Genomic DNA, 72,089 nt, shown 5'->3' on the forward strand with positions numbered 1-72,089 from the left:
TGCCTTTGAATCCATGTGTCACGGCTTCTTGTCAGTGCATGGGCACTGTTACAGAGCACGATGTGATGGAGCTGATGAAACAAGACAGCAATTTGGAAAATGCTAATATTTTACATTCAAGCGCTGAAAATCAGTGTGATGTCGTTAATAGGATTGGCAGAAATGAAAATGAAACAGCTGGAATTGTTACTACTTTAATGGAATTAAATTCTAACCTCACTTTCATGCTGCTCATTCTGTAGCATGGTTTCTACAGTCCACTTGATTCACATTCTGACTAGCGAGATGTATACTGACTTGCAGAAGCTTCGCAAGTAAATTTTTTTTGAAAGCATCTGCGTGTTTTTATGGTCGCTTCATAATTAAGCACTCTACACGAAACTCTGGTCTTGCCAGCCATGAATGAAAATTTATTTCATGAATGTGCTTGGCATTTGCACGAAATCTGAAAGGAGGTACAAATAATTGCACATAGCTATATAGCCTTCCTAAAAGTGTACTTTCCTCAGCAAGTGAAAGGATGCTTGAATCCTGCATAATTGCCATCTGCAGATGGACATTTTTTTTGTACAGCACTGAGCACTCAGCTCGGCAGGATTCGTCTATTGTGTCTGCCCAGTCTCTTCACACAAGGAACACAAACTGTCCATATGAAGCATACCTCATCCTCCTAAAATAAAGAATGCAGGTCAATGAAACTGACCAAGCTACCACATGTGCTCCTCATCTGTTCACATAGCCCCTGTCGTTTCTCGATGATGCATTGGTTTGACACTAGTGACACTTCACGGACTGCTTGAGACATAAATCTTTAATTTTTTTTGTTCTTGTGATGCACCGCGCCCGCTACTACTTTCGAGTTTTTTTTCAAGGATCTCTTGACAACAAAAGCAGTCCTCTTCTTCAGTCATTAATATGCAGTGCATGTAGGAACACCTGAAGTAGAAGATAAAAAACACCCCAGTAATGCTTCAGAGCAGAGGCTGTAGGCAAAAATTCTAAGATGGTGTTATGCATTACTCTGAAAATATGAAAAACAAACGTGCGCATGCTAAATAATTCGAGGTTACTGGAAGAACGCGTGTTCAAAACCGACTGTCGCACGTCGATCAGGCTATCGTACGGCACGCTCAAATACTGCAGTAACAGCCTGATCCTGGAATCTATTTGTCGATAAATTGCATTTACAACCAGGATAATGTGTAGTGCCAGTGCGCTCAAACACTGACAGCGTTCTGTGCCTACACTATACCCGCGTACTCATCGCGACCAAGTTTGCATGCGCAAACTATGCTGAAAAATATGTTGCAATGCTTTTTATGCTGTGTTCTGTTTGATTAAATCTGTATTTCCCACACGTGCCTAAGGTCTCAAATGAGGCCTGGCAGTATCTTAGAAATAAATAAAGAAATGCCGCAGTGAGCCACTTGCGCTGTAGGGCCTCGTCAGGAGTAACGCCGCGTCAGCAAAGCAGCATCTATATGCGCGGGAACCGATTAGCAATTAAGACACTTGCGAGTTCAAATTTCTGACGCGCAAGAAAATCCCTCGTCGCTTTCGCTGGCAGCCAACGGCGAAATGTCGCTCGACGGGGGCGTAGTAGAACACCCTTGTCGGGAAGCGTCAGGCTCAAAAAATGTACGGGGAAATACCGAGCTTAACTGTGGAATGAAAGCCTTTCATAAGGATAAATATTTGCGTGCAGATTCACAATAAACACAGCCACACGGGCGTATTTCTAGCCCCCTGCGTCCTGATCTGGCCGTGGTAGCAGGGAGAGTACCCAAAGTTGACGTCACGAATGTTTAAGCCAACCACAGGTGGCGACGGGGCTCGCCGCGCTTGCCTGCGGTGGTGGGAGCGTATTATGCAAAACAAAGCTATTTATCGTTCTTTACGTTTATTTTTAACGTGAAATTTGAATTCAGGGAACAAAAAACTACCAAAGCGCGTCCAAAATTCGCTTTAAGTGTTTCAGCTTCCGTTTAAACAGCTTGACGAGACTCTTGCAACTGTTACAAGGCAGTGCAGAGGAGACCTCCGAAAAAATTAAACATCAAATAGAGTCGATTTAAAAGAGGGGGGGGGGCAAAAATACAAACGAACAATAGCAAAGTGTACATAATCACTGCATATACAAGAAAACGCAGCCAGAAACAAGAACTGGAACACGAAACGGAAAAAAGTTGTAGCATTTGAACAGGTTTTGTACAGTTCATGTGTTCGTATTTGTTCAAAACGGAGGGTTTATTGTGATGCAAAGACAGCAGCTTGTAATCGGCGCGGAAACAAGGTATGAACCACGTTTTTTTTCTCTTGTGTTTAGGGTGTTATTACGGTGCTGTAATGAACCAGTGATTTCTATAATTTACCTAAAGCTGGAATGTGAGAAATAATATAAGCGTAAAAGCCTCAATCTATATATGTTGTTTGTGTGTAGCATTTTATGCAGCTGAAATAAGTGTAGGGCAGGAGATAGGGGGTCACGGCAGAACATCCGCGAATAGGTTTTTTTCTCTAAAACTAGAATTTTATTTAGATTTTGTGTAGTTGTAGTAAGCCACACCAAGCTTCTATACTTAATTTGTGAGGTGAACAAAGCGCAACACATATTAAGTTATATTTTCAGTGAAAGAATAACGCGTGTCTGTGATATTGCTCCAGTTACTGGTGAGAATGTTGTGTTGCTCAACAACTTCGATTTCCTGTCCGCCGAATTTTACCGGATGATATATGCTAAATGTTTTATTTGGAGCCCAGAAGAGCATAACGTTTCTTTTTGCGTAAATCGTAAGCTGATTTGAGTGTTACCAATGACCAATTTTATCAACTATTATTTGAACGCACCTGATCACCAACGTTTTGCATCGGCACCAGAAAGAAGATTGCTATAATCATCCGCTTATATAATGAATTTCATACTTGTGTAAACATCGACAAAACCTTTTATGAACATAAACTAAACACAGCTAAACATTTAAGACAAAAGAGGACTAAGCAGGCTTCCTTGCTGTTTGTCGTTTTGTATTGATAACGAGAATGACATTTCAATAATAATACATACGCACTGTGACCTATTTTCTAGATATTACTTCAATAGCTGGAGTCTACCACGAACAGTGGCGCAGCCAATAATTTTGTCTAAGGGAGGCTCATATTGCAGCGCAGCCTCCTCCTTATAGAATTTGAGAAGGATGAAAGACAATAATCAAAACTGCATTGCCATTTCCAATGCTATTGCGTATATGATGCTGAAAACTAATTCTTGAGCACCACGCACTGTCTCGACAAGTAAACTATGTATTTTTTTATAAAAGAATACATTCGTATGTCCCAAAAATCCATGGCACAAATAACTGATATCAGTGCTTCCATGTTTTTGTCTATTTAGTAAGTGAACAAAATGTGTGATGATCTTTAGAACATTATCAGTTGAAAAAGAGCAAAGTAGTGGATGTCCCTGATATAAATAATAAAGTTGAGGGCAAATATTTATATGAACCTTTGTCATTCGAGAAGCTTGTTTACAATTTTGTACAGATGCAATGGCCAGGAAAAAAATCTCAGTGACGCTGTCCTTCGTTCCAATGTATTGCGCGGGCGCAGCTGTCACCTGTCGAATATTGTAAGTAATTGCAGCGAAATTATAGCCGCAAGAAAGAGCATATATAGAAAACAGTAGTTCTGCAAAATATACATTGGAAATGCCAAGATAAAATGGAATATCACAAATGCGATGTCACAGCCTGAGAACCGGCAAAAAAGCGGCTTGGAAGCAAAGTTCACTGCATATGCAAAACGTGGCAAAGAAAATATTTATATATACGTATATTCTTAGTAAATCCACACACCTAAGGTAACGTTGCTGTATATAATAAGTCAAACATGTTGCACAACCGCCTTTACGCATAGATAGGCTATCGTGCAAGAAATAAAAGATGACCGCAGAAATCGTGATAAGTCTTGGGGTCATGCTGCGGTCGCGACAGCACCATATGGATAGAATAATAGAGGAAGAACGCATAAATCAATACTAAATGCGTGTTGTAGCTCCCTGAAAAGCGGCAGCAATCATTATGCATAGAAAACAAAGAAGGGTATTGGTCTTGTTCAAAAAAGAAGAAAAAACAGGTAGCTAAGAAGGAAAGAAAAAGAGAAACAAAAGCAACAGATCATGCGACAATTTGAACTACCCAATATCCGAGAGTGTTTGAAAAAGCCGCTTGGGCCCGGCTTTCAATGAGCAAGGTCGGTAAAATTGAAAATTGATGTCATCGTAATTTTCGGATTTCGCATGGCAACATCGATCATGATGCTAACTGTTACAATAAACGGCAAAAATTTCTGCGATTTTAAAGGCTAATGAATAGTCATACGTTTTCCTAATTACGTGTATATGGACCTGAAGGACCACAGCTTTTTAGTTGCATTGGTTTCGCTGCTTCGCCAAGTAAAGGACAAAGATTATGAGAAATTTACATTCATAAAGTTAATAATAATAATTGGTTTTGGGGGAAAGGAAATGGCGCAGTATCTGTCTCATATATCGTTGCACACCTGAACCGCGCCGTAAGGGAAGGAATAAAGGAAGGAGTGAAAGAAGAAAGGAAGAAGAGGTGCCGTAGTGGAGGGCTCCGGAATAATTTCGACCACTTGGGATCTTTAACGTGCACTGACATCGCACAGCACACGGGCGCCTTAGCGTTTTTCCTCCATAAAAACGCAGCCGCCGCGGTCGGGTTCGAACCCGGGAACTCCGGATCAGTAGTCGAGCGCCCTAACCACTGAGCCACCGCGGCGGGTATTCCATAATGTTTTCGATTTGAAATCCATGACCGCATGGATTTCCATAAAGTTTTCGATTTGAAATCCATGCGGTCAGTAGATTCCGGGGCCGCCGCGAGATGCCGCAACAAGCCTGCTCGTCATCAAAACGGCAATGTAACTTAGTGCGCGGATGGGGCTCCTTGCATTATGTGACCCCACCTGCATGGGCGTTAGCTTGCCATAGAATTGAGCCCGAGTTCGCAATGATCGCGCCGAAATGTCTTTTCGAGCGTGAAAAAAGCATTGTAGACAAAATTCAGCATGATTTCCAGTGCCGGTGGCTGTTTTGATCAGCGGTGCATAATAGTACGAAAAAATTTCCAGGGGGCTGAAGCCGCATAAGCCACCCTCTGGCTACGCTCCTGACCACGAACACCATTTGTTAAGAGTTTTTCTGTTAAATACCTTGATGCAGACAGTCTAAAGTCTTACTAAAATCAGTAAGCAAGCCTAGCATTATGAGCCGGCTTCAAATATTTTGGTTAATATGTTCTTTAAGCTTTAAAAGTGCTGATCCACTCGATCTTCTCTTTCTGAAATTATACTCGTCATAATAAGGCCTGTCTTACTGAAAAAGCTATTTGTTCTAGAGTATAGAATATTCTCGAAGCCTTTTCAGAAGCTGCGGAGAACAGATATTTGCCGACTATTTGAAGGTTCATTTACGTCGGCACCTTTATACAAGACCGACACTCTAGCTGTCTTCATTGCACTTGGAAATTCGCAAACGTAGATGGCAAGGTTAAAGATATGTACTGGAGCAATGAATCGAATAACTTTTTTAATTGGCTCCACTTGCAAATTGTCTATATCAAATGATGTCACGAGTTTTAGTGACACGAATGTTCTGAATACCTATACATTTTCTGCTTATGAAAGATATATTCTTAATACACAATTTGCAACTCATTGTTATCGAGTAAGAGCGCAAGTTTATCTAGCTTAGCTATGTCAACAAAGTTATTACTGAAATAAACCGCGAGCTGTGGACCAGGAAGCACTCGGTTTTTTGTGTTATGCATTCCGGAATAACCTTGCGGCCATCGATGTTTGCCCAGAAAAAATGTCCAAACGAGCAGTTTATGCACATTTTCTTACAGCTAACGCCAGATAATTTTTGTCTGCTTGTGTTTTTACTTTTTGGTGTTCTTGATGTTTGTTAGTTGTTGCTTATTTTATTGATCCTGTGTTTTTGACTGCCATGAAGTGTTCTGTACTGCTGCAGATTCTTTTTCTGAATGGTGTTGAAAGGTTCTTTTATAGGCATTTTGTTTAAGCTGAAATGTATTTAACGAAATCTGTTTCTAACTTTTTCAAGCTAAATGTGTGTTTTTTTTTCAAACTGCTGCCGAATTTTACATGAGGGGGCCGGGCTTCGTCAAACCCCAATCATGCGGCTTTTACCCGCCACCCCCTCTGTCTCCTTGAGAGAGAAAATAAAGATTTGATTTTATTTGAGGTAGAGAGTATTTCATTTTATCTTGGCCTAGTAAATTATTTAACTCTTTCAATGTAATCTCAGGGTGTTTGCTGTTGACATTTGAAGATAATTTCTAAAGGTGAGCGTTCTTGGAGCTTCGTAGTTCAAAATTTGGTTTAGTCATCAGTACTAAGGACAGCATGAAAGAGTCAGATTTTTTTGTTTTATTCATTTTAGCCTGAGTTGCGCTCATACTTGAAACAGTTTGATATGCGTCATTTATATTGCGTACGTTTCGGACAAATGAGCAGTCATGCGTGTTAATGTCATGTCTACACACAGGAACTGCTGCATCTGAAACACACTGCAGTGTAAACACCTCATCAGCACATGTTTTATGCTGGTTCAGGTAGAAATAAAACATAAAAACACGGCAATGGTCACTGATATCACATGCTATTGAACAGCCATCGGAGATTACTGTTTCAGCGTCTTTAATGAGAAGATCTCGAGCTGATGACGTTGATAAAGTGACACGAGGGGGGGGGGGAGAGAAGTGATTATGTTTATGAAACCTGATGAATAGAGCCTGGTGGTACAGTCCCGTGTGATCAAAGTATCCTGAAGAACGTTGATGTTGAAATCACCTACGCATAGAAATAGAAAGTTGTTGGTGCGAATACGTAAAATTATTTCAAAAAATGCAACGAGAAAGCGTATGACCCACCCGGAACGCTGTACGACAGAACTGTTGCGTGTCTGTTTCGGTAAGAATTTTGTCGGTAAAACTGGGGCCACAATGACATCGGCCAGTGGGGAGCATTCATAGCAGAGCCACATGTACAGGATGCTGTGAAGTGGCGGTTCTCGGCATGCTGCGTAGCGTCATATGGAGGGTTCATGACGTCACCCTAAATTTCTTGCCATCCCTGGGATTTTCTGTATAATACGATAGCAAGGCGGGCGAGTTGGTGATAGATATTTAAATATTAACAGCGCAGAAAACGGGTACTTCGTGGATATAAAACACAGGACAAGCAATGACTCTCAACTAAAGTTTAGTCACAGCAAACAGGCAAATATAAGCGAACAGGCAACAACCAAACAATAAAACCACAAGGCACGTGCACTATGTTGGGTCAAGATAGGCAACCTGACTGTCACCAAGAGAAGAAACCAAGATGGCGCATCAACAAACAATCTCTGTTCCTGCGTGACACTGACGTTGCCTATCTTGACCCAACATAGGGCACGTGCCTTGTAGTTTATTGTTTGGTCGTTGCCTGTTCGCTTATATTTGCCTGTTTGCTGTAATTAAACTTTAGTTGAGAGTCAGCGCTTGTCCTGTGTTTTCTACCCTTAAAGTCTCCGTTTTCCGTGCTGTTGGTTTTTAAATGTTTTCTGTACCATCTTCGAGTACACATACTAACAAATGCCACCGGTTTTTATGTAATGGCACTAGTAATGCTTTCGCAATAAAATACGCTGTCAATCGTCATTAACTGCCTCTGAAGTAATTAGTAGCAGCTGTTTTAACTATGGTAGAGTCACCAGAATGTGCATGAAATATTAGAGGCTTCGTAGGAGAGCTCACTATGCAGGCGAGACGAAACGCTGTGCCCTTCACGTTGCATACATGCTGATGGAAAGAGTCAGAAACGTACAACGAAGAGGGAAATAGAATTTTTTTCAAGACGCAGCCATCTTACGCGCTTCAAAGCATGCTGCCGAAGTAACGCCAATACATTCTTCATGTCGTAAAGCTCTCTTTGTAACCGATAGAAAACTAAAGAATGGCGATACACTCAGAGTGGCAGCCGCATTCATAGAACATAAAACATGTGGAGAACGATAACGTGGAGCAGCTAACCGGGTGAACCTTATTACCCCGGGTGTAATGAGCATTTCATTTTTTAGAACGAACCAGAATACTTTGCGTGGTGGACTGTTTAGTGAGACGATGACAAAAGATGACGAGCAGGGGGAGTACTGAGAATGTAACATCGGTGCTCAACAGTGTAGGAAATACTCATTTCCGATCACCTCAAAATGACAGCAGAGAGCTTAGAAGCAGTATGTGGTGCGCTCGTGGCAACTCAACACCGCTACTATGTTCGGACATAAAACTAGCAGCGACGTCTACCCGGGGCACGGCTGTCCCTTTCGCACCCGGAATCAACAAAAAACAAGACATTCCAATAAAGGGGATAGAAATGGTGGGAAAATAGGTGTAGATGTCTAATAACGCAATTGAAGACATGGTCTGGGTAAACTTTGGGTGGAGGGTTGAAAAAACTTATCATTTTGTCACTCCTAGGCGACCCGTGTGTGTTTTGTTTTTTCGAAGGCCCTAGGGGCGTTCAGTATGTGGCCCGCATTTCCGTGAGCACTCCGGCATCACGTGCGGGTGTGCGGGTCCTTTCTAAACCTTTTGTGCACTTCAAAACAAGTATCAATGTACAGGCAAGCCCCGTGGTCATCCGTATTTCCTAATACAACTCCCAGTAGAGCACCTAACGTTTTAATTAACATCTTGCGGCCGCAAGCAATAATTGTTTCGAATTTTATTTTCAGTTACGTACATTAAAAGCAGGTGAATATTGTTTTGTGGTTTTACAACGTGAGCGCCAAGTGGCGAGTACCTCCAGCTTGCCAAATATTTTATGTCACCATTTTAGAATTAGAGCAGCAAGGAAACAGAGCACAATCCTTATCTCGGTACTGACGCTTGAGTGTTCCGAAAAGAAAAAGAATGATGTACAGAGCAATAGAGTATGATTGCATTTTTTCTGGCAGCTAGGTCAGACAAGATACACCTGACGTGTTCATTAAGCCATCAGTAGTCTTTGGACCCCTACCGCGTGAAGCACTATTCGTATGTAGCACATGAGTTCGGTCTATTTCGCTCAGGGTGGCCGACGTACGATCATGTGGTGTCTGTAAGAGCAAGGCTAAAATGAGGTGTCTCGCTAGGAAGCGCACAAACTATTGGGATGACTGCGCTCTATTCAGTTGACTTGATGTGTTTTGCCCATAGCTGTGATCGATTCTTCACAAAGACCTGTGTAATTTCAGTGATAATGGTTTCGTCTGCAGATCTATGCGGATGACGTTTCCGTATTTGACGAAACAAAATACTGTATACATGCAGGTTGAGAAGTCGTCGTGGTTTAAAAATTGAAAGCTACCCTCCTGTCAGTTCACTGACAGTTCATATGGAGCAAGTGTTTATCATGATGAGAATTCCCAGACCGATGCGTGACCCACTCCACATATCTCTGCGTGGCCACTTCAAACCACGCACGCTTGTGAGGTCACGAAATCCTGCGTATAGACAGCGCTTTCTGAGCACGTCTTCCTCCAAAACCGTGAATAGGCAAATGCAACAACACCGCTTGGTCTTGCGTTGTCAGTGCTTTTACAGAGCATCACGTTGGCTACGCAGACGAGGCCATCTCTCGTGAAAGGCACCTTTACGCCGTTTTTCCTGTTTTGCTTTTTATAAAAAAACTGCTATAAAGAGAATTAGTGACCTATGACATGTGCAGCATGAAACATTTCAAAGAAGGTCTTTCTTTTTGCAGCTAGGGGGCAGAGCAGCTACCGGAAAACTTCAATCAAACATTTTACCAATCCAGCTATGTGAGTTTCATACAATATTTGAGTTAGTGTTCTCATCACGTTAAACCCAGATTCTATGCCTTTCTTTAGAATAATCGGCTGCGAAATTTGCGCATAAATGTTTCCTCCCAATCTGCATCGGCTTGTCGCATTCTTCTAAAAGTCGAATGTGGCGTGGTAGAGTTTGAGAAGCGCTGACCACAACTAACTATATTATAGCATGCGTCACAGCAAGGAATTAGTATTAGAACGTTGCTTCACAGCAACGTGAAGAATTCCCGATCGTTTTTTTTTGTCCCCAGGCCGTAAGTTGCCGCGTTAATTCTACGCTTCGGTATTTTATGAGTGTAGATGTCACGACCTTCTTCACGAAAGTAGGTGAAGTCAATATAAATAGACGCACAATGACTGTCCTTATATATCAGAACGAATTAGAAACCCAGAGAGACGCTTCTGCACCGTTTTTTCTATCAATCTTTTATTTGCAGCGTTTTTCTTTGCCGTCACTGCCATTTAAAGTTTAGTCTTTCTGGACAGAAATATTTAACAATATCAGAACAATAATACACAGTCTTGTTCCTCACTAAGAATGCGGTCCAGAAAACACTTTTAAAGCTAGTTTTCAAAATCTAGTATAAAGACGACGCAAATCCTTAACGCACATTTATGCACAAAACTCAAATTAAGACAAATGGCTTGAAATATTACGAAAGCCTAAATTTTAATTCTCAGGCTTTGCTACCCATTTAAATGGGAAGCAATTCCATGGGAAGCAATTCGGCATTGCTCAGGGGCTAGTATATATATATCCTTCATTATTCTTCGCTTGTGCTGTGCTGCGACTTTCTGTGAAAAATATAGACAAAGGGGAAACGACGTCCACCGCTCTAAAACCGAAGTATACCTTATAGACGCAATAAATGGTTCTGAAGGGCCGCGAGATGAGTTTCCACTAGCCGATGAATGAATTTCCTTCATAAAGGAAACGCTCTTAGCAAGACTAGGATTATGTCTTGATGGCTTGCTTGTTTATAATTTTGCACTTGATTCCCCAACAGAAGAACTTGAAATGCAAGAGACCGCAGCGGTGGCCTGCTGTCTTCAGCATCCGTCCCGCATGCGGGAGGTGCGGGGTGCCACCCGTGCCCCCACGTACCCACCGGTGATAGAGGGTACAAGCTTCCCCTTATCTTGTGCGTTGCTATAGCCGCTGTAGCGCCCATCATTGAACGCTGCTCATTGGGATTTCACGAAATACCAACAGCGCTTAATATTCTTGCGTCCATGAAAAAATTCCTTTCATAAATTTTATTTCCTAAATATAAAACTTTTTTATTACTGCCACCTTGTTTTGCCTGCATTCACTATGTGATCAACGTGGAAGCCTGTGCAATTTCGTGCGCCAATAATGAAAGAGCATATCAACACAGATAAGAAAAAACCCGCAGGCATGGTAGTGACATACCACTGAGTACTATGAAGCATTCTCACAGCTCATATACCACCTCAAACAGTCGTAAATGAGAACACACAGAAGAGACAACATACTCGCAAGTGACAGCAAAGGCGCATCTTCTATCGATGCTTTTTCTACTATACTTTTATCTCTGATTGAAAAACGCACTTTCATTCGTGACAATGTTGTGAACGCAGTGCTTAAGCGCACCCATTTCTGTCTAGCGTTTTTGTAAGACTCTATTATTTTGCTAGTTGATTTATGGTGGCTTTTCTCAGGATATCTCAGTGACTAAAAACAAGAGAGCAGCGGTCACTATCCTTGTTGGGAGTGTTCTGAGCATAAAGGACCAAAGTCCTCACATTAACCTGTGCGCTCCCAAATGGGTATTCCGGCATCCGACCGCATAATCGCTCTAACGCTGGCCACTTGACGATAATATTCTATAAAGTAAGTGATAGCGCAAGGCACAAATCCTCTGTTCTAACAGTCTTGATATCCTTGTTGGAGCTTATAAAGTGAGCAAGCTGCGAGAATTTTTGGTGCGTTGAATAAACCGTGCTTATATGTGCACGTGATCCCGCCCTCGTGAAGTTGTTGGATCACCTGTGTATATGTTATTACGCCGAGCTTTCTTTTGCCTTCCACTTCGTCTTTCTCTGGCATCACCGTGCGCTGATTTGACGATTTTTAACAAACATTATGAAACAGCGACTACACTTTCCAGTCGGTACCAGGCTGTTATTTCGAAGAGCCTGGAGCATCATACTTCCAAGGCGTTCCTGAACTAAAACTGCGGAAGAAGAGCTGCAGGTCCTGAGACGAGGTCAAGCTATAGACTAAGGACCGCGCGATCAGGAGCCGAGCTTCTCACGAGGATGGATCAAGTGTACAACCTGCAGGGTCTCCTGAAACATACCGTTGTGTTTTTGACGGCTTGGACGATTTATAAAGGTGTGAACTCTCCAGTTGTTAGCTTCCATCGCATTCCACCATTTCATTCCTAATACAGCTCGCTGCGTCAGCTCCAGACAAGTAAAGAAGGAAGTTTTGCAGTGCTATCTTATGCCGTTTACATGTTAAATGTGCATAATGTCACGAGGTGCTCTTCGCAAAAGGTAGATAGCGTTTCGCTTAGTATGTAAACACCCAAGCTCTCAAGCTATGGGATGACATGAATATAACATGTCTAGCTCAGTTTATACATAACACCATTGGGTTGATCCAGAAAACCTTGTTCATCACAAAAAGTGCAAGCTAGACAACTATTTGTGAGAAAAAGTTACTGACGAAGAGCCTTCGCAAAGTCTGCCGTTTTTTTCCGGCGAGAAAGCTAAAGATCTGAAGAATGATTTTCCTTTAAAGTGAAAATCTCTAGTTATCTCACAACCAGGATAACAAATTTAATGCGGAAAAATACTGAAAAAAAATATCACGGTTCCCAGTAGATGAATGAGATGTTATGATAAACGCAGAAATGACAGCATCTGGGACAACTTCCAGATTGTTTGAAGGGCTGTGTCAGTTTAGCGCACTGGAGCACTGGACAATGCTAGCAGTAGTCCTGGCGAGGAAACGTGTAGGAAGGCGAGTACCTAAGGAGTGTGTCTGTGAGAGCATTCTCTTGTAAATGTTTATTGCCGGAGTCATAAGAGCCATAACGCACTTTTCAAATCGTAGATATCTGTTTCGCGGTTACAATGCCATATAAGATGCATTACTTTTAGGCGGAAAAAGCAAACATGTTCATGCAGTGGTTCTTGTGTTGCTTAAGGGGATTCTGATTGATCTTACGTAGCTTCATAGAGCCTCCTTGTTTATTCTTGCGTAGTGACATCCTGAAACAAAAGTAGAGCAAGAGAAGACGATTTCCCAGAAGGTCTGGCACAGTGCTTTTTTCATTCGGAAATAAGATATTGCTCGTGGAGGCCTCAGCAGAGCAATCAATTTTTTAACACGACTTTCAATACCTCTTCGTGAAAGCAGGCAGAGTTCTTCAAAAAGGGTTGGGACAGCTTGCTAAATGGACAGATGGGGAAGCTTAGGACATTTCTTCATAGGTGCCTATTCATAAGTTTTATAATTGTGATATAAAAATACTTATTGATGACCCAATCCTGTACACATCCTTACTTGAGTACATGGAAAGTTTTTTGGTTTTAAACTTTTTTGAGCTTGCACATTTAAATGCACGAAATGCCGTGGTAAATAATATTGCCGTCAGGCTTTCAAATCTTTTGTTTTGTTTATATTAAAATTTACAATCACGGGTATTATCGCTTTGTTTTTGGTAAGAGATGCACCAGAATTCTTTAGAATGTTTGTTTTTATCTCGCGCATCTGGTTTTACGTTCAAAACTCGTAGGCGATTATTTCTTGAGTCAAAAATTCATCAAGAGATTTTAATTCTGCGGAGCGAAGCGATGACATTTCTGCCCTTCGAAGATTGCCACGCACGTATGACGCCACTGTAGGGTGGCCAGTCCTATATAAAACTTTTCGGAAGCGTTTAATTTTCTATCTGACTGCTGCACAGCCTTTCCAGTACGTCATAACATGCCAGGCGCTAATATCTTCCTGGTTGATTTGTCTCGAAATACTCCCAACATTGCCCCTATTAGAATCTAGCAACCACCAGATGACCATGTGAACTTCACCTATTGCCTCCAGGTTACCCTTTGAAATGTCGCCAATCTGAATGCAGCAATGAGAAAAATCAAATACTGTATCTTTATGAGCACGTGATAACGGTTGAGTTCAGAGTTTTAAGGTAAGTTATTGCTGTCTGTTCTATTTTTCAAATATTTACTCAGCCTTTCCTGTTCCCAAGAGCAGAAAAATAGACGTCACAATAGTATGGACGTCAGGGCACTTCCGATAAGAGCATGAAGAAAAGACACTTTCAATTGGCGCTAATGATCGCTTGAAGACGTATGTTTCGTATAGAGGATACATAGCGTGGTTCGAGATGTGAGTTCAAAAGTTTCGACGATGAAAAGCCTATACATGTAGTTGAAGCTAGCGAAGTTGAAGTTGAACTGGCAGTCGCCGGCAAGCAGTAGCTAAAATGCTTTGGAGGAGCATCGGTGTGTGGAGGTGCTGATACCTCGAAAGGCATCAGCGGCAATGAATGGCTAGAAGGGTTGTGTTAAGCAATTCGAGCTTTTTTAACTCAAGTAAAAACAATGGAAGTGGCTGCCAAGCTCCAATTTGCTGCAAATATGAACTGAAGAGCTTTAGTACATGGAGGTATGGAGGTAATCTTGTTTCGAGTCGATGTTATATCTTTCATTCGGAATAAGTTTGGAATGTCGCTAAGCAGCAGGTGTTACTGAAGCGTGACAGAAATTGGTTGAGCCACCTGGTTCATGCAGGTCAATGACCCTCGCAGCAGAGGTGCTGATTCATCTATACATCGGCTAGTATCTGCGTCTACAAGCCCTTAATCAACCGCCGTCTGCGAATACGCCAGGGTTTAATTACATAGGACAACGTCAGCTCACGTCCCCAACAAATTGGTCTCTTATCTGCTAGTTCCTTTTCCACGGGACACATATAAAAGCAGCGCCAAAACAACGAGGTGCCTATTGGCAGCATATAACAGCACTGCGACGGCGACCGAGTGCGTTGCCTCGATCTTGCCAGTTGGTCTCAATTTAAATAGTACAAATTAAATTCCTACTGCTGTGCTCTCTGAAGTCGTGAACTCATTGTATGGTCGCAGGTTTTGTACTCATGTTTTGAATGTTTCGATTTGAGCGGTTCCGCTTTGCTTCAGTATGCCGTTGAACGCTGAACGGTTCAAGGCAGTGGATGGATTTAACAAGATGTATGCAGATTGGCTCCATTTGAAGAGTCTGTTTACAAAGAGCGTTCTGGTCGCCTGTGGTTCTCCAGGAGTTAAGGAATAGAGGACAAGCTGGCGGCGCACTTCAGGCTTGGAAGTGCATCTCACAAGTGAACATCTAAATGAATGCGAAAGATAAATAAGACGCAATTATATCAACCAGTGTGAGAGTTCTTTTTCTAACGGACATACTTCAGTGGCAGTCCGCATGCGTGGGTGCTGCGAAAAGCTTCTGCGCGGATATTTTGGCACCTACCAGGTACTCCTCCAAGTAGGTGAGGTGAACTATGAAGTTCTCCCCAAGAGAAGAGTACACTTCTCTAGAGGGCCGACCTCCGAAGTCCTCCATGTCGCACGGATGAAGCCTTGTCACGCCCGCTAGCGCTTCAGGCGTGTCTACAACAGCCGCCGGACATATGCCGACGTCATTTGTCTTCCGGCTTCTGTTTGCTGCGGCACCGAGTCGTTGTCGTTCAGAGAGGGGGTAATGCCACAGTACCAATCAATTCAGTGGTGCCATACCGTGGCCGAACTGTTTTAGCTGGGGACTTGCCACGCCTTGCGCATTCGAGGGGCTAGAAGTTTGTCATCTTCGAGCTCCCTGCTGTCTTGCACGCCCAGCACGTCTAATTAAACCTGGTCTCTGAGCTTCCACCATTTATCGGTGGCAATATATATATATATATATATATATATATATATATATATATATATATATATATATATATATATATATATATATATAGTTCACACACAGGTTTTTTTTTCGCCTAAAAGTTTTTCAAATACCTAAAAATATATTTTTTGAGTCAGCAGAGCGCTTATTTCGGCATAGCCCTGTGAGCGTTGTAAATCATAGAGCACAGATAAGACGGGTCATTTAGCAGGCATGTTAGTCATTATGGAGTCAAGATTTTACGTATTGATGTTAGTCTCCGTAATTATTTAGAGGCTTGTAGCCCCCCGCAACTTATATCGGCATCAGTTACACTCCAGAACACGTAATTCGTCAAAATGGACAAAATTTTCTGGCACACATTGCCGTGGATAGCTGCGTTTGCGAAATTTTAAAACTGATATGGATATTACCTGTGGTGGGTGGGTAAAAAGAGGCGCGAAAATTGAAAGTGGTGACTATCTCCGACGTTGGATGGAGGGCACTACCCGCTATCTTAGGTCATTCCCTGCATTGTCGCGCTAGGAGTCTAATGAGAATCGGCCGAAGCGATTTACTGGAAGGGGGTCCTTTGATGGAAAAATCGCATTCGTTATTGAGTTGTACCCAACTAAAGCAGTGTTTGTGAGTTACCAGATGCATGAATCGCGCACGCATCTGCCCTGCGCATGGTGGAGACCGTCGTTACGTCCAACATTGAGTAAGAACAGCACCATGAAGGGACTGTTTAAAACTGAGCAGTGCACTGCACTAAAGCTAATTGCAGTAAAGACCAAGATTTGGCTTGACAAGATAGTAAAATAATGCCATTAAAATAAATCTTCTGCAGTTTTTTTCTTCAAGTCGGCTCCTGGCTGTTGTCAGAGCAGGTACAATGTCTTTTGCGACCTTTTCGAGCAGCATTCCTGCAGCTGTCTTGACAACCACACAAGCAACACTAAATACTACTGCATGCTTTATTGGTGTCTTCTTGCTAGGGCGGGAAGCCATGATGTGTAACAGCCAACTTTCTTCCAGCGCGAAAACGCTTTCTGTGAAAACAAACCAGTTTAGATCGTGTCCCTTCCAAACGAAGATTCCTCCTGCGTGAATCGGACGAAAACAATGAGCATAAAAGATGAGCAGTGCCATCCGGGCGCCCTACAAGAGGTGAGGAGCCAAGTCTCCGCATGGGAGCCGCCAAAGAAGGTATCAACACGGCTTCGCGCGACTCGATAAAAAAAAAAAAAGGATCGCTAGTTTTCCGGGGGCTACGCGAAGAACGAGAAAACCCGCGTTTTCTTTCATCCCATATTTATTTAACTCAAGAGTAAAAGTTGTTTGTTTCCTGCAGTATTAATGTACTTTTTCAGCCGTAGGTAGTTTTGAGTGCAGTGTGTCGTTAAAATATACGATATGGAATAAATATTCTTTCGATATCAATACTTTCAAACATTTATTTCTTGCCCTGTGGTACCTGGTCAAAACACAAATATAGTATCGAAAGAATGCATTTAAGATACACTCATCTTCACTACTGCGCATGCAAGCCGCTGAGAAAAGAGGAAAGGGAACGTGGCACGGCCTTCCTTCCTGCTGCAAAGAAAAATTTGAAATAATCAATCAAATAATTATATCAGATAATGTTGCTGCCACGTTTCCTTCAACTTATAACTTGAAGGCACAGGTAAAAAAAACAAGAAATAAGAGGACGAGGTTTAGTTCGTTTCACTGAACAGCCTTTTAACTTACACTTGAAACGAACAGTCGTCTCACTCACGCGTTCATTGAAAAAAAAAACTGGCTAGTTGTGCATCGAACCTAACCAGGGAAAGACAGCATATCTATCAAAGTTACAGACATGTTGCGCAAAAAAAGCACATTTTCGGGCAGTGGCTGCAGGTATCTTTTGACAGCTGGGAGATATTTAATTAAAAAGATGTTATTTATGATGGTGATGCTGTTGTGCGACAGCTGTGTTAGAAGATCTGTCATTGTGTATATAAACGCCAGCTGGAAATCTATCGCATATATACACCCCAGCCAACATGGCCACTCTGGCAGCGCCTGCTCTGATTGCAATCTGCTGCTTATACGTAGCATTTGGGAAGCTTGGTGCACCAGGAGGTGTGCAAAAGTTGCAGCACGAACCGGCGGACAGTTTCAAGGTAACGTGTTGGGGCTAAACGGTGAAGCGTTCCCAAGTAATGGTGAGAGAAAGCCAAACCTGTGCGGCATTCTGACCTGCGACGTATCCTTGCTTATTCTGGTCTTCATCGCGAAGAAAATATTTTACTAAGGCTCCCATGAATACGTCTAAGTCATGTTTCATGCCGTCAAAAGAAGCGCCTTATTTAGCTTCTAAAATTCCTATTTCTGGTCTGCCTGCAGGGGCTGCAGAAATTTCTCGATGCCAAAACGGTGAAACATTTTTGGTTGTTATAATTCACTAAGATTCAGGGATAATTCATTTTCGCAACTACTTACTATTCAGACTCCCTAAAAAAGCGAAAATTACATGAATGCAACATGAACCATGCATCCCCAGCTTTCCGAGCTCGAGACGCAAAGGTTAAGGCAGAATCGGATAGTTAAAAAGGGCTGCTAAGACTAGTCAGCGGGCGTGAAGCATATACCCCATTAAACGTCACCTCTTTTTCGGGGCGAACGCAGTAAAGGCTACAAAACATTGTAGCATCGTTTAGTTAGCCAAGAGGCTTGTTGAGGAGAACATGTAGAAGCTCATCAGAGATAAAATCTTGTACCTATGGCTGCCAGATTGTGTGTGCGCATTCATGATACCACTGAGGCTTCTGATACATATCGGTAATAACACTGAATGGGCAAACTCCTGGCCTGCTCTGACCAGTTAGTGCCTGAGCAAGGAAATCGATTTTCTGCATTTGGTTCTTTTTGATCCTCAGATTATGAAGAATTTCCCATTTGCTGTGGCCATGTCTGACTCTGATAATGACACTATCTTTGAATGCTGGGCTGCAAAGCGAACCGAGATAGACGAACAGACACGAACAGCAACGTACGTCCTGCACTTCCCAGCAACAGGGTATGCAGTTTTCGGATATATATATATATATATATATATATATATATATATATATATATATATATATATATATATATATATATATATATATATATATATATATATATATATATATATATATATATATTATACACTCGAGATCTTTGTGTCCTTGTATAGATGGGATGAAGGAAATATGCGGTAGGAGATCTAGTCCAGAGAAGGAATGGAAAACTTGGCTACACTTTGTTCCTAGCTTTGTTGCTAAATAATTGGGATCTGTTATGCATCCGTAAAGCGTAACAAGAAATTTAGCTTAACAGCAGCAGCTGCACAAGCGGTACAGCAGTTAAGCTGCTTACATAAAATACGGCGAAAGTGGCACAATATATCTGAAGCAGAAAGAATATGTTCGCTGTCGAATTAAAAGCCTTAAACAAAGATCTGAAGCAGAAAGAATATGTTCGCTGTCGAATTAAATGCCTTAAACAAAGAAAATTCAACAAAACAAGAATTCCCCAAAGAATACTCTGGGCCTTGCAAAATATTTTCCACATGCAAACCAATTCGTGACAGCTAAGGCAGCCTACTTGAAAATTGTGTATGTAAACTACTCTAGTCTTCAAATGTGTAGAGGTAGTTTCGAATTTTCGCACTGCAGATTCGCAGAAAACGGCACCTGGTTCAGTGGTAGCTGAACACTCTAATGTGTGAGCAGTTCACAAACTTGTAGAGTAGGTATCAAAAATTGAGCAGAATCAGTTTAAACGATATATTTCTAAAACATGTCTTCAGTGCAAAAAGAATATTGGTTGCCAGCCAGAAGGTACTGAAAGCTGCCGCCGAAGACAAGAAACACAAGCGTAGAAATACATTCATTACATTCTGATGCCCCACTGCTTTCCCAACTGCTTTCTCAGCATGCATTTTCTGGTATAATATATTCGAAAAAAAATCTTGACAGGATTAGAGAGGAAGTCATTAGCGAAGAAGCATCCTTTTTGTCTGCACCCAGGACAAGAAAGCTGTGATGTCTTCAAAACGGAAATCTAGAACGACCAAATGACAAAAATCACTACGCCGGGATACCTCACAGGAAAGTTTTTATTTGTTGCCGTCTTCAAAGCTCCATTCGCATAAAAACTACCCGCTTATAATGTATATGTATAAAAGTGTTCTCATTGCTCCATTATGGATGACAGGGAATGGATGACAGGGCACAACCAATTTTAATGCCTGCCATCTTGGATTCGAGAAAAAAAATCTATGCCACATTTTCGTCCCCTTGACGTCGTACTCACATAGTTCCGCCTCTATTCATTATTTTGGACTTTGACGTCATCATTGGCACACGGCAGGTGGTTGTTTCTACAATGCTATTTTAGATGGCGCTACAAGTCTTAATGCGAGATGCGCTGTTTTCTAGTTGCAGCCACAGATGACGCTTTGATCTCAGAGTTCTAGGAGACCTCAAGAAATCTGGGAACATGATGAGTAGTCGCTGCCACAGGTGGCGCTGTGATCAAAGGTGGTAGCAGACCCCACGAAACCTCGAAACGTGATGAGTAAGAGCTACCGCTCATAAAAGAAAAGGTAACTTGCTCAAGGGGGCCAACCTTCAGCTAAACTCGCTCGCACTACAGCAGGATAATAGAATTGCCCCACATTTATGCCAGAAGAGCCCGAGTATAGGCGTCACTAGAATAACCGTGACTGAAAATAGAAAATGTTGAATCGAATATCCGTCACTAGAAAAACAGAAGCGTGCTTTCGCTTTTTCAATGTCGATTTTGTATGTGGTATTCAACATTTGAGTACATGGAAAAGCGAACTTCGGAGATATTGTGAATGAATACTCAAATAGATTGTAAACAATAATCTTAGAAACTCTTTAAGCAATATATAGAGGATGTAGCAGGTCTTAGAAGAAAGAACTAAAGTTTTGCAAGTTCGCCACTCTGTGGTAGGTGCATGCAAATGATGTTGTTTGCTAGCTGGCATAAATTACTATTGGGCTCTGCCCGCCGAGGTGGCTCATGGGTAGGACGCCCGGCTACTGAGTTGGAGTACCCGTGTCCGAACGTAACCGGGGCGGCTGCGTTGAAAAATCACAATCAGTCACCGGTAACCTCCCGAGGTTTGACGGAGCTGGAAGAAACCCTCTCCTTGTGGCTAACGGACAACCTAAGAGCCAGAGGATGTTGAGGTTTCTGGGAGCGAAGAGCCTCCATGACCTAGAATCGCTTATCGACAGCCCCATCGTAAGCCACAAAATATGTAATGCTAGCTCAAAACAACAAAAATACACTGGTATTGAGATTATTATTAAATTAGAATGCAGTAGCGCACCCATGTCATTGCAGTCATCTATGCAATGAACATTAGTTATGCACTTCATGTACAAAGCAAAATTCATTTACAGTAACTTATTTCTTCTCTGCAGGCAAAAAATACCATTCCACGTGCAGGCCTTGAAAGATCCTGGAGCGTTTACCTTCTATCTTGATGACGGTTTGAGACTTTTTTCTTTACGATGATTATTATGATGCAAAACATTATATATCAACGAATTAGAAGTTTCCCGTCTGGAATGGGCCTTCAGTCCGGGGCTACTGCAGCGGACACTGTCAGTCTGCCGCGTCAATCCTCTAGCTCTAGTAAACAAGGTCTGAGCTGGGCAGCACGGCTTCACATTTGCAGGGGGTGATGTCGGATTTTTGGCGGCCTGCCTGGTCGAGGTACAACACCCAAGCGGTGTGGCGTAGTAAAGGGCATTCATTACACTGTAGGGATACGTTACAGCAGAATGAGGAAAGTTTTGGAGTAACAAGCTGAAATGAGTGTGCGGGTATATATATATCGGTTTCTAGCTACTTTGAGCCGAGTGCCTCGTCTCACGTTATTAGTTTGTGCCAAGCTGAATGTCTATGCCTGGGCAGGCATTCATGCTCGAGCAGAGTTCTGTACCGGTTCGGTGCTGGCTGCTGTCAAACACGTCGATGAGTGTCTCTAAAGCCCTGGTGGAGCTTGCATTTTTGATAGCGTGTGCACGCTGGTGCCCAGAAAATGAGTAATCAGCAGGGCTGCATACATCTACGACCTTGGATGAGGTTGTGTCGTTGGATACCGAGATTTGGTCAGCGTCATAAGATGCCAGGCTCTAGCGGTAATTTCGAAATGCTGCTTGTGAGTCATTGATGAACTTTGTTAATAACACACCTTCAAGATTGCTTATTATTCCCTGCGCGAGCAGCCTCCGTTAGCAGACCACTGCCTATGATTTCTATAAAAGAAGCACAGCCAAGTAGTGGTTGCCTGTATTCAGACGAGATTTTATTTATTTATTTAACAATACGGTCAACCCTAGTGCGAAGGTTCTTACAGAGAGGGTATTAAAATTTCATAGAAAAGCAGCAATATTCACAAGCACTGAATACATCAGCATGAAACGATACATTCATTCAAGCATCAAATGGCTCTTTCAAGCAGATAGTTATCCAGATATCATTAGAATTCATGCAGATCGCTCTGGTCCACAACAGTGATTGGCAAGTCTTTCCACATTTCAAATACACGGGGCGAGAAGGTATGTCTGAAAGGAAAGCAACTGCAGCCGCTGAGCCTCGAAACGTAAGTTTCAATTTACGTGGTTTATGTGGTGACAAGAACTTTATTGAGAAAGCGAATTCGAGGAGCACAGCCACCTGGGTCTCCGCACGACCCGACTCACAGTCTAAACGTTCATGCCGTGTTGATCCATGACTTTTGCGACCCGGCTGACGGCGATCTTCTGCCTGGCCAGGTCCGTTGACCGCAATGTGGTCTCCCATTCGTCCTGGGTTCGTAGAGGCACTGGCCCGGCGGGGGGATAGGACGCTGGGCATGATAGGAGGGCGTGCAGAAGGGTGGCCTTCGTGTGGAAGCACAAAGTGATCATGAGGGTTACCGGCATAAATTCAGAAAGATTGGCGGGTGTGGGCAGCATTCGCATATGTAGGCGGCGCCAAATTGACTGTTATCTGTTAGGGGGGGGTATGAGTGGGGTGGGCGGGTATATGAGGCACTCGGCGCGGCACTTTACAGTGAGCTCAGCAAACGAGTGCATACTTTCCTTCGAGAAATCCTCCCCGAGGTCCGCCTGTGCCCGCTTTTTAGACCATCGGGCTAAGGAGTCGGCGGCCTCGATGTCGGGATTTCCCGAGTGCGCAGGCACCCAGATGAGCTCAGCGCGAAAGTTGGTAGCTGAGGAGTGCCGCAGGCACTGTGCAAGGGGATGAACCCTAACCTTGGCAAAGTTTACAATGGCTTACCGTTTAGCATGTACAGTCTACAGTTTACTATGTAACTGACGCATGTGTATGTCAGTGCAAGGGCAATACAGGATTCCTCGGCTTCCTCAGAAGTTGTGCTTGGAGGAAGCTCGAAAGTTAAGGGTGATGTGGGGTTTGTGGGCGACCGCAGTGGCTCCGTGCTCATCGCAGGTGGCATTCACTCAAAAAGCATCGGGCTCATTCATGTACCATTTCTGTAGTTCTGCCAGGCGCGCCTTCCTGCGACCTTGGTGAAAGCCGTGATGCCGTTCCTCGGTTATTTTTTGGCTTAGATTTTAGTGTAAATGTGGGTGAGGAGTGTTCTTAGTGATATATTGTTTGCACGGGTAGTGATGTCTACCTTATTATGTATCACTTGGTAGTTGCAGCAGCTAGTTTAACATAATGGGCTTGTAAGTGGGCCTTTCGAAGTTCATATGGAGTGATATGGACTCTAGCTAGTTCGAGCAGTTTCGCTTTTTTAGCTTGTTTGGTAATTTAAGTGCTGCCTTTGTGCTTGCGTATTAAGTAGTCTATTTGCGGAGGCTCGCTGGTTGTTAGTTTGAGGTGTGGCTTAGCCTAAAGAACCAGGCTTAGGGTATTGGCGTGCACTGGTTGGTTGAGTCCGTTTTTACAATAAAAACTGTCATGCGACCCGCCATTTTTATTTTGTGCCATAAAAAAATTAGAGTCGTAACATCATAGGTTTTTGTTGATAATAAGCGCCAATTATGTAATTTATGCTATTTTTGCTGCATTAAGCACGAATTATTTTCCTTACGACACTTACATGTGCGCTCAATTTTAAAAATTCGCTCGGTCCCCAGACGACTGCGTTCAATATAAAAGAATAAACAGTAGTAGCCAGCCCTCGACGCTTTATAAACTCGAATAATCGTGGTTGCAATCAGTGTCACTTCTCGAATCATTAACTTGCCTATGCAGAAAGAACCGCTGCTCTCGGAATTAGAGACTGAATCCAAAAAGAAAATAAATCAAGTTTTGTCTCTCTCGCCCTACATGCTTTACCAAACATTTATTTTACATCTTGCACCAACCACCACAGTTTTGCCCATAGCTTGGGATCCTTGCATATTGAACTTGTTCGCGAGATCACCAAACTGTATATATGAACGCTTCTACTCCTTGACCCTCCTCGAGAGCTTTTTCATTGACATGGAAATAGATCCTCCTTTGGGTACCCTTCCAACGCCAGCATTTGTCTAAACCTAAGAAGGAAGGGTACAACACACTGAGAAACACGATTACAATACCTCTACTGTCGAGGCACGTTTAGCAACGTCTACATGATTCCCTAAGCTCAAAGACCTGGACTAATGTTATAACTATAATTTCGCTAATACGCTATAAATTTGTGTAACGTCATGTTCGGGTAACAGCTCGAAGCTCTAGAGCAGGGAGTCATGAAGTGCTATTAATTGGATGTCGGTTATAATGTGAGCCGGAGCTTTTCGAATCATACATATCTGCTCACTGGGGAGTTGAAGGTCTACCTGGCGCTCTGAGAAAATATGACAAACTCATGGAAAGCACCATCACTGTGGTCTCCCTTACTTAACCGAGTACAGATCGGGGCTAATTTTCACAAGGTGCGTCCTTTGTGGTAGTACACGGTTGTACGAAAAAGCAATGCTGAATCCATAAAACTCAATACCGCCAGTGAGCTGTGCGATTTTTTAGCAGCCTGAAGAATCACAGTCACTCGAGGTTCTTCTGTAACACGCAGATGCTGCGTACCGCAGCGCAAAAATGCCGTAGTGAGCTTGAAACGAACACTGGTGTTTGCCGAAAACCTCATATTTTTTAATCTCTCAAAGACCAATGACTTGCCTGAACTACAAGTACGAACCCAGTGGCACTGCAAATGTAAGTGTCAAACACAAAAGGTTCCCATAAGCTCCGTGATCATACTGGCAACGTTCTCGACAATAGTGGCTGATTTTACGCCTCAGTCATCAGCCGCAAAATGCAGATATGTTCTTTTAGAAAACACTACGCAGTGGACTACGCTGTTGAGCTAAAAAGAATGTCTCATTTGCTGCAGTCACTGCAGGCCCAATTAACGCCCTAATTTCCTCATGTTGTTTGGTAAGATAGAGATGAAGCGCCTCATCTTACCGTTGGAACCACACACGTTGCAAGTGGGCCAAATACACGTAAAAATATAAACGCTAATAGCGCACCCTCGTCACCGTCTACTAAATTGCCTACATAACTCTCCCTAACCTCTTGAATTTTTTTTATTGTTCAGGGATTGTTAGTCAAACGCCAGCGTTTTCTGCCCCAACAAATGCCTTCTAGTAGCCTTAAATAATGCCAAGCGATCATTCGAATTGGTACAACTGAAGAGCGTTGTCAGTATTTAGAAGCAAATGTGGTAGAAATGAACAATGTAATAAACAAAATTATGGGTGTCTCCGCAAAAACAAATATCAAGCGGACATATTTATGCAATTTACTCGCCGCCTGGTGTGGTGGTTGTCACTGATAATAAATGTGGACACGAAAAAACTAATCCATTTCTAGCGCAGCGAAGAGCCGAATTCATTAACCCTTGGAAGATTTCTGACCAGTTTGCTCTGCGCTTAATACGCATGCCGGATTTAAGGGCGGAATTAGTAATCTTTTCACCAGAAACCGGGCTAGAAACTCCATAGGAGATAAGGGTCAGAGGGAAAGAGAAAGAAAGCTTGTAGTGCAGGCAACCGACATGCCGGCGGCCTTTTGAGCCCATTGAGTCGACTGTTGCGCCTCGAGACCGTCATTTGATAATTTCAGGATGAGGAACATTGTCTGCGACAAATGGCATTGGCGTAATATGCAAGAGCAGAAATACAAAGAAAATTGTGCTTTGCGGTTAATCAAAGGGTAATGCTTCGAAGGTTCCCGCCGTCCATGACAACCTGTGGCTCAAAAATCGCCGGTACTTCCTTGCTCTTGGTGAGGACTACATTCCTCAATCTTTTCCGCATTGATAGCTGATATGAGGGCTTTCTCCAGAGAAAAAACGGCTTCGCAGCCATCTTGGTTCAGCCCCGCAGAGGAAACTCTCACCCACGACTTATCGAAAATTGAATAGCTATATTCCAAGAAAGTCGGTGGGAAGGTCCCGGGATGCATGCACTTTTAACATCTGGCTGTATTGGGCCTATCCTAAACACTGTTGACGTCGGTTTACACCTTGTTAGGCCTCGCTTACATCCAGTAGGACGTTTTATTTTCCGAGGGCAATGCTGCTTCCTCCGTGCCCCAAACGTGGGCGAAAAGTTAACGTGCTTTATTTATATAATTTTCATGCGGCGGCACTCATCTAAGTTGTGGACGTTATGGTAATAGGGTAGTATTTTCGCTGCCGAAAACTGTGGCCTTTTAGATCTGCACTTTTAGATCAATAAGCAAGCGCTCTTTGATTTTTATTTTCTCGTGGTAAAACATATTAGAAACGTGTAACTCTTATTTTCCTTTTTATTCTAAGTGTTATTAAAATATTTTGTGGATTTTCTCATTTTCCACTGCTCTACAGCTGGTGTATTTGGCAAGTGAAATCGCTGAAGATGCTGTTGAGCCCTTTCTTGTTTTCTCATATCTCTTAGCTATCGATTTTTTCTTCGCTTCAGTATGTCAATTCTTCATTTCGTTCAAGTGTGGCTGAGATTTATCATTCATGAAAGATTTTTGTACCGCCAGAGCTTATATAATAAATATTTAAGAAGCCCTAAGCCTCAGTAAACGCTGTAAAATATTTAGTTTAAACGTTTGTGCTCTCTGTTTAAATTAAGCTTTGAAAATCTTGCGCCATTCTTCTTTACCGGTTTTCTATACCGGATCATGACTGTGGTGTCTACAGATAAAATCGCAAGCATTGCTACGCGCAAGTGGCAATGACATTCATCTCAAGTTTTCAACTTCTATCATTAAGCGGTCGCTATTAACTTTGGGCTCCTCTAAATTACAAAGACTCGGAGCGTAAAGCGCTCTCAACTTTTTCTCCGCTTACGTTGAACACCTGATGTGCCACAACTGTACTACTCATATACGCCGCTGAACTACCTGTCAAGAAACATCTCTACTGGGGCTATGTTTCTCATATGTTGGTGGACATTTCTTTGGCATCCTGATGAATATATAAAAGGAGAAACTGCTACAATAGAAAGGCGTCGTTAAGTGTCGAACCCGACGAAACCTTTATGAGTGCATAAATGGCAAGTGTGCACACTTTTCAGATCTGACACCTAAGGAGGGAAGATTCCACTATACAGATTATAATAGCTGCGTAATTGAAGAACTGGAGTACCATGGACATCGTAAGTGAGACTTCAGAGAAGTGCTGGCGGTATTAATGCTTCCAAAGCCCTGTTTAGGCTTATGTAATACGGGACTGTTGTTGCAACCTCTCATTAATTATTTTAAACCTGCGCGATTATTATTGTGATATGATACGTCAAGGATGATCTCGATGAATGAAATGTCAAGTTCTGTGTGAAAAGGTAGCAGAGCTTTATTCGTTGAGGGCATTTTTTAGATTATCGGTACCCTGTTAACGCAGCAGAGTGAATGCAAAAACGCTGAAGGAAAAATACAACCTTTAGAAAATTCGGAGATGTATGCATCTCTGAAGGAGAATTGCGTGACAAAAATTTGAATTTCGCAAGTTGCGCTCGTGCTCACACTGCACCGTCAAGCATCTATTGATGCCTAAGCTTAACGAAGCACTTCAGAGCACTTGCGGACGGCAAGATGATGGCCTCCAGTCGCCTGAATGAGGTTGACTTCAAGCTCAGTATCTGAGCCTGAAGCAGTCGCGCCAAATGTCGCAAACTGAGTCTGAGCGCACATTCCACGCTGAAATATCAAGTAATCGGCTCCGTGAACACGTTATTGTGACAAAATAGGCTCGGTTCAGTGGGAGGTGACATAACTTCGGCTTGTAACCAGTAATGGGAGCCGGCCCATATATTCAGCGATAGAATCACACAAATAACTATTTCATAATTAAGCAGGCCAGCTTCGATATAATAACTCTTCCCTATCTTCTCACAGTTTACTCAAGTCGTAGCAAATAAGCTTGGAAGATACCAGGATACGTTTTGGGGCTGGGTCGGCTGAGCTGAAGGGGTTTACTATAACTAAGTACTTCATATTTAATGGTTATCGTGCTAGAATGCTAAAGATTAAATGCACACTGGACGCAATCAGCCAAATGTTGACAACTGATTCGTCACACGTTAGCGTGAACTGCGGTTGGGCGCAAAGAATGGTGTAACTACAAAGAGGCAGAGATAGGCATTACGTTTGATTCTCTCTGGGCTTGTACTATGCTTGCAACAAGTGGCAAAGCAGGTGAATACGGTTGGTAACTATAGAATTTAACAAAGGAGAGTTGCGATTATAAGCATAGAGATCTTATGATCATTTTATATCCGAGTAGAGTAATGTTAGTACTAATAAGACGCTATATGTTTACGGCGCTCATCAGTAGGCACAAGATTGGAACGCTGGAGCTAATACCTAATTGAATGCAACGAATGCAACCGTATTAATAAGGTACAAGGGAATTTTTAGAGCTCAAAAAACTTCATGGTAACGTAAAAAGCGAAGTAAGTAATGCCGATGAATCTAGTCAAGTTAGCAAAGAAGCCGCGCTATATCGCTTTTGAGCCTCTCGAAAAAGACGTAATATTGCCTTCCATTACTTATCGGTTTGAAAAGTGACATTTAGTGCAGTAGCATTAGTAGCCCCGTTATCGAGACAATCCGGCGTCCCTTCTTTATTCCGTGTTACGAAAAAGGAGGTGCCCTACCTTCCATGACGTACAATTGTGACTGGCAGAGAGAGGGGAACCCACCTTCTGACGCCATCATAATCTGTATATCATAGTGGTTGACAACTTAACCGCAGTGGCAGGTGGCAACTAACTTATTAATGGCGCAGATAGGTCTTGTGACCTTGTGATGTAATCACAACCTCCTCGTCGTTGCAGGAGGCAACCTGCCCGCCGGGCTGTCAGCAACGCGCCCCCGTCGCCAATGAAATTAAAATAATTTTTTTTCATTCGTTTCCATTCGAACACTTCGGACGAAAAGAAAACAGTGATGTGTTGCATGACACACTGCACATATATGGACCGTAAGGCAGAATCTGTACGAAAGATTAGGAGTACTTGCGAGGGTGAGACTTCACAAACTTACGCATTATACTCTTGGAGGAAAGTTAAGTGTGGTCCACACTTTTCGGCAGGTACGGCTGCCATTGAAGAGGAGAATGCCTGCTGTGCAAGGGCGGAAAAATAAATGGGGTGCAATTTTGTGGGGGTTCTGTACACACGCACAATATCATGCCTAACTTATCAGCTGTCGAGCGATCGAAGTACGGTAAAGTCAAGATGTTTGTAAGAATAATGCTTTGCGATGGCTAAGAATAAGTAATATACATATCATTATAAAAACAATGAGAGCTTCTGACACTGCAAAATAAACGATGAATTCGCTAATAAACACCAAAAGGAATGTCGCGAGCAAAGCTGACGGAACTTGGGAAAGGGACTGCAATTTTCATTGTTGATGCTATACCCTTTTCTTAAATCCAGAGGCAGATTTGCGGTCATACATTAACCATGCCTATGCAGTCATTAGGTATAAATAGTCAGGAGGCGGACGGTTGTTACTATGAGGACAAAGAATTTCCAATATTTTGCACAACGAGAAAAGAGGTATCCTTCATACTTAAGGGACAATCACTCGTTTTTAAAGGGCGAGGAATCGTGGTCCTACCTTGCAGGGTATAGAAAAGTATGCAGTAGAATTTGCAGCTTGTTTCACATTGTTTGCTTTTGTTCTGAAATTACGACTGGTATACACGAATGCGCCCCGCCGCGGTGGCTCAGTGGTAAGGGCGCTCGACTACTGATCCGGAGTTCCCGGGTTCGAACCCGACCGCGGCTGCTGCGTTTTTATGGAGGAAAAACGCTAAGACGCCCGTGTGCTGTGCGATGTCAGTGCACGTTAAAGATCCCCATGTGGTCGAAATTATTCCGGAGCCCTCCACTACGGCACCTCCTTCTTCCTTGCTTCTTTTACTCCCTCCCTTATCCCTTCCCTTACGGCGCGGTTCAGGTATCCAACGATATATGAGACAGATACTGCGCCATTTCCTTTCCCCAAAAACCAATTATTATTATACACGAATGAATGAATGAGCGCTTTCCGCAAGAATACGTTCCTCTAGAAGCTTCCGTAAACCTAGGGAGAATGCAAAGTGATTTCTGCGGCAAATAACCGATTTTTCGGAATGGCAACGTCTACAGCTGCCACTTTAATTTTAGCATAGTGCATACGGCTATCAATACCGCGCACAGCGTACACGCCCCGTCCCTGCGCATGCACAGATCGCCCTGAGGACGCCAAATGGCGCCACGTTCATGTCAACAGCGCACCCGCCAGCAGCGAGGGTAGATACCATAGCGAGGGGAACCATCAGCGCGGACGCAGTGGCGGGACACGTTACGCGGTAAGCGTGGGCGATAGCGGTAGGCCGTATGCTATAAGTATCCTCGCTCAATGCGACGCAGGAAATAACAGGCGAAAAAAACTTTGAAGTGATTGTGAAATATCAATACGCATTGGCTCCACTATCCAAGTTTCAAAAAACAGCATTAGTTACTGCCAGTGGGGCATAAGAAAATTTCAAGCAGCAACCAAAGAATTAGAGAATTCTGAAAATGGACAGTGCTCAAAGTACCTTGACCTCCATAATTTTTCTCGGAGTGGGCCAGGCTGGGCTAAAGGCTCTAAACAATCGCGTAATGGTTCAGGCTCTTCACAAATTCTCTTATTCAATGTGCAGGGAAAGTTTAGCTTGCTGCAAACAGTTGGTTTCATTGTTTGGTTTTTCTTTCCACGTGGACTTTAGCAATCATTCATGCTTCAAAACGCTTCCTACAAACTAGAGCGCCTTGTTATATTTCTGGCTGTTTCATTTTCAACATAAGTACCAAAGTGTCTGACGAACAAACGAGTTCCCGTGTTTTGAAATTCTGCCACAAATATTCATCTGCAGAGTGCGTTCTTTGGGCAAGAAGAGAAAGTAAGGATTCATTACCACAAGAGTGTATCGACAAGTTCGTGGACACGTGTGGCGTTGTGGTTCCGGAGCACAGCCGAGATCTCTGCGATGACAGTGAAGAATACCGCTAATATCAAATAAAGGCTTCGGCCTTGTGCATTGCCACTTGCAACCACGAATGCAAATGTGTGTGAGAGAAAGTGAGTGTGCATAGTTATTTCTCCTTACCGTTTTCATGATTTTCTAAAAGTAATTGCCGGGTTACTAATATCGGTAAAAAAGCTTCTTTTTGCTGCCTTGCAAAGGTACATATTAGATGCATTATTTATCCCTGCTCATATCTCTCTCTAAACTTACCACAACGAAAGAATGTAAATCCAATGGCAGGATCTAATGAAACCTCTACCTTTTAATACTGCTTGGTGCACAAATGTAGCAAATTTTCGCGCTTACCTTCAAGTAACTTGTGTTTACCGTGTTTTATGCCTTAACAAATACTGGACAAGTTCTGCTCCCTTCAGACCTTTCTGAATTCCTAGCTACGCTATCTCCTTGAGATTCATTCTGAGCCTGAACTCTTCAGATGCAGCACATAACCTCTGCTCTCTGAACCTCTCCAACCGCTTCAGCGCGGCAACTCACAATATCGCTCTGTTGATAAACTCTCGTTCACGACCAGTTCTTAAACTCCTTTCGAATCTTTCTCTGTTCTCTGAGCTCACAAAGCACCAAACGTTGTGTCGCGGACGCCAGAATATGTCACCACTTCGCGCACTTTTGCGTGCGCTGACAGACACCGTTAGAGCGTGTGGAGGTAGCGGTCTCTGTCACAAAGGAGATGCCTTCGACTCTGCGTGGCAAGCTTAGGCGGAGACCAGCTACCAAGCGACAAGGGGGTTGGTCGTCTGGTGCCCAGCTTTGGCCGATCGCAAGCCAGAGAATGGGTCGGAGCCACAGGTTCACAAAACAAAACAAAGATTATAAAACAAAGCGACTATACAGAGGATTTCACAATCACTCGTACGAGCAGATAAGAAGTCATTTAAAAATACAATGCAACTCGTGCAAAGTAGCAATTGAGAGAGATTACAATTCAACAGAATCTTTGCACCCAAAGGGCAGTTACACAGAGACAGACAAATAAACAAAACACCATTTGTTCACCGGGCACGGCGACAGTCCGAAGAGCTGAGCAGCACGACCGGGCCGATTCGCACACTGGTGCACGTAGCCTCGCTGGTCGGTGGCTGGGCGGTGGTGTTCTCCCGGGAGTCGAGCGGTCGCGCTTCTCGGAAGTTTAAACGGCGGCTTGGGCTAAGACAGCGGTTGCAGCCCCTCATTTAGAGGCGCAGCCCTCGTCGGTTTGTTCTTCGCGCCAAGGCAGGCGCGCACATACACGCAGTATCAACTGCACAAGCTCCTTCCTTCTCCCTCTCGCGCCGGGCGCCCGACCCCATTCTTCGAGCGCGGAAACCACCATCGAGAAATTTCTGGTTCCTTCTTGTATGCCACCATACTTCTTGCATGCGAAGATGACGGCGCGAGAGCGAAGGGGAGAGGGTGTCACTTTAGCGCGGTCAAGGTCACGCGTTCTCTGTCGACGATGAGCAGAAACTACTCAGACATTATAGAGAATTCGACACCGCGCGTGACTATGTTTACATTCGCTCGGCGCCGGCGAGCTGAGTGGAAAGGGCTGCAGCACACGCAAAGTTACGCGCTCTCTGGGGATCCTTCCCCGCTGTTTATTTATTTTATTTTTATACCGCGTGGCTGCGATTGCTTACGCGCTCCGCGTTGTCTTTCCAATATGCGCCGAATATTGTGACACTGCCTCTTCCTATAAGAATATTGTTGAAGAATAATCACAAAACACAAAATTCGCGCGCACATGCTTGCGCTCACAAACTCAATGGCGAATGCCAAATTACACACATCACTACAATGATGCCTTCACGTACATAACACTTGACAATGTCAAAATGCCCATAAGTACATGCTGACACTCGGCAAACCATTAACTCAGCATTACACAGGGTGCAAACAAGTATAATGCATCCTTTTGTCGATACTGCGACGTTCGGCGAACATGGGCTTGAGCAAGACTGTTTCCCTAAAGCTTTCTGCAGAATTTTTGTTTCTCTTTCGCACACGACTCTGGCCTTTTCTACTTTCGCGAGCTCTGCTCTTCTTTCGCCTTTTAATGAGGCTTGTCTTCCATACGCGATTTTGGCTCTGCTTCCTACTCGTGCTCTTCTGCGTGTTTCTGTTCGTACTTCGAGCTTTTCCTCTTTTCCTGCGGCTAGCGCGTCTGTTGCGAACAGATTTTACGCCAGTTCGCTCGTTACGGCTTCGCTTCTCGTTGCTTTCTTCTTGGAGTGCGCTCTTGTGTTTGTGCTTCCGCTTCCGCACTGAGTCCCTTCTGAAAATGGGGCTCGTTCGTCGGAGCTTCCTTTTCACTCTGCTGGGATGTTCGTGTAGCTTGCTTGCACCCGACTCAGCTGTTTTCAGCTTGGTTCTTTTTTGTCCTACTTCCTTCCTCATTCTTCTTGGAGCCAAGCCCGTTTCCTTTTCGTTTTTATCTTTCGAGATTAGTTCTCGCGATGAAGCCACTGGTTCAGCCCCCTTTTGTTTTTCGAGGACTGAACTTTCTTCTCGGCCAGGTGTTTTCCTCGTGGTTCCTTTTCTGACCTTGTCTCGTGTAGCGTGCTGAAGGCACGGCTCACCAGAGGTTGGAGACGCATTCTCCTCCCTTGCACTTATTTCTTCTTCAATTCCTTGCTTCATATAGTCACTTTCAGGGCATTTACAAAAAGGCCTTCCTTCTACTACACATTCGGCTTCACCATAGGAAGACTTCACTTCGCTTTCGTCATCGGGAAAGGCCTTTTCGCTGCTCGACGTTTCACTCGGTGCAGATTCCGGTTCTTCACTGAGGGTGCTCTCCTCAGTGGCAAGTGCGCCGGAGCTTTCGCCCCCTTTGACTTTCGACCACTCTGCCTCATGGTCACTACTGCAACAATCAGGCGTGCTGCACTCTGACTTCTCGGTGAACCTCCTTCTTTCTTCCTCAACGTCAGGCGCCTTCCTTAGGGTCCCCTCTGACTCAAGTTTATGGATGGCCTTCCCCGCACTACCTACTACCTCGGTAGCAGCTACACTCTCACTTTCCTCGGGAAGCGACACTCCGGTCTGATCCTCACTCTCTTTAATCTGAGTTGTAGGAACGGGCTGTTCCACAACCACACTCTCGTTAGTGGAGCTAGTTAAAACCACTTCCGTGGTTACCAACGAACCAGACACGTTAGTCTTCCACCCGGCCTCTCCGGTGGTAAGCTCCACTCGCCCCCTTGACGTTGCTCAAACGCCTAGCTTCAGCAAGCTTCTTAGCAAGGATTGCACATTCTCTTTGAACTTCTTTTTCTCTTTCTTCTCGTTGTCTTTGTCTCTCTCTCTCTCTCTCTCAGCGGTTTCTATGGCGCGCTGCCTTTCTCTGTCTTTTTCTTCTCGAACCTCTTTCCATTTAGGTCCCCCCACTGGACAAGTTTAGCTCCCTTCAGACCTTTCTGAATTCCTAGCTCTACTATCTGCGTGAGATTCATTCTGAGTTTGAACTCTTCAGATGCAACACATAATCTCTGCTCTGTGAACCTCTCCAACCGCTTCAGCGCGGCACCTAACAATATCGCTCTGCTGAAAAACACTCGTTTGCGACCTCTTCGTAAACTTCTTTCGACTCCGTTCTCCGTTCTCTGAGCTCACAAAGCACCAAACATAATGTTGCGGAAGCCAGAATATGTCACCACTTCGCGCACTTTTGCGTGCGCTCCCAAATACCCTTAGAGCGTGTGGGGGTGGCGGTCTCTGTCCCAAAGGAGATGCCCTCGACTCTGCGCGGCAAGATAAGACGGTGACCAGCTACCAAATGACAAGGGCGTTGGTCGTTCAGTGCCCAGCTTTCGCCGGTCGCAAGTCAGAGATTGGGTTGGAGCCACAGGTTCACAAAACAAGACAAAGTTCATACAGCAAAGAGACAATTGCTCGTACGAGCAGACACGAATTGATTTAAAAATAAAATGCACCTCGTGCAAAGTAACAATTGAGAGAGATTGCAATTCAAAAGAATATTTGCACCTAAAGTGCGCTAACACAGAGAGAGATAAATAAACAAAACACAATTTGTTCACCGGGCAGAGCGACAGTCTGACAACTTGAGGAGCACGATGGGGCCGTTCCGCACACTGGCGCACGTAGCCTCGCGGGTCGGTGGCTGGGCGGTGGTGGTCTCCCGGGAGTCGAACGGGCGAGCTTCTCGGAAGCTTAAACGGCGGCTCGGGCTAACAGACAGCAGTTACAGCCCCTCATTTACAGGCGCAGCCCGCGTCTGTTTGTTCTTCGCGCCAAGGCATGCGCGCACATACACGCAGTATCAACTGCACAAGCTCCTTCTCCCTCTCGCGCCGGGCGCGCGACCCCATTGGTCGAGCGCGGAAACCACCTTCGAGAAATTTCTTGTTCCTTCACGCTTGCGAAGATGCCATTGCGAGGGCGAAGGGCAGATGGTATCACTTTAGTGCGGTGAATGTCACGCCCTCTCTGTCGACGATGAGTAGAAACTACTAAAACATTCTATAAAAATGGACGCCGCGCGTAGCTATGTTTACTTTGGCTCCGCGGCGGCGAGCTGAGTGGAAAGGGCAGCAGCACACGCAAAATTACGCGTTCTCCGGGAATCCTTCCGCACTGTTTTTTTTATTTCGTTTTTATAGCGCGCGGGCGCGATTGCTTACACGCTGCGCCCTTTCTTTCTAGCATGTGCCGAATTTTGTGACACAGGTGCCCGTGGAGCGGCTTAAATTAAAGCGAACGTTCCACTAGAGCGAAGCTCTCAAAAAAAAACTTTTTGGCACGCTCCAGCGGCCAAAATATATCAATAAATCTCTAACTTCGAACTATAAAACTATATTTTAGTAGGGCAGTTCATCAACGAATTAATATTTTGTAATGGGTAATATCCTCCTTATAGAAATTTTCAGAAGCGCATTTCAGTAGCAGAAGCTGCATTCATTACCCTTTAATAATGACAAACTTTTTATGACTTGCGCAAATTTTTCCTCTCTTTTCATAAAATACAGACCACACCAAAAACGCACTTCATTTTAAACTTTGTTATCAGTTGCTTGATGAGAATTATCTTTACAAACAATATATGTCACCCAGCTTTTCATCTTGGTCAGATGTCGAGGGGAATCCCCGTTGTTGGAGTAGATTTGTAATAAGGGAGTAATTACTTACTCACATCCACCCGAGCGCAACCATACTGGTACAAAGGATAGATATACAGCTTTCTCAGAAAAATTCGTCGTTGTCCGGGGTTCAAACCCAGGACCACCGCTTGACCGGAACAGTCGCTCTACCACTTTGGCGTCCCGGTTAGTTAAGTTAATAGACGGGCTGCTCCTGTGAAGTGGTGGTCCCGGGTTCAAACCGGATCAGGACGAATTTTTCTTTAACGACGAAGTTTCTTAAGAAGCTGTATAGCTTTCCTCGGTAGCTGTATGGATGCGCTCGGGTGGATGTTAATGGGTAATTACTCCCTTATAACAAATATACTACGTCTTGGGGGATTCCGCTAAACATTTGACCAACACCGTTTCCACTTCGAGTTATTGATCAATTCTATCTCGCGCTACCAAAGTATGCCGTCCCGGTTAGCTCAGTTGGCAGAGCGACTGTTCCGGTGTAGCGGTTGTTTGGGGCTTGAACCAAGAACCAGGAGGAATTTTTCTTTAACTAGAAAGTTTCTGAGAAAGCTGTATAGCTTTACTCTGTAGCTGTATGGATGCGCTCGGGTGGATGTTAATGAGTAATTACTCCCTTATAACAAATGAGCTACGTCTTGGGGGATTCCGCTGAACATCTGATACAACACTGCTCCCACTTCGAGTTATTCATCAATTAGCTCTCGCGCTATCATAAGCTTGCCCTTCCGGTTAGCTCAGTTGGTAGAGTGGCTGCTCCGGTGAAGCGGTCGTCTCGGGTTTAAACTGGACCAGGACGAATTTTCTTTAACCACGAAGTTTCTGAGAAAGCTGCACAGCTTTTTCTTTCTAGCCGTATAGCTGCGCTGGAGTGGATATCAGTGAGTAATTACTCCGTTATTACAGTTTTGCATCTAGTGTGCAACTTCCAGTCAATATCAACTTCACTAATAATAATCCATAGAAACGAAAATGAAAAATAGTGTGCCACGGAATGAACACTACCAGGTGACAGCCATGCTCTGCCAAGTGTGAGCAGCAGAAATTGCCTCGAGAAGCAGAATGTTCTTTGGGAAAACACAAACCAAAGACGAAATGCAATGACCACTTTATGACTAGCGTTTGACCCACATCTGTCTCTTACTCTCTCTCGCATCTCCTCGAAACGCACAGCAAAATGCATTCAAGTTGCATCAAGTTCCCGCTGGAACAAACAGACGAAAGTACAATTTGATACATGCACAAGATGTGCAAACATTTTGAAATGGCAGGCAGCCAGATTGACATACAATAAACGTTTACCAAAAAAGCAAAAGACACAGCATAAAGATAACTCAAATAGCTTTCTAGGAAAGGACAATAAGTTTTGTTACACTGTGTTGGGACAAAAACATGTTGAAGATGAAGCACTAATGAGATGGAAATTTAGCATCAGGTAAAGCTAATAAAACTGAGCAAAATGGTCTCGGACCACGCAGTTTGGGCAGTTAACAATGCCGTACTGTGTCATTTGAAGGTTTACAGATATGAAATAAAGACAGCACGATGAGCTGGTAGAGAAAAGTAGACAGAAAAAAAACCTAACCTCGGGATTCATAGTACACGCATCTTACATATGCGTTATATGTTGTATACGGCTCTAAAAAAGCGACAGCGGCTTTGACAAACAGTTACTGCGTTTACGTGTATTTCACTTTGCTTTTGGGACCCTTTTAAACACCTATCACTACAAAGTGCTCTGCTGTCTTCGATTTTATATCAACTGTAACGTCATCAAGATGAGCAGGCACCATATTACACGAAAATATTGTCTTTCGCTGACCACGATTACAAAGGTACCAAATATGGCCACCTGTATTGAAATGCAGATGAGCTCGAGAGTGTGATGAAGAAGGGATAGTCCGCACTGTTTCTTTCAGTCAAATTGTTTTCGCCAGGCAATGCAACCGCAGGTTATACCCGCCTTCTCTGCTGCTTTGCTCTGTAGGCTTCAAGGCTAGGTGTGCATTACCGCTGTTTCAATCACTCTGGTATGTCAGCATCTGAAGGAATGTTTCCAACAGTGGCACTTCATCAATTTGTGTTTCTGGCTCCACAAAATATTTCCGCGAATCTTTGCAGTGTTTGTTCATTCTTCAAATATGCCGCAACGACGCTTTATCGCTTTGTTCGCGATGCAAGACGCGACCACATTTATCCAGATTGATCGCATTGAGGCAGATCTGATTCTACATTGTTCCAGATTGTTCTAGTGACTTTTTTAGGCTATATCTCGAAATTTCGCTATCAGCTTTGAATTGAGCATGGACGACAGCGGCGAGCATTCTGTTCGACTACCGCCGAGCACGCATTTGTTGCTACGCCAGCGCCGAATGATTCAGTGAATTGTGGGCGGAAGTCAGCCCAAATAAAGAGTTCTGTTTACGCACCATTTTCGCAGTCTTTCTACTCTCCGGACGACAGTCACCACTTCGTGACAATATTTAAACATTTAAGAAACGAATAATATACGCAAGCGAGCGGTCATAATGCCGGTTACCTTAAGTTGAGAATGTCTTCTTTAATTTGTTAGATAGGTATAATATGACTTGCATGTTAAGAGGATACATGGAACAGATTGTTACAGACAAAAATTATAAACTGCACGATTAAAAAAGGACAGGCAGGCAGCTACTTTTACTGTATGATTAACGAATCAGTAAGAAGAATGCGTAAGCGAGACTATTTTCGCAAAATGTATTCTTACGTTAATGGATTTATCCACAAGGTGAGCGGGAAAATGGTGAGAACAGGGAACGTCCAGAGCCGCGCAACGGAATCGACCAGGCAGACGGGGCTCGTCCTCAAGCGAGTCGAGAATTCCTAGTATTGCAGCGTTTAAATCGGGCCACGTGAGCGAGCTGCGTCGTCAGTGACGAGCGATTCGTCGAGGCCACCTTTGCGATGTCGTAAGTGACGTTACTGAGCCCATTGATGACGACAAAAGGTCCGGCGTATCAGCACAAGAACTTCATACAAGCCTCGACATCGTAACGGAGGCAGCACGCAAAAGCGGTCGATTATTGGGAAGTGATTGGATCAGAGTGGCCCTACATAGGACCAGACTTTCCCGCGGTATGCCAACATAGGTTAAGCCAGTTCACCGCTTTCTAGACATAGGCCCAAGATTCCGCCCATTCGAGCATAAACGGCGAGGTCATGTAAAAAGGCTTACTACTTTGGTCCTCGTTGTCGTGTGTACATCCAACGTTGGCCTCACCGACTTCAAAAATGGCCACATCCGCCCACACTGACCTCTGTTACAATGCTCTAGAACCTTGGGCAGTGTGTCGTCCGGGCTGGGAAGCAATGGAGGAGGCGAGGCCGTCGCAGCGATGACAGGCGCGCCAGGCGGCCAGGGGGCGCTGCTAGTAAGAGGAGTGCACGATTAAGCTGGAAGCTCAGGTCGCCGATTTGATTAAAAAGGAGGAGAATAATGCTGCCCTGTTGAAGCGAATGGTGGGCGAGATTAAAGAAGAGCGGGAAAAGCGGACCCAGCTAGAAAAACAGGTTGAAGCGCTCAGGTCGCGGCCGGCTGGGCACCCCAGTTCGGAGAAGGGTCAGGTGGGGGACGAGGCTCGTCGATCGTACAGTGCTGTAGTGCAGCGAGCATTGAGTGAGAAAAATGAGAACGATATGAAAAAGGTTAAAGCGCGCATGGAAACTCGCGACAATAGCGTACAGCGGCAGGAGAGTCAGCTAGAGCGATCCGGAGGCCAACAGATGGAATTAGGAAGCGAACGTTTGGGGCGCAGGAGAGTTCTGGTGGTCGGGGACTCGAATGTAGCGAGGCTTGAGGGAGGCGTTCTGACGGCAGTGAAGGCAGACAGGCGGGTGCAGGTGGAGGCTCAGTCGGGAAAGTGCATGGTGGATGCAATGGCCAGAGCCCGGGAGGTGGTGGTGGGCAGCATGGATGGCGAACACCTTGTGGTCATCCATGCTCGTCTCAATGATGTACTGCAGGGGAGGAGCCAAAATCTTGAGACGCAGTTGGAGGTGGGGATGCGTAGCCTTAGAGAGGCCTCTGAGAATGTGCATGTGACCATATGCACAATCCCAGAGGTCCAGAGGCAGGCTCGCGAAACGGAAAGGAGGGTCGTGGAGACTAATCGGGTAATTAGGCTATTGAGTCGACGACTAAGATACGAGGTGATGGAGGTCAACAGGGAAGTGTACGAGGTTAGGCCCCACCCTTTTGCACAGGATGGCATCCACTACGGTGGTGCCACTGGCAAGAAGGTGGGTAGTAGGATAGGTCGCCAGGCAACAGCATTTTGGGGGGACCCAGAGCTCTGAAGGAACCAGTGTAGAGAAGGAAGAATTAAGATCAAACGGACAATGGAACCATAGGGGAAGAAAGAGACGCAAGCGCCAGGGCCAAGTTAATTCAGATATAGGTTTCATTAACATGCAAGGTGGCAGGAATAGACTGAAATGGGAGGAAATAGAAGAACAGTTAAGACAGGAGGAATTAATGGTATATGGTTTAGCGGAAACACATCTTAGAGACATGGAGCAACCACCCTGTAACCCAGACTACGCATGGGAATATTGCAATAGAACAGAGGGCAGCAGAAAGGGAGGTGGAATTGGGGCATTCATTCATAAAAGTATGAATTTTTAAAGGGTTAGACTGGGACGCAGGGAACATATATGGCTAAAAGGAACAGTGGCAGGCAAGCAAACACTCCTTGGCTTTGTATACCTGTGGACAGGGGTTAATGCCAAAGAGGAAAACAGGAAAATGTTAGAATGTATTGCAAGCGACATTGATGAGCTAGGAGGACAGGGCGAGATAATTATATTAGGCGACATGAATGCACACATAGAAGACCTGGATGGGTACACGGATTCGACAGGAAGCATGCTGCAGGACATGTGTGACAGGCATGATTTAGTTGTATGCAACAGCACCGAGAAGTGTGAAGGGCTCATAACATGGGAGGCGGGGAGTCTGCACTCGACGATAGATTATGCACTAATGTCACAGAGGATGTATAACAGATTAGGGGTAATGAGCATAGATGAAGATGGTTCCAGAAGTCTAGGTAGTGACCACAAGCGTATCAAGTTGAGCTTCAGAAGAAAAAGCAATGTAGGACTGAATCAAGATAAACAATCAGGGGGAAATTTTTACTCAGAAAAGCAATTGGAAGTAGCAGTAAAACAAATCGAGAAAGTAATTTTTGAGGATAGTGAAACAGAATGGACTTATACCAAATTAACTCGATTACTGGAGCTAGAGCTAGCTAAGGTGCGAGTAAAGCTAAAAGGGAAAAGATGCAAACCCAGAGTTGGTGGGATGAGGAGGTCAAGAGGGCAATAGAAAAGCGCAAGGAAGCATCCAGGGAACACAGATATTCCAAGAAGAGGGGGAACCAAAACCCAAAGTAGACAGAAAATGGGATACCTTCATAAAGTGTAGAAGGGACGCATCCTATTTGATTAATGAGAAAATTAGAAGAAAGGGTGCCCAATGGATTTCAAAAGTAAATAAAAAGGATAGAAAAGCAGCCCAAAAATTCTGGAAACATCTAAATGCAATGAGTAATAAAACACATAGGAACAAGGATGACGGAAAAATTTTCAGCAAAGCACGTGGTACATAATTTATCGAAGGAGGATAGAGCGGTTACAGCAATATCTTCACTTGAGCAAGGAGAGTGGGAAAGGGCAGAGAAGAAGGTTCCTAGTGGCACATCAACAGGACCAGATGGTATCCCGATTATGTTGATAAAGAAGTTAGGACCAAAATCCAAGCAAACATTAATACAGGTAGTGAACAAAATGATAGTGGATGAGAAAGTTCCCGATGAATGGCGATTAAGTAGAATGAACATGATATATAAGGGAAAGGGGGACAAAGCAGACGTAAGTAACTATCGCCCCATAACAGTGACATCTGTGGTTTACAGGGTGGTGATGCAAATTATAAAGGATAGACTGCAGGCTTGGGTGGAGAACGAGGGGGTGTTAGGGGAACTACAGAATGGGTTCCGGAAACAAAGGAGGTTGGAGGACAATCTATTTTCATTGACACAGTGTATAGAAATTGCGAAAAAGGAACATAGGCCCTTATTGCTAGCATTTCTAGATATTAGGGGAGCCTATGACAACGTTACTCAGGAGCATTTGTGGGACATATTGGGCACATTGGATGTGGAAAATGGAGTAATTAATCTTTTAAAAGATATATATATATAGAGAGGTAACAGAGTGCTCATAAAATAGGAAAAAAATGTATCAGGGCCTTTAGAGATACAGCGGGGGCTTAGACAAGGATGTCCTCTGTCCCCTTTGTTGTTCATGTTGTACCTGCAAGGTTTGGAGGCAAAGCTAGAGGGGAGCGGACTAGGTTTCAACCTATCTTTTTTCAAGCAAGGGGAATTGATTAAACAGACATTACCGGGACTAATATATGCGGACGATATAGTGATAATGGCTGACAACAAGGAAGACCTGCGGAAGTTGTTAGACATATGCAGTACCGAGGGAGATAGATTAGTCTTCAAGTATAGTAAGGAAAAATCTGCAGTCATGACATTTAATGAAGAGGGCGGCGAGCATAGAATACAGGAGTTCGTGCTAAAAGTAGTGAATGAGTACAAGTATCTTGGGGTGTAGATAAATAACAGTGTTGAGTATCTGACAGAGCATGAAAAATATGTAATGAATAAAGCTAGTAGGAATGCAGCTGTCATGAAAAATAGGGCACTGTGGAATTCCAATAGGTATGAGGTGGTAAGAGGGATCTGGAAAGGGGTGGTGGTCCCTAGCCTGGCCTTCGGGAATGCGGTCCTGTGTACGAGGCCAGATGTTCAAGCAAGGCTGGAAATTAGGCAACGGGGAGTAGGGAGGTTAGCTTTGGGAGCACATGGCAATACACCAAATCAGGGGTACAGGGTGGTATGGGATGGGCGTCTTTCGAGAGCAGAGTGGCTAGCTGTAAGATAGCATTTGAGGAACGATTGAGAAGGATGGAGGAAAAACGGTGGGCTAGGAAAGTTTTCAGATACCTGTATATAAAGAATGTTGACACGAAATGGAGAAAGCGAATTAGAAAATTGACAAGCAAATATCTGGACAGCAGTAAGGGGGCAAATCAGCAATTATCGGTTAAGAAAAAGGTTAAAGGAACAGAGAGAGCTTTGTGGAAAACAGGGATGCTGACGAAATCGGCACTAGAAACATACCGGACCTTTAAACAGGAAATTGTCAAAGAAAATATCTATGATAATTGTAGGGGAAGTTCTTTGTTGTTTGAGGCCAGGACTGTAGTTTTGCGGACTAAGACGTATAGAATCAGGTACCAGGAGATAGACACAGTGTGCATTGCGTGCGGAGAGGAGGAGGAAACAGCTGAACACTTGATACTTTTCTGTAAAGGGCTTCACCCTACAGTGGAAGGCAGCGGGGCTGACTTACCCAAGGCATTGGGGTTTAGGGATAGTGAAGGGAAAGTGGATTTTAAGAGGTTAGAAGTAACCAAGCGAAGGTTATCTGATTGGTGGCTAAAAGCAAGACAGGAGTAAAATTTCACAAGACATGGCTAGGTGGCCTGAGCCACCGCCCGATGTAAAGGGTTCAGCCGTATCTATCCATCCATCCATCCAGTGCGGGAAGCACAGCTCGAGCGCAGAGTCGTTCAACGTGCTTGCGGCGAAGGATTTGTGTTTTGTTGTCGCGCGCGTTGCATCGCCGTGTGTTTCCGGTGTATTGTTGACGTCTGCCTGTGCTGAAGAGTTGGATTAAGCGAGTAATGCATGCACAATGATGGAGAGACGACGAGACAAAAGTGACACCACTTGTTTTGCGCCGGGCTGAAACACTGGTTACCGGTCGTGCAAGGAACCCCGCTCCCTTTTCTGTGTTCCCACTGACCCTGATCGCCGTGATATTTGGTGACGTAACATCAAGAGGGGAGATCGAATGCTGAATCAAGGAAGCGTTGTGTTCGAGCGCCATTTCGAACCAATTTTCGTTCAGCGCACTTTTAAAACGACTATAAACGGCGAAGTCATGGAGATCCCCCGAGACCGACCACTGCTTACAGATGATGCTGTTCCAACCATCTCTCCGGATGCACCAAAGTATGTTTCGAAGTCGCTGCCAAAGGAGAAGAAAGACAGGAACAGTTGTGAGCAGGCAACTCCTCCAGCAAAATGGAGGCGGTGTTTAGGCACACAAGGAAATCAGCCAACCGCTACGCCTGATTGCGACAGTCCCGAGGAGCGGAACAATGCGGCTTCCGCCGAGAAAAACGCGTATGTACCACATACAAGCCTAAAGATATCTGATATGTGGTCAAATATTGCCTTGACACGCTGCGAGAAGTGCATTCACTACGCTGAGTGCGAATTGGATGCTGCCACGCAGACACATGCAAATTGGTTTTGCAAAAGCTAGTAAAAATTGACTTGCCGGCTACGCAGCTGGTCGGGAAGACTTTTGCCGTGACTAAAGCTTATATATGAGGAAATAAGTCGCTTCAGCGAGATATTTCAAAGCCAGCAGATGCGGAGGCGCTAATCGGGCACGTTAATAAGCTGAATCTGTGCTCTGGTGCAGGCGTACAACCAGCTACTGGCAAGTGCCCATAATTCAACGGAAATTTGTTTTCCAAGAGGTGCACGCTTGTGGTCAAGGACGGTACAGCCATTGCATGTGTTAAATGCAAGTACCAGAGCAAATTAATACAGACCCAACTGTCTCGAAGAAGGTGTCGAAAGGTAGTCGCGAGGAGCAAAACTGCTAACGTGCACCGGGCACTGCGACGAATGAAGGTGAAGCAGCACAAGTACTTGACAACAATTAAGTAATGCAAACATTTCTACCGGACATATTTTATTCAAGCACCATTTATTATCAAGTGTGCTGGCGTTCTGAGTATTCACGTTGGCTACGCAGCTTGGCTATCTGATGTGGCATGGCTAAGAAACCCATAAAGTGATTCTGTCCTGCAGTGAAAGGAAATACTCGTGGCACTTGTATTGCACCTTCCACCTTTTGCACGATGACCTCGCAATACGTCGAAGCTGTAAAGAGACGCACGTTGTGATTATCAGCATAAGTGCGACCATGGCAGGAAAAGCCGAAAATTATTAACTTTGTGGCGCACAGTGTACGAAAAGATACTCACAAAACATATGTATACAATGATTTGTAAATAATGTTTAAGAACTATCGCCCCATTGAGTGCAAAATGTGCAATCGAATATATCATATTTGTCTCGCACTGAATGGCTGATTTCTAATCTTAATGAGCCTTTTCACACCCTGAAATAAACATTAAAACTCACAAAGAATTCCTTCTAGCACTGAATAAAATGAACGTATATTTAGCTTTATTATCGTATTTACGTATCTGTAAATAACGAGCTGGTTTTATCGCCTCTTTATTCGAGCATTGTTACGCCATAGGGGGTAGCATCTCCCCTCAATTGTCGTCAAAACAACATTGAACGAAGCCTTTTTTTCTGCATGCACTGAATTGATGTTTGCAAAGACGGATTGCACAGTTTAGCTAAATGCGCTGAACGCCAGAGACTGAGGGCATTTTTGTTTTCAAAAAAATCAGAAAGCGGTTTACGTCACTTCGTTGGATGCACGATGAGAAACGGAACTCATACTTGAAAACTATACAACACTGCTCTGAGAGTCCATGGCTTTTTTAATTCCGAGGTAATTTGGGCAAAATCAGTTGGAACCAGGCATTCAGTATTTACCACAACACCTGCAAGTATGCAAGCGAAAGAGAAACGGAGCTGTTACACATATTCTAACCAGCCTGCTGCAGTGAAAGAAGAATCATGTCCGATTTCCGTCTTGCACAAACGATAGGCGACGAACTTCTTCAGGAACATAGCATGTGTCGGGCAACAATGACACCCCACCACGCTGACTGAAAAGGTCGTCAACGTTCGGCGAACGCATTCCACAAAACATGAAAAATAGTTCTCACCATCGCAGTTGCATTACTTTGCGCACGCGCCGTCAGGCTAGAAGTTCCGCAATGAGGGTATGCTCACAGAAGTCACTCTAGCGCTTTGCCGCTTTCTCTTTTCCTACCAGAAAAGAGAAAGCCGGAGCCGGAGCTCACGCAAATACCCCGTTTGGACCGTGGGACTTACCCCCCCTCCCCACCCTTCTCTTACGCACTCCCAACAGATCCTCTTCAGACGCCTCCAGACCCGCTCTCTTTCATCCCCCTCTGTTGTTATCCCACTATTTTGGCACATTCCCTGCATGCTTCCTATTTGGTGACCCTCACGCCACACTCTCACACATTCTTTTCGGCTGCCCTCCTGACCCTCCCCCGCACGCCATATCGAGCTTGGAGGACTGGGTGGTCCTGCTCAGGTCTGCAAACCCGACATCGCCCTGGCGCCCAGCAGGGTCAAAAAATCACGTGCGAAATAAAGTTTTTCTGTCTGTCCTACCGGAAAAAAAAGTCGGCGCGTACTTACAAATAGGATCTTGCAGGTCAGGCTACTTAATTACGTCGGAGTTGTCGTAACGCTTCAAGTGTGGATTTCCGCTTGCACAGAGTACGAACAGCGTCACCTCGAGTGTACTTTATATGCTTTCTAGGCCCACTGGTCCTGTGGTTTTTCGCCACCATGCTAGCCAGAGGCCAAACATGTCTAGTCGAAGCTGCGGCATTGCAGTAGATCGCGCTACACCATAGCGAGTGCCGGGGAGACGAAGAGCCAAAGGGGATATAGGCTCATTTCCCTTTTTTAGAGCCTTATTGTAGCAACAGAAACGGCAGCTGAAAGTGGCGAGAGGGAAATTTAGAGAGGATGAATGTGCGGTGCCGCCCGTAGCTGGGCGTGAGAAGATATAGATGTGAGTACATAAAATCACAAAGTAATAATAGCGGTAAGCGCAGTCGGAACAAGCGCTCTTCTGAGAAATGGCTCAGTCGGGAGAAAAGGCGACTCTATGAGACTTGAAATAACGGGGAGGGGGTGAAACGAGCGACAGGATTCCGAAATGCTTGGAAGATGCGTCATGGCCATTTGACAAGACCATAAGAGGAAAGGTAACGACGACGCAAAGATGTCTGACTACTGCCTCAGTGCAAAAGAAAAATCAAGAATGAAGAACGAGCCGCATGTTCGGCGCCGGAAACTTTTGAAGCAAAAAACTGGGAGCTTGGTCATCGATTGCACCAAAAAAGGCTCCAAATACTAGAGTAATGTTTGCGCTCGTGTGTTGTAGATAGATATATAAAGAGGAGGAAGGAAAGGCAGGGATGTTAACCACAAAGGGGTTCCGGTTGGCTACCCTGCACTGGGGAAGAGGGACTAGGGGACTAAAAGGAGGAAGAGAGAAGGAAAAAAAGGCATAAAGCCTCTTTGGTTCAAGATGGGACAAAAAGTATTGCTATGAAAATAGGAAAATGGAGAACAATAACTGAATACACATGCACAATATATGTTCTTCGAGTATTTCATATATGACGCATAAGGCAAATAAATTAGGATAATACACGTCGAAGCAACACAGTTCATCAATACAATGTTTCGCTGGGAGAGCGAAGAATCCTGTATGTTTTTGCACAGCAAGATAAACCGGTTGGCCTAAGAAATGGTCATGCGGCCTGCCAGCGCGTGTTTGAGGTAGCAAAGAGAAAGGAGTGCAGTTGCGACTGGTAACAATTTCCGATGCTTTTATTAAATGAAGGTGATGTACATAAGCAGAAACGTAGGCAAGAGCCATAAGTGCAAAATTCCCCAAAACACAGTAAAATGACAAAACAGTTCACAACCATAGAAAAGCGAGCCACGTTAGCTTTACTGCTTGAGAAGGCAGATGTGTTTTCTGGTTTTTTGCTTTTTCAAATCTAATCTATACCTATTTTCTCTCTCGTCACCAGTCTATTCATACCGTTTACGTACAGCAAGTGATCATGTCCGCTGTTGTTCTTTGCGATAAAAGCTCACTCGAGCTTTAATTCACTGTTTTTTTTATCGAAATGGGTGTTTCACATTACATTAACAGAAGATTAAAAAATGTGTAGTGGCGTAGCTAGGTGAAACCAACGACATATTTTGTCCGCCGTGTGGCACTCCTCAGAGGACTTTTTAAATTTTATTTAATTAATTAGCTAAGAATAATTATGAAAAATCTTAATATTTACTTCAGGACACGTGCGTTTCCTTAAGTTGTAGAGGTGTCACGAAAGAACCGATCCGTTTTTTTTGCAGCAAGTTATCTTTGACATGGTCCTTTTTTCCAACATTTAAAGAAAGGCCGGGAATAATTATAAAAAAACCACGCGGTTCCACACTCACGCCACGCTATTGTAACACTGCTTAAGCGCGTTCTGAGTGAACGATGAGTGCGCGCTCACTGTCTCGAAGTGGCGGCACCGCTCTCAGCACAGTCTCGAAAGTGCGTTAGCGCATTCTTCACTTATCGCGGATCTGCGATAACTTCATGCGAGGGTGCTCAACACGCGCTGACATCGGGCAGTACACGTATGTACTAAATACTAGCCTCTATAGCATTTCGCCTCCGTCGAAGTGCCACTGCCGCGGCAGGGATCGGACCCGCGCTTTTCGGGTCAGTAGCCGACCGCTATAGCCACTGACCCATCGCGACGGCCGCGTTTTTAACTTTCTCCATACGGCACAAGCAATAGATATGAAGCGATTGAGTTGGTGCATCATAAGATGTTTCTTAGATTAGCACGACCAAATTTGTTTCGGGGAAACTTAATTCATTTCGTGATCCACTGCAGATGCTTTTAAAAATGGCGAGGCCTACGATGAAAGAACTGAGGACAACGTGGGCCAATGTGGCCCTGTTTCCAAACTAGGCGAGGCCTACGTTTGAAGAACAGAGGTACAGTGCCCTAGAACGTCGGGCAGTGTGTCGTGTGGCGGCGGACCAAGGCTCTTTTTAGTGATGACTGCTCCGCTGCCGGTCAGGGTGCTCTTCGTGTAACAGGTGTGCAAAAGTCGGGTGCTCGGCGAGCCGTCTGCTGCGTTGCCGCGGCACGGTGGCATGTTGTACAAGTATACTGCAAAGGGCATTCTTGAAATATTTCCTGGCTGCTAATGGCACATTTCCATGAACAGGTGTAGCATTTCAACAAGAATGCGTTGTACGGCTGCCGCCGTGGCTGAGTGGTTATGGCGCTCGGCTGCTGGCCCGAAAGACGCGTGCTGGATCCGGCCGCGGCGGTCGAATTTCGGTGGATGCGAAATTCTAGAGGCCCGTGTACTGTGCGATGTCAGTGCACGTTAAATAACCCAGATGGTCGAAATGTCCGGTCCTCTTCGCTACAGCATCTCTCATAGCATGAGTCGCTTTGGGACGTTAAACTCCCTAAACAAACAATGCGTTGTTTCGTGCAGCGCGGTGCCGTAGAAAACCGATAATGCCAACGACAAAAATATTGTTCGGTGCGGGCTTTGCCGGCTGCTAGGCATGAGCTAAACAAAGTACAGGACGCACTCATCGTGTGCTAGCTGGATCTCCTTCTTCCGATCCTATGCACACAAGCTGGTAAACAAGTTGCATGGACCCAGCTGTTCGAAGCCTGCGGCGTGTTGAAACTCACGTCCAAGTCATTTTCATTGTTTTAGAAAATTCGTGCTTTAAGCGAAAAAGCGGTGTGAAGAAGGCGAAAGAGCAGTGAAGAAGACGACGTGTATTATCCGAAGAATACAGAAGAGGAAGAAGAAGCATTCGGTGACTTGGAGAGAGATGATTGGTGGAGATCATACGGATCATAGTATTTACTAAGGTAATCGCTAATAGAGTCAGGGCAAAGTTAGACTTTAATCAACCAAATGATCAGGCAGGCTTTCGCAAAGGATATTCCACAATAGATCATATTCACACTATCAATCAGGTGATATAGAAATGTGCAGAATATTGATTACGAGAAAGCATTCGACTCAGTGGAAACCTCAGCAGTCATACAGGCATTGCGTAATCAGGGGGTAGAAGTGCCTTATGTCAAAATACTGGAATATATATATATATATATATATATATATATATATATATATATATATATAGCAACTGTACAGCTACTATAGTCCTCCATAAAGTCAGCAATAAAATTCCAATAAGGAAGGGCGTCAGGCAAGGAGACACGATCTCGCCAATGCTGTTCACCGCATGTTTACATTTCGGGGCCTGAATTTGGAACAGTTGGGAATAAGAATAAATGGAGAATACCTAAATAATCTGACATTTGCTGACGACATTGCCTTGCTGAGTCACTCAGGAGGTGAGCTGCAAATCATGATTAATGAGTTAGACAGGCAGAGCAGATCGATGGGTCTAAAAATTAACATGCAGAAAACCAAGGTAATGTTCAACAGCCTAGCAAGGAAACAACAGTTCACAATTGGCAGCGAAAGCCTAGAAATTGTGACGGAATACGTCTACTTAGGGCAGGTAGTGACAGCTGATACGGATCATAAGAGGTAGATAACTAGAAGGATAAGAATGGGGTGGAGCGCATATGGCAAATTCTCGCAGATCATGAGTGGCAGTTTACCAATTTCCCTCAAAAGGAAAGTGTACAACAGCAAAATCTTACCGGTACTCACCTACGGGCAGAAACGTGGAGGCTAACGAAAAGACTTCAGCTTAAGTTAAGGACAACGCAGCGAGCCATGGAAAGAAAAATTATAGGTGTAACGTTAAGAGATCGGAAGCGGGCAGAGTGGGTGAGGGAACAAACACGGGTTAATGACATCCTAGTCGAAATCAAGAGAAAGAAATGGGCTTGGGCAGGGCATGTATAGCGAAGGCAAGATAACCGCTGGTCCTTAAGGGCAACGGAGTGGATTCCAAGAGAAAGTAAGCGTAGCAGGGGGCGGCAGAAGGCTAGGTGGGCGGATGAGATTAAGAAGTTTGCAGGCAAAGGGTGGATGCAGCTGGCAAAGGATAGTGTTAATTGGAGAGACATGGGAGAGACCTTTGCCCTGCAGTGGGTGTAGTAAGGCTGATGATGATGATGATGATGATGATGATGATTGGTGGAGAAGAGAAGAAGACGACAAGGCTTACGTGGACTGACACCAAGGCTATAAAAGGGCGAGTGAGAGCGAGGCACGAGGGGGAACAGCAGAGAAGCGGAGACTCCGGCGGGTCAGGGACACTGGCTGGAAGAGAGCGATGCCGGCTACTGCTCCGGTGAGCTGGCGTTCTACGGCATCGCATCGTGGACTTCATGCCGTGCCTGATCCCGTTCCGGGGAGTCAACGGAGGACGCTACACTATGCTACGGCCAGGGGTTTCTCCAGCGCTGTTGCCACACATGTGGGTGGTGCCCCCAGCGCCAACAACACCGAACATCTTCACGGGCGCTTGGACCGGGAGTGTGTAAGACGCAGCCAGCAACGCCGCCAGTGAAGCCAGCCCAAGCGCGTCGAACGCCGCTTCGACGCCGCCTACTGGGTCCATACAACGCCGCAGCAGCACCGAACCAACCGTGACCACGAACGCCGACCGCTAATAGTAGAACGCTAGTAGTAGACGCTGGTAGCAGTGTGCCCGGGTCGTGTGTATTTATAGTCTTTGTGCTTTGTGTTAGTTTCGTGTTCTACTGTGTGTGTCACGTAGGGTGTAATAAATGTGCGTTTGTGTAGGTATACCCGTCGCCTAGTCCGTTCTTTCGGTCCGAGTGTTCTCAGGAGAGATCCGTGACAAAGATGAGTGGCGAGCCTGTGCCAGGATTAATTCCCTTTTTCCTTTTTGCTTTGTCTCGGATCTTTCCGATCTCTCGGCGGCAGAAACGATGGATTTGGCAAGATTGTTAGAAATGGCGCTCAAGCTAGGGTTAAGCAAGGAAGAGGCGATGCATCTCTATGAGGAGGAGGGAAAGAGGCAGAGAGAGGAAAGGGCGCAAGCACGTGCAGACGCTTGTGAAGCAGAAGAGCGCGAGGCAAAAAAAGAGCTCGTGAGGCAGAAGAGCGAGAAGAGAAAAGAGCTCGCGAGGCAGAAGAACAGGAGAAAAGAGGGATAGAACGGGAGAAGGAGAGAGATGGCGTAGTGGAGGGCTCCGGAATAATTTCGACCACCTGGGGATCTTTAACGTGCACTGACATCGCACAGCACACGGGCGCCTTAGCGTTTTTATGGAGGAAAAACGGCAAGATGCCAGACATCGACCTAATGTTTCAGCGAGTGGCGATTGACATTGTGGGGCCAATCTCTCCAGTGTCAGCCAAAGGCAATATATATGAGTTTACTCTGGTTGACGTGGCCACTTATTACGGTCACGCTAGTCCACTGGGAACGATTGATAGTATCCAAGTGGCGGAGGGTCTTGTGGAAATGTTTTCGCGTTTTGGGTTCCCGAGGAAAAGTTTGAGTGACCGGGGCTCGAACTTCACATCGGAACTAATGAAGGAGGTTAACCGCCTTTTGTCTGTAAGGCGGTTACTGACAACGCTTAACCATCCCATGGGTAATGGGCTTGTAGAGCGGTTCAACGGCACCCTCAAAAATATGATCAAGAAAATGTGCCAGGAGAGACCTACTTATTGGGATAGATATCTCCCAGCTCTTTTTTTCGCTTATCGCAGAGTACCACAAACGAGCCTTGGTTTCTCGCCTTTCGAGATGTTGTATGGCAGAACCGCTAGAGGTCAACTTACAATACTCAAGGAGCTGTGGGCTAGTAAAGAGATTGCATAAGATCTCAAGACAACATACACGTACGTTCTTGAGTTGCGGGACAGGTTGAAGGAAACATGCAGGCTTGAACATCAAGGCCTGGAAAAGGCGCGGGAACGCCATAAGGGATATTATGAAACGAAAGCCATTCACAGGAATCTGGATCCGGGCGACAGGGTTCTCGTCCTGCTGCCCACGGATCATAATAAGCTACTGATGCAGTGGAAGGGCCCGTACCTTGTGACGCGGAAGATAAGCTACAAGGATTATAAGGTACTGATAGATGGCACTAAGAGGGTTTTCCATGTAAATATGTTGAAGAAATATGAAGAAAGAGGTCTCGTAAGGCGGTACGCCCTCAGGGCAGCGAGTCGTTGGCTGGAGATAGTCAGTTGGCTGGATATCTTGGAGATGAGGATGACGTGAGCAGTTTTTCAGAGAAAAACTCTTGAGAGAGGCGGCCCTTGTCACGTATATTAAGGAGCCTAAATTGAAATTTAAAAGAAAGAGGTGTGAAGAAGACGTGCATTATCCGAAGAATACAGAAGAGGAAGAAGAAGCATTCGGTGAGGTGGAGAGAGATGATTGGTGGAGAAGCTTTCGGTGAGGTGGAGAGGTGATTGGTGGAGAAGAGAAGACGACAAGGCTTACGTGGACTAACACCGAGGCTATAAAAGGGCGATTGAGAGCGAGACACGAGGGGAAACAGAAGAGAAGCGGAGGCTCCGACGGGTCAGGGACACTTTGGCTGGAAGGGAGCGATGCCGGCTACGGCTCCGGTGAGCTCCCGTTCTACGGCATCGCATTGTGGACTTCCTGTCGTGCCTGAGCCCGTTCCGGGGGGTCAACGGAGGACGCTAACACCTGCTACGGCAAGGGGTGTCTCCAGCGCTGTTGCCACCCATACGGGTGGTGCCGCCAACGCCAACAACACCGGCATCATCTCCACGGGCGCTTGGACCGGGAGTGTGTACGACGCAGCCAGCAACGCCGCCAGCGAAGCCAGCCTAAGCGCCACGAACGCCGCCAGCGGGCCATCCCAAGCGCGTCGAACGCCGCCTCGACGCCGCCTACTGGGTCCATACAACGCCGCAGCCGCCCCGAACCAACCGTGAGCACGAACGCCGACCGCTAATCGTGAAGCGCTAGTAGTAGACGCTGGTAGAAGTGTGCCCGGGTCGTGTGTATTTATAGTCTTTGTGTTTGTGTTAGTTTTGTTAGTTCTGTGTTCTTGTGTGTGTGTCACGTAGTGTGTAATAAATGTGCGTCTGTGTGGGTACACCCGTCGCCTAGTCTATTCTTTCGGTCCGAGTGTTCTCAGGAGAGATCCGTGACAAAGATAAGTTGGAGCTTTGTGTGATTGAGAGGTCGTGGGCAGCATAAAATGCACCTATCGTGGTTGTCAAAAAACCTGATGGTACTAACCGACAGTGCGTAGATTTTCGTCGCCTAAATGACATCATAGTACCCGATGCAGAACCCATTCCAAGAGCGGACGTGGTGTTCGCTAAGGTGGCTCACAAAAGGTTTTTCTAAATTTGAATTAGCTAAAGATTATTGATAAATAACAATGGAAGATGCTTCTAAAGAGAAGACTGCCTTTTCGTGCTCGGCGGGTTTATTCCAGTTTAAATTTATGCCTTTTGGTTTGAAGACAGCGTCTGCCATATTCACGAAGCTGAAGAGGAAGGTTTTGGATGGGCTCCAATATGTAGAACGCTATATTGATGACATCCTGGCAGGCTCGCCACTTATCTTTGTCACGGATCTCTCCTGAGAACACTAGGACCGAAAGTATGAACTAGGCGACGGGTGTACCCACGCAAACGCACATTTAATACACCCTACGTGACACACACACTAGAACACAAAACTAACAATACTAACACAAAACACAAAGATTATAAATACACACGACCCGGGCACCTTGCTAGCAGCGTCTACTACTAGCGTTCTACTATTAGCCGTCAGCGTTCGTGCTCACGGTTGGTTCGGTGCGGCGGCGGTATGGACCCAGTAGGCAGCGTCGAGGCATCGTTCGACGTGCATGGGCTGGCGTCGCTGGCGGCGTTCGACGCGCTTGGGCTGGCTCGCTGGCGGCGTTCGACGCGCTTGGGCTGGCTTCGCTGGCGGCGTTGCTGGCTGCGTCGTACACACTCCCGGTCCAAGCGCCCGTGGAGATGATGCCGGTGTTGTTGGCGTTGGGGGCACCACCCGGATTGGTGGCAACAGCGCTGGAGACACCCCTGGCCGTAGCAGGTGGTAGCGTCCCCTGTTGACTCCCCGGAACGGGCTCAGGCACGGCAGGATGTCCACGATGCGATGCCTTAGAACGCGAGCTCACCGGAGCAGTAGCCGGCATCGCACTCTTCCAGCCAAAGTGTCCCTGTCCCTCCGGAGCCTCCGTTTCTCTCTTGTTCCCCCTCGTGCCACGCTCTCACTCGCCCTTTTATAGCTTCGGTGTTAGTCTATGTAAGCCTTGTCGTCGTCTTCTCTTCTCCACCAATCATCTCTCTCCACCTCACCGAACGCTTCTTCCTCTTCTGCATTCTTCAGATAATCCACGTCTTCTTCACACCTCTTTCATTTAAAATTTATTTAGCCTCCTTAATATATGTGACAGTATACATACACCACACTCATTTGCACCTCCTCAGTTTAAGGTGCTGATCAACGTTGCAAGTTGGCCAGATGGATATAATAGGCCACCACAATCAAATTGCCAACCATTGGAAGGGGAATACCATGTAGAAAGGAAGCGAAATCCGACATACCTGCTGCACTAACCTTTCTAGTCCTAAAAAATAGTGAATGAGTCTTGCAGTGTGGCGATTAACGTTGCAAGTTTACCAGATGGATACAACAGGACACCACAATAAAATTGCCGGATGAACTCATTTATCGTGAGATATGGTTTGCTGCGACCTTGGTAATTGTCAAGCATTTAGCATAAAGGCTGCATCCTGTGCTCTGTAGCGCATTACGGGACACATATCCAGCAACTTAGTGAACTAGGCTGCTGGAACTCTTTTCAGCAATGTAGTCCGAATGGTCTCCAGGCCATTTTTAAAGTCGGCGAGACCTACGTTGGTAAGCGCTGCCTAGTTAACCTCCCTGCCTTTCTGTATTTCTCTCTCTTAACAATTCGAAGGGAAACATCAGTATCGGGGGCAGGACAGCCAACCATTGGAAGGGGAATACCATGTAGAAAGGAAGCAAAATCCGACATGCTTGCTGCACCAATCTTTCTAGTCCTAAACAATAGTGAATGAGTCCTCCAATGTGGCGATTAACGTTGGAAGTTGTCCACATGGATACAATAGGCCACCACAATGAAATTGCCGGATTGACTCATTTAGCGCGAGATCTGGTTTTCAGCGACCTTGGTAATTGTCAAGCATTCAGCATCAAGGCTGCATCCTGTGCTCTAGCGCATTACGGGCCACATATCCAGCAACGTAGTGAACAAGGCGGCTGGAACTCTTTTCAGCAATCTAGTCGAAATGGTCTCCATGAGGAAGATAATTAAAAGCAGTTTTGCCTCATCCAGCCTTCCTTCAAGATCCACGTTTGCTTTACGTACATCAATAACTGCTAAACGAAGTCGCACGTCTTATGCTCGGACGCTACATACATCGATATCGTGTTGTTGAGTGTCCGGTTAGGGCGCTCTGTAAGGCCGTCTGAAGGTCGATGGTATGGGGGAGAATGACGGTGTTCTGAACCACAGAGACGGAGAAGTTGTTCCAGACTGTCGACTGCGGTCCCTGATCATCACTCGGGGCGCGGTGTGGCGAAGAACGATTCGGTCAAGTACGAAGTATGATTCGTCAGCTGCTTTGGCAGAAACGAGCGCGGTTTTGCACATATCGTGTCATGTAGTCCACAGCCGCGATAATCCAGACGTCAGGCCACTGCAGTGATGCAGTGGTCCTGACGGGATGAAGAAGACCAGCCGGAGGCATGGTGCATCGCTTCATGGGTTGGCAGGGGGCACATCTTCCGACGGAGAGCTTTGTTATCGTGTATAACCTGGGCCAACACATAAAATTGGCGGTGATTCAGCTGTGCTTAAACCTGGAGTGACGCGATAGCTAAATCTGGCCGAGTGGAACTTGCTCCGTTGAATTGCAAAGCCAGCCTTTCGCCGCTCCGTTTCCCTGGGCGTTCCTTATTCATCTTCGTCCCACTTGACGCAGCGCATGCGCACAGCTGTGGCAGCTCGGTTTCGCCGGCGTGCCGCGCCGCCGGCAGTAGCAGCTGCTCCGCACCACGCGGCTGGTCACGGGAACAACCACGTGACGGACCATGTGACGGACCACGTGAAAAGACACAGCGCAGCGCCGCAGGCAGCTGCTTCGAACCACGTGACCAACCAAGTGACAGCGTGGTGGTGCAGCCACAGGGTGGCGCATCGCCGCGCTGATGGCTCGAAATGCTACCGTAATATAGCTATTGCTACAAAACTTTGTCGGACGCTCGAGAGATTACGGGCAAATCTATTATGCCCTGAGGTGATTTTGTCACTCGAGGCATGTTGGACTACAAGAAGCAGACGGGCACCACCAGGTGAGTAGTCCTTCTTCAAGAGCAGGCGCTGCGGAATAACAAAAGGGGCTGTAGGTGCAGTCTTTCGGGCCCTAGCAAACAATGGACTCAGAGCAGTACCTTGGCAATATTCGCGCTGGAACGTTGCCTGGTCTTTACAATGTCTCAACACAGGCAAAGTACCGTATTGATTCGCTAGTAATCCCAGCACAAGGGCCTCTCACTTACCGACGTGGCACTTCTTAGTGTTTAAAAATAGACCGGCCTGCTGAATACAATCCGACACAGGGTTAAGCCGCTAATTATGGTCACAAAATATCTTCCCATAAATAATTACTTCATCCATGGTGTCCGTAAATCGCTCGAACGTCGCTGGACTATTGCAGAACCCGAAGGGCTTCACATTAAATTTGTAAAACTAATCACGGGTCACAAACGCTCTCTTTTCTCGGTCCGACGCGTGCATCAGAATCTGCCATGAGCCGGATCGCAGGTCGACAGGTGAGATATAGGAAGCGGACTGAAGGCAGTCCACGGAATCATCAATACGCGGGAGAAGATAAACGTCCCTCTTCGTAACGGCGTCTAATCCACGATAATCTGCACAAAACCTCCGCGAGTTTTCAGTCTTCCACAGCAAGTCTGGGTCAACCCAGAGGCTTGAGGACTCCCGTAAAACCTCTTTATTTAACATGTCCAGGACCTGTTCGTTGATTACCTGCCGCTTGGCCAAGGTTACTCAATAGGGCTTCTGCCTGATCGGAGTCAAGTCGCCGGTGTTGATCTGATGCAAGTGAAGCTGGCGGAACAGAAAATCTGCTTTTTGGGAAAAATCTAACACAGGCGCGCAATGTGCCAGCACTGCGCGCAAGTCATGCTGGTCGAAGAGACGGGTTTGTTTATCATTCGTTTAATATTTTCTCTGTAGTCAGGATCCACGTTCGGGCGCAGATAAGGAGACATAGACCGAATTGTAAAAGCGTAAGCGTGAAATGTAGCAAACTTAATTCTTCAGGGTAAACGAACAGGTTCCGACGAAATATTCACAATCCACACGCGGGCGCAACCCTCTTTGGCCTCAACGACGGCACGGGGCACTAGCAAATAATCCTTAGCGCTGTTGTTCGAGTGGACTTCAATGAATACAAGGTGGATGCCGGCTGGGGCACCAGAGCAGCAGACAGGCACAGACATTGGCGCCAGAGCAGAACGTCTCTCGCGGACTAGACCTTTTCTGGGCAACACTCGCCCCGCTGGCGCAGCAGACAAAGCCCCAGTGCGCGCAGCGGTAAGTCTCTTCCCAATATTTATCTCCCTCTAGAAAACACACGGACACAAACAATCGCACAGGTGGGCACAAAGGCGACGAGAGGAGGAACACTTGAGTAAATATCACGCGAGTAAGAGCCGTTATGCGAAGAAACACTTTTGTAACATGCGTGGTAACGCGGATGATGAGCGCTAGTTAGAGAGACACAACGGCGTTTCAGTTCCCATGCAGCTAATGCAAGCTGCTCTGGTCTAGCACGTTTCACGTACACAGAGCGTCTTAGTTCCGCGAAATGCAGTGGGACGGGCGGAAGAAAATAGAGGCAGAGAGGTAGAAGCTGCGAAATTCTGCTTTCGACCACTCCTTTCTCCTCAGGCCCCCGCACAGGTGCCTGGCCACGGGTAGTGCTACACTCAAAACGGTACAAATTAAAAGGCATGGACAGCCATTCCAAGTCACAGGCCGGCAGGCGCTTCGAAGAGCGGTACGTGTCAAAGGCAGGCGGTTCACTGCGACACGATGACGATTGAGAGGGTCGTCTTTCGTAAGCCTTTCTTCACCATGTGTGAAATGGTTTTCATTCCCGCTTCTTCGCCGTTTCTTGTGTTTTCCTTGTAGCGACCCGCACGGCTGGCAGTGGTCAAATGCCAAAAGGACGCAGTATCCCCAGCGCGCACTTGTGAGGACGGTCGGAACCTTGGCCAGGGCGGGACGCTGTCGCCACCGCTACGCTGCTGCCTCATCTCCGGCAGCACTCAATAAATGTGACCGCGTTCGCCTTCCTGGGCGACCTCCACATCGTTTTCCCTCCGAAGCCGAGCTGTGACCGTTTGTGCGCTCTTTCTTTCTTTTGCCTACAACACGGTCGAGGCCACGAAAAAGGCGTTCGGCTGCCCGCCTTTCGCGTTGGTCTCGTGTACCTCCAGACTGCAGAAACCACGTCATCCCCGCGAACCTTCTGCCTAAGAACTAGCGGGAATTCATAACGGGCTGCGTAGAAAAAAAAGAGACAAAAATGGGGCCCAGTCTGCAGTTCTGGCCCCATCCTCGCCTCACCTCATGATGTGTTTCCTCGCTCGCCCTCGTCCTCACGAATTTAAAGCACTGTTCCTGCCTGACCCTCACCTCACCCATTGAAATCCTCAAGAAGTGAGGGTGAAGGCGCCCTCATGAAAGCTCGCCCTCGTGAGGGTGCCAAGGTCTGCTTGTGTCTAGTGGTCATACACAAGCAAAGACCACTTTCCTTAATCGACAATTTTCTTATAATATTCAGTATGGTGCAAGATTCAGTGCTATAAGCGCTGGCACGTCAGGAACTCCCGCAGCATGAGTGACAGTTTTAAGCGGCTTAACGTGCAACTGTTTTAAAGCTGAAGCGTAAAAGGGCCTGTTACCCAGAAAATCCGGCATCGGCACTGTCGACATTGTCGGTGTCGGCGTTGTGAGTTTAAGTACGGTGGCGTAGGGTGTCCAAAGTGGCTGCCCGCCTGAGAAGCGACTTAGGTGGGCCGCCTAGGTCATGTGACCATGAGGCCTCATCACAACCATCTCACCGGATTGTGAGAAAACTGACCACGTAGCAGATGGCTGTTAAATCAATAATTGATCGCGAGAGGTTTCTAGGGCAGAGAAACTTGGATCGCACAAACCCCACCGGTAGCGGTGCCTGCCATCACATGATAGTGGTGCATCACGAAACTGCATCATTATTCTGGAAGGATTGGTGCGAGGACTCTCAGGGACTTATGAATGTAAATTTGATAATGACCAATTTCCTATACATGGGCATGAACTCATTAACGGTATCGCGTCATAGCCTTAAGGTGGAGCTTAAGCGTCCCATCCTACTTTTTGTGCTAACATGTGCTTCCAGTAGCGCTCTCGCCGGTCAATGCTACTAGACTTCAGTTTAAATTATGGTGAAAAAGTCCGTGCAAGCTTGATATTACCCTGCATAAGAAGAGAAAGGAAAAATTAAACAACAATGAGGAAGAAATAGACGTTTTCAGCGCATAATAGCCGAACGGTTACCTTGCCACAGATTTGGCGGACTATGAATATCACTGCGTGTAAGAGCTGAGTCCCGGCACTTTAACGAATGAAACGTGTCAGCATGAAAACAATGCCTGTTCCTTCATTTTGATGATTGTATTTATCTGTATTTATTCTTGAGGGAAAGTGGTGCTTAAGAGTTTAATGCTTTCTTCTGCACTTCAAAGCCCTATGCATCCCTCAGATGCCGCACACGAGATACAATATATGTTAATTGTGTAGCTTAACGTCCAAACCGACACGTGGACTATGGAGGACGCTGTAACGGGGGACTCCGGACTTTTTAAAAATATCTAGTGCTCTTTACAGCCTGGTGACATCCCACAGCACTGAGCCGTTCTTGCATTTCGCGTCCAACTAAATGCGGCCGTCAAAGGTAGGATGACGAAAAGAATCCAAGTTATATGCAAAAAATTTAGTTAATTTCAATCTCTACAGAAGTTGAATAGATTTTAGCTCAGACAAAACAACTCAAAGCTTGCAAGAAAACTTGCTAATACACTTTTCGGAAAAAAGTTCCTACTAAAAGAAAGGAATAGCAGACGTTAATGAACATTTTAACCTGACTTGTCCCAAATACTCTGGAACCATCTACCGTTCGATCTCTGATTTTTAGCTCAGAAATTTCTCAGTCAATCGCGTGTTGACAAACTCTATTAACCCACTGCTAGATCTAACGATTTCTCCTTCCACGGCGCCATGAATAATGAAAATAGCAGAAGCGAACAGCCAAATATCCCGAGGTACATAGACAGATGTTCACCTGCATTTCTGTGCTGCTGCATTCAAAACGCAACGTCATCAAAGCCGCTAGCCAAACTTTAGATTGTAATTAAAATAGCATGCCGATAAGAGAATCAAACCGCTATATCAGTCCCTGGGCTGTCAGTGACCTATAGCAGGAAGTTTTTCCACTAACTTTGCAGGCTACGCGACACAGAGGTCATACAAAAAATGTTAAAAACTACCTATTGTTTGAAATAACTAGCCAGCGTAGCGTAATATACGTGAGCAAAAAGGTCGTGCGTTGATTGAAGTGTAATAATAATGACGCTACAAAAGGAGGGCAAGCTTGTCTGGCACGTGCGTTTTTCATTAGTCTTGAGGCTTCAATCAGTAACAGGTACAATATTAGTCACCGCAGTTTTATGGTAACAGTCTTGAAGAGAAGCTTTTGATTGTTTTGAAAATTCCAAAAAATCTCTTTTTCTGCAGTTCACAATTTTGTTTTCAACATTTTAGCTTAGTTCTATATATATATATATATATAAATATATATATATATATATATATATATATATATATATATATATATATATATATATATATATATATATATATATATATATAATTAAGCTCAAGTGTTGGGCATAGTGTGTGAGAAATTATTTTTCGCAACTCATGCTCCATGAAAGGAAAACTTCAGGACCTGCAAAAAGTACATAACATTTTACTTCTATGAAACTCACAGAACTGCAAGTAATGAGCTCGGCTCTACATTTGAACAAACGTCACGTTGATATGTAACTTTTTCGCTTGTCAAAATACAGATGTCCTAGTTGGCCAGAGAACAGAGGTTTGCCTTGAAAATGAAGGATAATCAACGCAGCTCAAATCATGCTGTCAAGACCAATCTCTCACAAATATGCCCACTGCAAAGGACAACCTGTGCGAATGAACAGGTGGAAAATACCACTACTCTTATTCCTACGTATATAGCTGAGGGCGAAGGACTAACGTTTCGCGATCTGGACGAAGCTAGAACAGTTGGTCCCGCTGCGCAGTCGCAATGAGATCCCTCGCTCTGCTAGCAGTTGTCACGGCTTGCTACACAAATGCCGCAGTCAGCACCGAGGACAACGAGCATGGTCTGGACGCTTTCAAGGTATTGTTACAGTGCACCACAGAAAACAATGTGGCCATGAGACTGTTAGATCTGTCGTAACTTTGGATGCGTACTTTCAAACGCTACTGTAGATAAATTGTTTCGGTGCAAAGCTCTCTAATGTCGCTGATTAAATACTGCAAGGAGGTGTGGGTCTGTTTTATCTGACAGCAAAGCGCCGTTGCATTCATGGGAACTAGACGATCAGGATAAAACAAAGACGCCGGAATAGCCGTATTCAAAGTAAATACGGCTGACTACGGCAAGACTTTTCATATTTCCAAAATTTTTTGTCATTTTTTTCCTAAAAAATAAGAAACTCGAGGTGGCTGCGGCCCTGGAATGTTCATATCAGAGTACATAAATGTCATATATGTGTACGTTTTCATTGCTGTCGTTTTTCTCATTAATGCATGTGGTTTTCATTGATGCACTTGCTGTTCCGTCGCAGAACGTAGTGTGCGGTGTTTGTTTTTGAATCATGGGCAGTTTGTTAGCCTGGAATTATAATGCAAAATCAGATATTGGTAACGGTAGTCGTATCTTGGATGCTAGCAATTCACGTTTGCCACTCCCCCCCCCTCCCCCCCCCCCCCCCCCAAAGCGAGGTCTGTTTTTATAGGCTCAAATTCCGAGAAAAGTTTTATTTTGGCTGTACAGTGACTAAAAAATCATGCCAGGCCCACTTGTAAAAGGATCAGTGTAAGCTTTCAGGGTAGCCTGCTTGCGGTTTCCAATATGGCAGAAAAGAAGATCGGGCTTTTACAGCTGCACTAAACAAAATATCCAAGGCAGATGACGCCATTATATAGGAAGCAATATTGAATTCTACCATGAAATAAAAATTACCCATTCCTTACAAGAAAAGAATAGCGTACGAGTTAGCGCATTCTCCGCAGCGATGGAAACCATGCCTTGAGCCAATAGAGAAAGGAAGGAACGAAAATATGCAGATCAGAAAAAGAGCCATAGTGGAGGGCTTGTGATGTAATTCCACCGTGTGGTGCTTTTTGAAAGGTACGAAAAAGCATGGCACCAGGTGGCTTTGAATTCCACCTATAAAAAACGGAGCCACTAACGCCGAGGTTTAAACGTATTACCTGACCTGTTTTCAATCGCATTTAGACCTCTTCCGCACCGTCTGGGTTCAGGTGTCAAGCGAGATTTCGATCATTCGGCTGTCTTTCCGTTGCTGTTTCCATTTTGCAGACGGATGTAGTAAGCCAGACTTATGCCTTTCTCTGGACCCTTCACTAGGAGGAATGCGACACAACTTTTCGGCGTCCAAAAAAGAACATTCTACACCACCATTTTATTCCTCGATCTATCTTGAAATGATGTAGAAAAAGCACAGCTGTATCGAAAGCCGCGACTCTTATATGACATTATGTACTGGAAAAATAAGTCTAGAAAATCTTCGTGGAAAAAGCAGTATTTGTGTAAGCATCGTTAATAAGCTGTATTACTGCCTGAAAGCAGATATTTCGGATTCATTTTTACTTTCCTCAAAAGCCAGCTCGCAATATATTTTCCTTGGTGGGCGCTCTCCAGAACAACTTAGAAAATGCAGGACAGGAAAAATGATATTTTGACATGCTTGTGCTGCATGGCTGCTTGAACATATTCCTAAAGTCTAAGGTAGCGAAACTCATTTGTTTAAAACAATGGCTGTTCAGGGGTTATTTTGCGAGGAGAAGTTACCAGCTTCTTCTGCTGGTCGAGAGCAGCCTGATCAAGATTGAGTATAAAGATAAAGGGGATCATTTTCTTCCTGTGGCTGTTCTGCGCAATGCGACATCAATACAGTGGGCGAAGTAGCGCGACATAGTGCTGTCTCTTGAACGTCTTCGGTGGCGGGGAAGCAAAATCAAGGAATGCTTCTGGAAAACTAGTCCGATTTGTGTGTTTGCTCCCTTTCAGATATGGACGGCCTTTCCCGACGGTACAGCAATCACTGCTTCGGATCAAAGTAATTTTTTTGAGTGCGCTGCAGCGACACGCACACGGATAGATCCAGACACGAAAAGCGTGACCTACGACTTCTACTTTCCCTCGAATGGGTATAGATTATTTTTCTTTGGTGTATTTAATCTACTTATGTGACAGTTTCATCCGAGCAGGAAGGCTTTTTAACAAAAAAACGTACTGAGAAAAAATTGAACACGGCGAATCAGCAAACCACCACCTTGAACAATAAAGAAGACACTTTTGCTGATAAAGGAACTGTTGCGAGCTAGATGAGGGCGATAAATAAAGAACACCTGCAGACACACCTTTCAATTTCGCAAGTAAACTACAATTTTGGGCACAGTTTTTAGTCAGTTGACAATAGAATCTAGGCGCCAACACTATTCATTCGAAAATCGTTCCCTGGAGGTCGTTTTTAATGAAGACACTAAGACCTAAAAGCGAGCGTCAGAAAAATATTTTGTCACCATTTAACGGCCCTTTTTGTGAGAACAACTTGCCCGTTTTCTGTCAGACAAACATTAACAAGCCCACCAAGAGTTACGTAGAATCAAATATTACTTACAAGATAATTTGCATTAGGTTTTCCTTATTCTGCCTTTTAATAGGTATTTCATCTCGTGAACCACTGAACAGGCTATAAGAAAGAATAGTTTCATTTTCCAGCTTAAATTAATCTATCTTGCCATTATGAAACTATTTCTAAATGACAAGAGTTTCATTACAGTGAGATCACCGAACGACTGTTTTTCTGTACCTTTCAAACGCCGCTAATCTCTTTGTGAGAATAACATTTGACGGTTGTGGAGAGGAATTGCTAACTCATAAACACTCAATTATTTTATAGCACCGCTCTAAAGTGGACGCAATATTTTTGTTCGGGCTTTTCAACAATTCCGTTTGACCTAAAATTTCGGCGGCAGAGGCGACAGCAAAACGAGATGCGCAATGTACACTGTGAAAAAAAAAGCGCTCTAAAAGGCACTGAACGCATTTTGAACATGCGCGGTCTAGGCTCCACCCAGAACGAGCGGCCACCAAAACAGCACGTCGCTTAAGCCGTTGGTTTCCTTTGAAGAAATGTTGTGCAAAATGAGTACCAAATAATCTTCAAGCTCAATATACACACTTGTATGCGGAATGACATCACTCCGGTTAAATGATAATACCAAAGGTGTAAAATAAACGCTGCCTCTGTATTTGTTCAACAGTGCCATGATTTGGAACACGAAAAACACCCTTTGTCAACATCACTGAGTAGAGAGAGCTTTATTATCCCTGGAATATGAAAGCTTTTCTAACGACTAAAGAGCAGAGGCGAAGGTTAATAGGATTGGCCAAGAGGCTTGCCAGTTTAAGCCAGTTTCAAGATATATCCTTTCCTGTCTAGGAATTTTCTTGTTGTTTTCTACTTCGTCTCGTGTAAATCACGGTCCCTGATTTATATTTTGTTCTCCACTTTGCTAATCGTTCTATGTCTCTACATTGTATTGTCTTTATTTCGTTTCACCTTGAATACAACAATAAAATCAATCCACGTGGCGTCGGTCAGAGTTAATTGGAGCGAAACAGGAGATGCTTTGGGACTGTAATGGACTCAGTTACGTGAATGATGATTATAGAATGTGCTTTGAAATATAATGAGATATAAAGGACTTTTTATCTCATGTTTTAGAGCCCGCATACCTGCCTGGTAAAGGCTCCAGCAGATGATGGGCTTTTTTGTAGCGTCCACGCATGTCAGTTGCGCTAAATGTTTGAGCTGTCAGAAATACTGCCAGTAAATTGGTTGTGTGCTGGTTTCAAACATACTGTGTACAGGCGTTACAAGGAAAACTATAGGTAATTTGCAAAAATAGGATATTTGATGTCAAAATATGGCTTTGGCGTCATGGTATTGCCACGGTTGCTGGACGCCAGAAAACCGGTCAATCATATTAAAAAGTACGGAGGGTAAGTAATTTCTAACAATTATTTTTAACTTTAGAGTTAGGCGTCTAGTTTAAATTAGCCATTTGTAATAGCCAGATAAATTTTTCGAATTTACAAAACACGATTACTCTCTCCACTGTGGCTGTACAAAATATGGTTGCATCGTGCGAAAATACATTCGCTTTTGACAGCATGCAGGCAAAGAAACCCCTCCAGTGCACGTAACTAGACAAAAAAGCCAAATTTTGTCGAGATACAGCGGCGATGGTAATCGTGTTTTCGAAATTACAAAAACTGACATAGCGGTTGCTAACGGTCGGTTACAAATCTTTAAATGCAACTAGACGTCTAACCCTAATAGTTAAAAAGTTGGTGGTTGAAATTTAGTTAACCATCTTACTAGTTAATATGATTAACCGTCCATCAACCCTAGTTATACCATGCCGCAAAAGCTATATTTTTGCAACAAAAATCGTATTTTGAGAATTCTTTAAAGTCTTCCTTGTACCACGCGATATATTTGCTTCCAAGCGGAAATGTAGAAAGTGTCTAATATTTTATATTATCAATTTGTGCCATTTCTCGTATAATGTGGGCATGGTGAGTACGCATTAGTAACAGTACGGTAATTACCGTGTGACAGAATTGTTATGCTGACGGAATCGAGCAAGCTATATTAGGAGACATTTTGACCTCATTCTAAAGGCGATGAAGAATTCAGTACATTATTCAGTGTTAAACTTTAAAAAATGAAACTCTTTTGGAGGGCATGAGACCTAGAGCTAAGATGAACATTTCGATGAAGGAAGAGGTACTTCTTGCAATGCTTCAACTGTGTGGCTAACTTAAGACAAAGAGTTGTGTAGAGAACTGAAGGTGAAAGCAATGCTACGATATTCATTTCGTGAAAATTTATTCGGGTGGAATTCTCAATGAAACAGAGAGTAGCACGTCACTCCTTCGTGCAGGTGTGGATGAAAGAAAGTATGAGTGTGAAAAATGCTTTCTTTCAATTCCCTTCCGCAGATGTAGAACAGGAAGTTATTCTCGTTTGCAGGTGGCGTGAGTTTATGTGAGTGCTCATCCCATACATCGGATGCTGCGAAAGTGCAGCAGAGGATTCCACCAACACGCATGTAATACAGAGAACATGCTAAACACATTCCAGACAAAGTGTAGCCGAGTATCTTATCTGGCACCATTTGTTCATGCAGGACATTAAAATAATTGGTTTTGGGGGAAAGGAAATGGCGCAGTATCTGTCTCATATATTGTTGGACAAATGAACCGCGCCGTATGGGAAGGGATAAGGGAGGGAGTGAAAGAAGAAAGGAAGAAATAGGTGCCGTAGTGGAGGGCTCCGGAATATTTTCGACCACCTAGGGATCTTTAACGTGCACTGACATCGCACAGCACACGGGCGCCTTAGCGTTTTTCCTCCATAAAAACGCAGCCGCCGCGGTCGGGTTCTAACCCGGGAACTCCGGCTCAGTAGTCGAGCGCCCTAACCACTGAGCCACCGCGGCGGGTATGCAGGACATTGCGAAAGACATTTTACGGTGAAAGCCTTACTAGATATGTTACGAGAAAAGACGGCGGCCTATGTTTGTACGTTAGCTTGTTCGCGTTTACGCTCGCAGATGCTACAGAAATCCCAGCGGTAGCAAGAAAATTAAGATGACGTCATCAAGCGACCGTAGGCGCACACAGCAAGCCGAGCACAGCCATTTCACAATCATACACAGTTCGTTCTTCTATATATATACCCCCCTCTGGCTGACTTCCATGTGGCGCCAGTTTCCCCGACTAAATTCTTGCCAAAACCGTAAGCAACCGTTCGTCGTACGGCGTACCGGATGGTGTCATGCGAGTCCTTGTTGCACATAGAACACATTTTTTAATCATGTTTAGGGGTAGCTCGCGACAGGTATTCGATCCGAGTGTTTCACTCGAACCTTTGTGGATTCAAATTTTTGTAGTCGGCGTTCGGAGGCGCCTCTTAGTTTTGTGTCTCAATGAGTAACCTATGTCGAAGTCGAACACTTTGTCGCGGTGCGGAAGACATCTGCGCTCCCGGGTGCATTTTACTAAAGCCCTGTTGGCTTTCCCGCGTCCGAGCTTCGGCTCACGTCCGCTATGGTAACTCAGCTGTTCGGAATGGAGGCTAAAGGAAAGGAACTGGGAACATGGGTGTCAAATCCTCATGCTTGCCCAGGTCCCCTCCATCATGCAGAGGTCCCGAAGGTAGCGGTTTTAGCCTGAGGGCTGGACCCTACTTTAAAGTCTGGCGCTTCAATTCAAACTCTCAAGTCTACGTGGGTGCCGACAGGTTCCCATGCCTGGTTTGGCAGGAAGGCGGTGACGACGGCGATGGCTTCTATAAAGTGAAGGCTTCTGGCCAGCGGTCTTGGGATGAAATTCGCGCTGTGTGTCTTGGCTTCTTTGGCGCCTGGTGGATGCTGCAGGTGGCCGCCAAAAATCATGGGGCATCTCCAAGGGTGGTCCAGAAGGGAACCGCCTGAGGCGTAGAAATGTCGATGGATGGCGATTGTTTGGTTCATGCTCGACATTGTGTCTTGGCTACGCTTGTTCTGAATGGTAGCCTGTTTATGTGTCTGTGTTCTATTTTACGGTACCTATTTACCTACTCGCGAAGAGATGTGGCTGTTTCTTGTGGGCTGAACTGGTACACGTCTGCCCTCTGACTGGGCTCCAGAACACGGCTATGTGAGACTGTGTTCCATGTTGTGCCCGGGCTTTAAAGGGGTCTTGTACCTTTGTTGGGTGAATCCCTAATAGCCCTCGCAGCTGGCCGATAGCAAGTCCTTGGTGGCCTCTGGATTGGGGTAGCATCTCATGCCTCTGGGCCTGCATGCCGCGGAGGGTGATTCCCCTGCCTTTCGGTCGCAACTGGATTGATCTCGGGCGCCTAGCGCTGGTTGGGTTATTCATAGGTGCTATCGGAGCCCCTATGTTGGGGTGCCCGTGTGGTGGACCCGACATTTGGCCGCTGGTTGGAGCATCGTTGACAGCGGCCAGTGAGACGCCCGCTACGGCGGGGTGAGGTTGTGTGCCGGTTCCTAAATTGTTTCTTTTTGGGGCCAGGGCGTGCTCCAGCCAGCTCTTGTATGCGTATTTGAACACCGGTACTACTGCCAGTCATCCCAGTAAGAATGCGGTCCTGCCTACACACTAATTATTTTGCTTTACAGCACGTAAGCGGCCTTAAGTGCCCCTCTGTTTTTTTTTCTAGCGTATCCAGCGCAGCCAGGTACTCGAACAGGACTACGATACTTCGATGTCTTCTTCTTGCTTTGTTGCTGAAAAGCTCACCAATTTTATTTAACTATACGGTGTGAGTGCATATTAAAGAATCACATGTCGAAATTTCCCCAACCCATCACTATGGCGTCTCTCATAGCCTGAGTCGCTTCCGGACGTTAAACCTCCATAAATCAACACAACCAAGCAGCACAAGACAGAAGGTGCTTCCTAGATATGAACAGCGAGAAAAGGAAATATTATATCATAACTGAGTTTTCGATTACGGCAAAATATCTTCAAAAAATATACCACACGACTGGCAAGATCGTGTTACTATTACTCCTGATAATTTTCGCGTTAACTGTTTCTCAGAATTCCGAATGCAGGAATCATATCAGGGCTGTTCTTCGAAAGGAAGATGTTTAAGGAGGTTTTTGATTTTAATACCAATAGTTGCTATTAGCATTAACAGCGGAGCATTTGTAAAGCTTCGTTCTATCGAACGTGTTGTCGAATAATTAGAATGTGAACGTCAACGACTTGATAACAATCGATAAGAAAACTTGTTTGCAAAAATGGCCTGGCGCCGCACTTCACTTATTGAGGCGTTTCTCAGAGGCGCTTGTAATTCATAAGCTGCTAGAATTTTAAGTATTTAAATATCCAGCTTCTCGTCTTCAGATGAGAAAGTTCCACCTCTGAAATATGTGCATATAAAAAAAATAAAGAAGGGATGATTGCACACTCTTCGTAATAAGTATGATGAGCACCGGCTGGTTTCCTCTGGTGCTATTAGGAATAATTACTGTGTCATTCACCGTTCTGCATAAATCGCAAAATTTATTCATTGCTCTATCGCCTGTGGATTCGGCCTAGCGTGGTCAACCGTCATTAAGTTCTTCATTGATGATGAGGGGAAAGCACGTTTCCAGAAGCGAATATGCAAAAAATTTCTTAGCGCTAGTCATATTATTAACCTACTGTCCCCCGGTATCGCATTCGTCGGCGGTGTCATTGTGACGTCCGGATGCTCGACTCCCACCATCGCATGAATGAAGAGCTTAGAAGGCTCTGAGACGAAACGTGAGCCACAATCTACACATGTACAAAGATGCAGAATTTTTGGCACAGCCATTCTACCATAGTTTCAACTCTCCGGTGAAGGCAGACTGGCCGAATTATAATCGAGCAGAAGGCTGACTCAGCCCGTCAAACCGCGATGCCCAGTGTGCTTTCTTCAACCACGAATCCTCCCGGACACTCATCGGATACGGTGGCTATTTGTGTCAGATTAGTGACAATGAAAAATTATTCTGCTGCAATGGGAGTTAAGAATGGCCTCATCGTAGTTGTACTCAAGTCATATTCTAGCTAGCGATGAAAAAATTTATCATACCCTGAGGGTGCGCTGGTTTAACGTGACTTGGGCGGGAACCAGACACTAGTGAAAATATGGAGAACTTCCGTTAGCATTTGGACGTCCTTCAATCATTGTTCTTTATTTTTGGAAATAAAAAGTTGTAATACTTATTTTCTACACCGTGTATGTGAGAGGAATTTTACAGCAAATACATTTGGTTTTATCAAGTATTATGCAGTTGCTGCTGTAGTTATGTGCGGATACGTAGAAAAGCACCGACGTGACCTTGCTAACGCGATTATTTTTTCTGTCAATAAATAGGGAAAGTACTACATTTCACCTAAAAGCCGATGACAGTCCTGGCTCGGTCACCTTTACGGTTGGATCTGGTAAGAATTCTTCTTTATGCTTTTTACAACAAAAATATAAAACGCTACAGACCAAAGGTGGCAGGACCCGGAGGTGCGCTGACCTCATCCAGGGGAAGTAAAACGAAGATGCCTCAGAACTGTGCCCTTGACTCCTTGCGCATTAATTAAATGCCGCCATTTAGGAGTCACTTGAAGCGGCATAAACTTGTTATGTAGAGCCTACACAA

At 45.0% G+C, this 72,089-nt stretch overlaps 2 protein-coding genes across 2 annotated transcripts in view; both read left to right on the forward strand.

Annotated features, from left to right (window-relative positions):
• The first annotated feature begins 17,869 nt into the window (after positions 1–17,869).
• LOC144097296 (uncharacterized) lies at positions 17,870–31,451 on the forward strand. The gene is made up of 5 exons (XM_077630042.1): positions 17,870–17,994; positions 18,751–18,890; positions 21,313–21,380; positions 27,424–27,504; positions 31,257–31,451. The coding sequence occupies exons 1-5, from the start codon at positions 17,875–17,877 to the stop codon at positions 31,391–31,393; spliced, it is 546 nt and encodes a 181-aa protein (XP_077486168.1). The 5' UTR covers positions 17,870–17,874; the 3' UTR covers positions 31,394–31,451.
• A 31,362-nt stretch (positions 31,452–62,813) lies between these two features.
• Positions 62,814–72,089, forward strand: part of LOC144097297 (uncharacterized) — a 16,111-nt gene continuing 6,835 nt past the window's right edge. Inside the window, exons 1-3 of the mRNA XM_077630043.1 lie at positions 62,814–62,967; positions 64,888–65,027; positions 71,813–71,880. Coding sequence (XP_077486169.1) covers positions 62,872–62,967; positions 64,888–65,027; positions 71,813–71,880 — 304 coding nt within the window. The 5' untranslated portion in view covers positions 62,814–62,871. The remainder of the gene's footprint in view (positions 62,968–64,887; positions 65,028–71,812; positions 71,881–72,089) is intronic.

This window comes from Amblyomma americanum, chromosome 7, assembly GCF_052857255.1.
Source record: "Amblyomma americanum isolate KBUSLIRL-KWMA chromosome 7, ASM5285725v1, whole genome shotgun sequence".
In the NCBI taxonomy this organism is placed as follows: Eukaryota; Metazoa; Arthropoda; class Arachnida; order Ixodida; family Ixodidae; genus Amblyomma; species Amblyomma americanum.

What these genes read in the sequence shown, in the direction of transcription:
- LOC144097296 (XM_077630042.1), top strand. Translation starts at nt 17,875, where the DNA reads ATGGCCACTCTGGCAGCGCCTGCTCTGATTGCAATCTGCTGCTTATAC. An exon ending in TACCTTCTATCTTGATGACG is followed by an intron (nt 21,381 to 27,423) that starts GTTTGAGACTTT and finishes CACACTTTTCAG; the next exon opens with ATCTGACACCTAAGGAGGGA. An exon ending in ACTGGAGTACCATGGACATC is followed by an intron (nt 27,505 to 31,256) that starts GTAAGTGAGACT and finishes ATTCATCTGCAG; the next exon opens with AGTGCGTTCTTTGGGCAAGA.